This window comes from Hemitrygon akajei, chromosome 14, assembly GCF_048418815.1.
Source record: "Hemitrygon akajei chromosome 14, sHemAka1.3, whole genome shotgun sequence".
Classification (NCBI taxonomy): domain Eukaryota; kingdom Metazoa; phylum Chordata; class Chondrichthyes; order Myliobatiformes; family Dasyatidae; genus Hemitrygon; species Hemitrygon akajei.
In genome coordinates this window covers 42,819,502-42,891,590 of record NC_133137.1, presented here as the reverse complement: position 1 = coordinate 42,891,590, position 72,089 = coordinate 42,819,502, and the positions used below count along the sequence as shown (strand labels likewise).

General features: G+C 42.6%; 2 protein-coding genes across 4 annotated transcripts in view; both read left to right on the top strand.

Annotated features, from left to right (window-relative positions):
* snrpf (small nuclear ribonucleoprotein polypeptide F) overlaps positions 1-3,261 on the top strand; it is a 6,461-nt gene extending 3,200 nt beyond the window's left edge. The window contains exons 3-4 of the mRNA XM_073065923.1: positions 253-317; positions 2,962-3,261. Of these exons, the coding sequence (XP_072922024.1) occupies positions 253-317; positions 2,962-3,028 (132 nt within the window). The 3' untranslated portion in view covers positions 3,029-3,261. The remainder of the gene's footprint in view (positions 1-252; positions 318-2,961) is intronic.
* Positions 3,262-35,072: 31,811 nt separating this feature from the next.
* Positions 35,073-71,812, top strand: amdhd1 (amidohydrolase domain containing 1). Of its 3 annotated transcripts, none has more exons than XM_073065922.1 (9): positions 35,073-35,177; positions 37,461-37,567; positions 37,669-37,733; positions 39,448-39,725; positions 40,872-41,097; positions 42,605-42,729; positions 53,074-53,167; positions 60,150-60,310; positions 71,448-71,812. In XM_073065922.1, exons 2-9 carry the CDS (start codon positions 37,552-37,554, stop codon positions 71,533-71,535), a joined length of 1,053 nt encoding a protein of 350 aa, XP_072922023.1. In that variant the 5' UTR covers positions 35,073-35,177; positions 37,461-37,551; the 3' UTR covers positions 71,536-71,812. The 3 variants fall into 3 exon arrangements, with proteins under 3 accessions (XP_072922023.1, XP_072922021.1, XP_072922022.1); XM_073065920.1 differs by lacking the exon at positions 35,073-35,177 and adding an exon at positions 35,391-35,914; XM_073065921.1 differs by lacking the exon at positions 35,073-35,177 and adding an exon at positions 36,118-36,232.
* The last annotated feature ends 277 nt before the right edge of the window (positions 71,813-72,089 follow it).

The window sequence follows — 72,089 nt, the reverse complement described above, 5'->3', positions numbered from 1 at the left end:
GAAGAAGTCTGGTGGTGGTATCACATTGAAGGTGTTGAAAGTTTCAGAAGATGGTTCATTGATTTTAAGAACAAGGACAAAATAAACTATTAAAGCAGGAAGAGTGGGAGAGCAGAAATGTTGCCATTGGAAAGTGCACATTTTTTCCTGTGTTTTGATATAACGACACTATTCATCTGAGTGGCTCTACAGGTCACTGCATTACTGAGGGTCTGGTTACATTGGCTCATCATTTTTTTCCCTTTTCTTCAGTTGGCAAATACAGAAGAATATATTGATGGTGCTCTAGCAGGTCATCTAGGAGAAGTCCTTATAAGGTAAGAATTAAATATAATTTGGAATTGAAAATTCATGGGAATATTGTAACTAAACCTGCTCAAATTCATACATGAACGTTGTTAGTTCTGTTATATGAATTAAAGCATGCAGATTAAATTGAGACAGCAGGTGCTGGAATCTGGAGCAAAAAGAAACTGGAAGAATTGTGGGTGGAGTGGCCTCTTGGATATTGCCTGTTCTTCTGGCAGTTTTTGAGTTGAATGTTTGCAGTGATGGCAATTCCAAGTAGTAATTTGTAAACATTTTTCAGACATTAAATTTGACCTTTAAACCTTTGAAGTGTTAAATTTTCAATTCATACTTATCTAATTGGTGATACTGCTAATTGATGCCATTCTAGACAAGATTCATTGTAGGAATTTGCTCATCAGATGAAAGAAATCCAGAACAAGGGATTAAAATTAGGAATATACAAATGAAGATAAACCATTATTTTAAATAATTGGTCTGTACCTCAATCTTTTCTGTCTAGTGCTCAGTTCCCTTTGATTCCCTGATCTTAGTCTTTAAATTTGTTGCAGATCTGCACAATTGATTTTTTGAGAATTGCTGATAAGATTATGCTTCCTGTTCTTGACATTTTCCACCAGCAGGGGAGTTTCCTTCTGCTTCCATCACATCCCTAACATACCCCTCTCCACCGCTATAATTTATCAAACTGATTTTACGTGGCCTGTCATTGTAATTTTAACTTAAACTTGTTCAATTCCAATGAAAGCACTTTGTCCTGTCCTGTGACCAGTTTATCCCTCTAGAGTTGTTTACATTCACAGTACATGAAGCTTTGATTTGAATCTGATTAATTTTGGCAAGTTTTTCTATATACACTTGGATACCTAAATCTCATTATTCTACAATTTCTAGTGTTTTTTTTCCCCCTCAAAGTATTGTGAGTTGTTCTCCAATCCCAGATTAGCCAATCTTTATCTGCCATGGTTTGTTCCATTCATCAGTGAAGAATGGACCAAAGTTGTGCAAACACTTCCTACTGTTTCCACATCAGAAAATGTGAATGTAAAATTCTTTCAATTAAGTCACTGGTGTGTTGAAAAACTGAGGTCTCAGTACAGCTCTGAAACATTAAAGTCGTGCCTAAAGTAAAAGAACAAGCACTTGACTGGTATTTGCTCCCCTTCCTCTTATTAACTGATCTTCCTATTAGTCTTTTAGTTCTGGAAATTAATATAAGCAACAACTATAAACTTTATTGGACCCTATCCACTTCATTAAGACCTCCTGGACACTATTTGATTCATCATCCAATATCTGCCATTATTTCCCGGGGTAGGGAGTCTTTGACGGTAGATGATATGGGTTTAAGGTGGGAGGGGAAAGATTTAAGGGTGACCTTGGCATTATTGGAGTATTGTGAGCAGTTTTCAAAAGTTCAAAGTAAATTTATTATGAAAGTACATACATGTTATTCTTCATTTTATTGTGGGCATTCACAGTGATTACAAAGAAACACAACAGAATCAATGAAAAGCACAAATAACCAATATGCAAAAGACAACAAACTCTGCAAGTACAAAAAGGAATACATAAATATTGAGAACATGAGATGAAGAGTCCTTGAAAGTGAGTCCATAGATTGTGGGAACAGTTCAGTTTTGGGGGAGTGAAGTTATCCTCTGGTTCAAGAGCCTGATGGTTGAGCCTGGTGGCTCCTGAAGCTCCTGTACCACCTTCTTAATTGCAGCAGGGAGAAGAGAGTGTGGCCTGGATGGTGGGGCTCTTGCTAATGGATGCTGACTTCCTGTGACAGTGTGCTTTGTAGATGTGCTCAATGATCGGCATTGGAGAGGGTCCAGAGGAGGTTCATGTGAATGATCCCGGGAATGAAGGAGTTAATGTATGAGGAGCATTGTATCTCTGTGCCTGTATTCACTTAAGTTTAGAAGAATGAGGGGGGAATCTCATTGAAACTTACTGAATGTTGAAAGGCCTGGATAGAGTGGATATGGGGAGGATGTTTCCTATAGTGGGGGAGTCTCGAATCAGAGCACACAGCCTCAGAAGGGAAGGACGTCTCTTTATAACAGGTGAGGTGGAATTTCTTTAGCCAAAGGGTGATCAATCTGGAATTCATTGTCACAGGCAGTTGTGGAGACCAAGTCATTGGATATATTTAAAGCGGGGCTGATAGGTTCTTGATTAGTAAGGACATTAAAGATTATGGGGAGATGACAGGAGAATGGGGTTGAGAGGGATAATAAATCAGCCACTTTGTACTGATGGAGCAGCCTCTGGGTAGAATGGTCTAATGCTGCTTCTGGTGCCTTATGGTAGAAACCAATGGTAGGAAAAGATTAGGAGGATATGGGCCAAATGCAGGTAAATGTGTCTAGCTTCTAGATGGGCATCTTGGTCAGCAATGGGTTGAAGGGCATGTTTAGATTCCGTATGACTAAGAATGAGATCTCCTGAATACCGAACAATTTCTGCAAATTTTGTGGAATTGACAAGCTTGGCCTTCTGATTTAAAAATGGAGGACAATGGAACCACAGTAGTGACATTTCACATTTTACTATTGTTTACTTGTATTTAATGTGAATAATGGCATGGCTCTGCTGAGTGCACTGGCCTTTTAGAATACTAAACATCTGCTTCCTTTTTAATAGGTGTAACAATGTATTATACATCAGAGGAGTTGAAGAGGAAGAAGAAGATGGAGAAATGAGAGAATGATTTAGCTTATTTTTTTTAGATAATGGTGTGTACAAGTTTTGAATACTTTTATATTGGTATAAAAGATTCCACTTCCAGTACCCCCAAGTCACCTTATCAAGCAAAATGTATTTTCCTCAATTATACAAGACGACAAGCTAATTTAATTGTAGATGCATGTGTTTTGTTTGGCTGTATGTTAAAATGTGAATTCTGTTGGGTGCTTGACCAATAAACATTCTCAGTCTTTGTAATTGTGTTGCAATTGTAGATACTCTACAGGGGCAAGACCTTTCTTTGCACTTGGCTGATGCCTTTGCTTGAAGTTATATTGTACCTTCTAAAATGTCATTCTTTTCTGAATGGAGATGTACTAAAATCAGTGTTCTGTTGGTAATTAGAGGGAAATATTTCACTGAGTTTTCTGATCAAAGCAAGTGATTTTTGTTTGTTGGTTCAGTGCAACTGTTCTGGTGTGCAGCAAAGATGTGTACGTGCTGTGAGGAATATTGTGCCCTTGTCTAAGGAGAGGTTGACAATTATAAACTTTAGGCCAAAAGTTTATGTATTTAGAAGCTTGGCTGCAAAAGAATGTGAATTTAGCTTTGGGGCCAAAAAATTTTATTGAAATCTCTGTATTACCACCTGGGCTCTATATAGATTGAAATAATGTAAATAAGATCAGAGAACAGAATGCTTGGCTCAGATATTGGTAGGGAGAAATCGGTTTCAATTCACGCTGAGGGATGATGGAATTGTTCTTCGGGGACAGGATTCACTTAATTCAGACTCAAGAAAGTGCCCTAGCAAATCAGAAAAAAAGCAACTAGGGCTGCAGAGGAAGTGGTAATCTACAGGGCAGGTAGGGGTGGGTTCTGAGGAGAAATTTTGAAAGGAAAGGTTAGATTACCAGAACAGGGTAGCAAAATAGCTAACGGTACCCAAGCTGTAAAAGCAGATAATGCTGAAGGCTGATCAGGCTGCAGTTGTGAAGAGAATTAGAGCTGATGTTTTAGATCATTAACAACCCCCCGCCTTCAAAATAATGACCAGTTTTTCAGGAAGGGATAGTCCATTCAAAATTGAGAAACCCTTTAATGAGTCAGAATAGGGAAAAGTAGTAAAATAAGAATGTTCTTTAGGAGGTTAATCAAAGGCACAAGTGGGTTTGATAGCTATGCAACACACGTCAAAGTGACCAAGGCAAAAACACTACAAAAATGGTGTCGTGACCTTGATCTAAGTTGTGTCCTGTCTCATTCTTGCCTTTACCCTGTATTTTTAACATCAAGTAGTCAGCATAATGTCAAGAAATTGAAAGAGGCAGAAAACAGATAGAATCTGTATCTGGACCCTAAATATTAATGATAATTTGAGAGATGGTACAGATCAAAAGGTGGCATGGTAGTGTAGCAGTTAGTATTGTTTTGTTTGTTACTGAGGGTTAGTGCAGAGAGACTGACACCAGCTTTGCAGGCTATTCAACTGAACTTTATTGATAACGCTGCTTGTGAACGTTGGCATAGGAATAACCTATTAACTGCCACTACATATCCCTCTTGAGGGAAAAAAATAAAAACTATATGTACTACTTGTCCATAGAACTGCATTGAAATTAGTTACAAATTGAGCGATTCAGTTCACCTGTATAAGGAGCATGTAACTTATGCTCCTTACATAAACATTAAAAAAATTGCCAACATGATATTAAAAACAGTCTCATTTTATGAAATGTTTTCAACATTAGCTCTTTGTTTTTTAAAAAGGAACAATCTAGTGAAGGTCAGGGCAGACTACCTGAACACTGGCAAAGAGGATTATTCTGCCTCTTAAAGTCACTCCATTAGGCTATAGAGTATATTTCTGTGGTGCGACAGATAAACAACCATATCTGGTTTTGATTCCTGGAAGTGTTTTAGCAGATGGAGATTCTTGAATATGTGTGTCCATCTCAGGTAAGTGGTCCTCATCATAACGATCAGACCACTCTAATTTCTTTCTCTACCTTTCATGGACTTTAGAAATGCATGTGCACATGCCTGTTCTGCCTGATTTCACCTCGTGATGTTCTGATCACAAACAATTGTGGTACATGTTGCCAGACTATTGTTCCTTTGAATTGGTCTGAAACCCAAACAGCTTCACCACTGAGCAGTGACAAAAATATTGCTCTGTATCTGAGGTCATGCATACGCTTCGTTTTCTCACATTGTATCTCAAAATTTCTCACTTTGTCTAAGTCTGGTAAGAGGTTGGAGAAGAGAAGGAAGAGCAGGCTGGCTTGTTCTCAGTCTTCAGCCCATTGACAGCTCTGGACTGTAGCAAAGGGTGTGGAGTGATAAGCTAACAGTGCTTTGTAGGGGTCTTTTCCTTTCAGTAGGAGAGCACTGCTCTTTCCACTTCTCCTTTTGCCTGTGGGTACAGTAGACTGCTTGTCTGGTGTTTGAACTCGTAGTCCCTGGCAAGGCTTTGAATTCTGAGCAGGGCTGTTGTCTTGGTGCTCAATGGTGAGGAAATAGAGCTTTCAGGTGCTGTATCACAGCCACTGAAGATGTAGAGGGCAGATGTTAGGTTGAAAGGAAAGGTTAAAAGTTTGAGAGAGCCATGGTTTTCAAGGGATATTGGAAACTTGGTTTAAATGAGTAAATGAGTAGCATGGAGTAAATGAGGTGCTCAAGGAATATAAAGAATGCAAGGAGAATCTTAAGAAAGAAATTAGAAAAGCTAAAAGAAGATATGAGGTTGCTTTGGCAAGTAAGGTGAAAATAAATCCGATGGGTTTCTACAGTTATATTAATAGCAAAAGGATAGTGAGGGATAAAATTGGTCCCTTAGAGAATCAGAGTAAACAGCTATGTGTGGAGCTGAAAGAGATGGGGGAGATTATGAACAATTTCTTTTCTTCGGTATTCACTAAGGAGAAGGATATTGAATTGTGTAAGGTAAGGGAAACAAGTAGGGAAGTTATTGAAACTATGACAGAGGAGGAAGTACTAGCACGTTTAAGGAATATAAAAGTGGAAAAATCTCTGGGTCCTGACAGGATATTCCCTAGGACCTTGAGGGAGGTTAGTGTAGAAATAGCAGGGGCACTGACAGAAATATTTCAAATGTCATTAGAAACGGGGATGGTGCCAGAGGATTGGTGTATTCTCGTGGTTCCATTGTTTAAAAAGGGTTCTAAGAGTAAACCTAGCAATTATAGGCCTGTCAGTTTGATATCAGTGGTGGGTAAATTAATTGGAAGTATTCTTAGAGATGGTATATATAATTATCTGGATAGACAGGGTCTGATTAGGAACAGTCAATGTGGATTTGTGCGTGGAAGGTCATGTTTGACAAATCTTACTGAAATTTTTGAAGAGGTTACAAAGAAAGTTGACGAGGGTAAAGCAATTGATGTTGTCTATATGGACTTCAGTAAGGCCTTTGACAAAGTTCCGCATGGAAGGTTAGTTAGGAAGGTTCAATCGTTGGGTATTAATATTGAAGTAGTAAAATGGATTCAACAGTGGCTGGATGGGAGATGCCAGAGAGTAGTGGTGGATAACTGTTTGTCAGGTTGGAGACCGGTGACTAGTGTGCCTCAGGGATCTGTACTGGGTCCAATGTTGTTTGTCATATACTTAATGATCTGGATGATGGGGTGGTAAATTGGATTAGTAAGTAATTGGTAATTAGTAATTGGATTAGATGATACTAAGGTAGGTGGCATTGTGGATAATGAATTTGGATTTCAAAGTTTGCAGAGAGATTTAAGCAGTTAGAAGAGTGGGCTGAACGATGGCAGATGGAGTCTAATGCTGATAAGTGTGAGGTGCTACATTTTGGTAATGTTACATACCCCGTAACTGGGTTAAAAGACCAGCAGAAATGGAATGATATGTTGGAGTCTGGTGGTGCTATAACTACAGGTATTTATTAGTAAATTAAGGAATACAGTATCAAAAATGGAAATATACATATAAAACAGGTTAGCAATGATAAATACAGAAGTGTAGGAATAAGAATCAAAAACCAAGCTCTATCAAAGTCTAGGGGTAAATGAATTGTCATAAGAGAATATAGAGTTCAGTTCGTGTTGAGGTAGTTGTTGTGTTGCAATGTTGGGGGGGGGGGAGAGAGAGCGAACAAGAGATTGAGCAGCTGCAGCAGGCAAACCTTCCGTCGTCTTTGTACTATTGGGGTCACCGGTTATGACCCATTCCAGGCTAGACCGTTCTTCAGTGATGGACTCGTCACCCAGGCAAGGGCGGACACACACACAAGTCCCCACCAGTCTGCCTTCATCCACCGTGCTCTGGACCGATTCTCCTGAACCGATCCTCCAGGCCCCCACCTTTCTGTGGGTGCACAACACTCTTTCAGTGTCCACTGGTGTGTCTGAGGGTGTCTCCACCAGACCTGTCTTTCATCCCCAGTGACGGGGTATCAGCCATCCATCAACTCAACATGTCCATGTCCATCAAACTGGCCACTCCCTGCTGTCTCAGCAAGTATGTTAACGAGCAAAGAAGTGTCCTTGTAGCAAAAGATTGTTTACCTTTCCATCAGTGAAGAAGCCATAATACTAAATCATCTGTGTGTGTCTCTCTCTTATCTGTGGCAGATGCCTCTACCTCTGTTCTTCATCTCTCTCATTAGCAGCATAGTTCCCGGGGGGGGGGGTCACTCAGGACCCCATTTCCATCTGGTTTGTTCAGCACACATAACAGTAGGAATAATCCAAATAGGACATACATGGTAAAGGTAGGGCATTAAAGAATGCAGTAGAACAGAGTGATCTAGGAATAATGGTCCATAGTTCCCTGAAGGTGGAATCTCATGTGGATAGGGTGGTGAAGAAAGCTTTTGGTGTGTTGGCCTTTATAAATCAGAGGATTGAGTATAGGAGTTGGGATGTAATTTTTAAATTGTACAAGGCATTGGTAAGGCTAAATTTGGAGTATTGTGTACAGTTCTGGTCACCAAATTATAGGAAATGTCAACAAAATAGGGAGAGTACAGAGAGGATTTACCAGAATGTTACCTGGGTTTCAGCACCTAAGTTACAGGGAATGGTTGAGGAAGTTATGTCTTTATTCTTTGGAGCGTAGAAGGTTGAGGGGGGACTTGATAGAGGTATTTAAAATTATGAGGGGGATAGATAGATTTGACGTAGATAGGCTTTTTCCATTGAGGGTAGGGGAGATTCAAACAAGAGGACATGAGTTGAGAGTTAGGGGGCAAAAGTTTAAGGGTAACACGAAGGGGAATTTCTTTACTCAGAGAGTTGGAGTTGTGTGGAATGAGCTTCCAGTAGAAATGGTAGTGGCAGATTCGGTATTGTCATTTAAAGTAAAATTGGATAGGTATATGGACAGGAAAGGAATGGAGGGTTATGGGCTGAATGCGGGTCAGTGGGGCTAGGTGAGAATAAGTGTTCGGCAAGGACTAGAAGGGCTGAGATGGCCTGTTTCTGTGCTGTAATTATTATATGGTTATATGGATGAGGAAGTGGATGGATGTGTTAGTAAATATGATTATGACACAGAGTTGGGAGTGTTGTGGATGTCTGTCCACAGCAGGACATTGATTGGATACAAATCTGGGTGAGAAATGGCAGATGGAGTTCAACCCAGATAAATGTGAGCTGGTTCATTTTGGTAGGTCAAATATGATGACAGAATATAGTATTAATGATAAGATTCTTGGTAGTGTGGAGGATCAGAGGGATCTTGGGGTCTGTGTCCATAGGAGACTCAAAACTGCTGCGCAGGCTGACTCTGTGGTTAAGAAGATATACGGTGCATTGGCCTTCATCAACCGTGGGTTTGAGTAAAGAGCCGAGAGGTAATGTTACAGCTATATAGGACCCTGGTCAGGCCCCACCTGGCGTACTGTGCTCAGTTCTAGTCACCTCACTACAGGAAAGATGTGAACTATAGAATGGTTGCAGAGGAGATTTACAAGCATTGGGACGCATGCTTTATGAGAACAGGTTGAGTGAGCTCGGCCTTCTTGTAGTGGCGGAGGATGAAAGGTGAGCTGATAGAGGTGTATAAGATGAATGAAAGGCATTGATTGTGTGGATAGTCGAAGGCTTTTTCCCAGGGCTGAAAGGTCTAACACGAGAGGGCATACTTTTAAGATGCTTGGAAGTATCTACAGAGGAGATGTCAGGGGTGAGTTTTTTTCTGCAGAGTGGTGAGTGTGCAGGATGAGTTGCTGGCGACAGTGGTATTATATACAATAAATTTATTATATACAATAAATATAGGCAGCATGGAGTAAATGAGGTGCTCGAGGAATATAAAGAATGCAAGGAGAATCTTAAGAAAGAAATTAGAAAAGCTAAAAGAAGATACAAGGTTGCTTTGGCAAGTAGGGTGAAAATAAATCCGAAGGGTTTCTACAGTTATATTAATAGCAAAAGGATAGTGAGGGATAAAATTGGTCCCTTAGAGAATCAGAGTAGACAGCTATGTGTGCAGCTGAAAGAGATGGGGGAGATTTTGAACAATTTCTTTTCTTCGGTATTCACTGAGGAGAAGGATATTGAATTGTGTAAGGTAAGGGAAACAAGTAGGGAAGTTATTGAAACTATAACGATTAAAGAGGAGGTAGTACTAGCACGTTTAAGGAATATGAAAGTGGAAAAATCTCTGGGTCCTGACAGGATATTCCCTAGGACCTTGAGGGAGGTTAGTGTAGAAATAGCAGGGGCACTGACAGAAATATTTAAAATAGACAATAGGTGCAGAAGTAGACCATTCGGCCCTTCGAGCCTGCACCGCCATTTTGAGATCATGGCTGATCAATTACTATCAATACCCAGTTCCTGCCTTGTCCCCATATCCCTTGATTCCCCTATCCATAAGATCCCTATCTAGCTCCTTCTTGAAAGCATCCAGAGAATTGGCCTCCACTACCTTCCGAGGCAGTGCATTCCAGACCCCCACAATTCACTGGGAGAAGAAGTTTTTCCTTAACTCTGTCCTAAATGACCTACCCTTTATTCTCAAACCATGCCCTCTGGTACTGGACTCTCCCAGCATCTGGAACATATTTCCTGCCTCTATCTTGTCCAATCCCTTAATAATCTTATATGTTTCAATCAGATCCCCTCTCAATCTCCTTAATTCCAGCGTGTAGAAGCCCAGTCTCTCTAAACTCTCTGCGTAAGACAGTCCAGACATCCCAGGAATTAACCTCGTGAATCTACGCTGCACTTCCTCTACAGCCAGGATGTCCTTCCTTAACCCTGGAGACCAAAACTGTACACAATACTCCAGGTGTGGTCTCACCAGGGCTCTGTACAAATGCAAGAGGATTTCCTTGCTCTTGTACTCAATTCCCTTTGTAATAAAGGCCAACATTCCATTAGCCTTCTTCACTGCCTGCTGCACTTGCTCATTCACCTTCAGTGACTGATGAACAAGGACTCCGAGATCTCTTTGTATTTCTCCCTTACCCAACTCTACACCGTTCAGATAATAATCTGCCTTCCTGTTCTTACTCCCAAAGTGGATAACCTCACACTTATTCACATTAAACACCATCTGCCAAGTATCTGCCCACTCACCCAGCCTATCCAAGTCACCCTGAATTCTCCTAACATCCTCATCACATGTCACACTGCCACCCAGCTTAGTATCATCAGCAAATTTGCTGATGTTATTTTCTATGCCTTCATCCAAATCGTTAACGTAAATGGTAAACAGCTGTGGTCCCAATACCGAGCCCTGTGGCACCCCACTAGTCACCACCTGCCATTCCGAGAAACACCCATTCACAGCTACCCTTTGCTTTCTATCTGCCAACCAGTTTTCTATCCATGTCAATGCCTTCCCCCCGATGCCCTGAGCTTTGATTTTACCCACCAATCTCCTATGTGGGACCTTATCAAATGTCTTCTGAAAATCGAGGTACACTACATCCACTGGATCTCCCCCGTCTAACTTCCTGGTTACATCCTCGAAAAACTCCAACAGATTAGTCAAGCATGATTTACCCTTGATAAATCCATGCTGGCTCGGCCCAATTCTATCACTGCTATCTAGATATGCCACTATTTCATCCTTAATAATGGACTCTAGCATCTTCCCCACCACCGATGTCAGGCTGACAGGTCGATAGTTCTCTGTTTTCTCCCTCCCTCCTTTCTTAAAAAGTGGGATAACATTAGCCATTCTCCAATCCTCAGGGACTGATCCTGAATCTAAGGAACATTGGAAAATGATTACCAATGCATCCGCAATTTCCAGGGCCACCTCCTTTAGTACCCTAGGGTGCAGACCATCTGGACCTGGGGATTTGTCAGCCTTCAGTCCCATCAGTCTTCTCATCACCGTTTCCTTCCGAATGTCAATCTGTTTCATTTCCTCTGTTACCCTATGTCCTTGGCCCATCCATACATCTGGGAGATTGCTTGTGTCTTCCTTAGTGAAAACAGATCTAAAGTACTCATTAAATTCTTCTGCCATTTCTCTGTTTCCCATAACAATTTCACCCAATTCATTCTTCAAGGGCCCAACATTGTTCTTAACTATCTTCTTTCTCTTCACATACCTAAAAAAGCTTTTGCTATCTTCCTCTATATTCCTGGCTAGCTTGCATTCGTACCTCATTTTTTCTCCCCGTATTGTCTTTTTAGTTAAGTTCTGTTGTTCCTTAAACACTTCCCAATCATCTGTCCTCCCACTCACCTTAGCTCTGTCATATTTCCTTTTTTTTAATGCTATGCCATCTCTGACTTCCTTTGTCAACCACTGTGGCCCCTTTCCCCCCTTTGAATCCTTCCTTCTCTGGGGGATGAACTGATTTTGCACCTTGTGCATTATTCCCAAGAATACCTGCCATTGCTGTTCCACTGTCTTTTCTGCTAGGCTATCCGTCCAATCAACTTTGGCCAGCTCCTCCCTCATGGCTCCATAGTTACCCCTGTTCATCTGCAACACTGACACCTCCAAGCTGCCCTTATCCTTCTCAAATTGCAGATAAAAGCTTATCATATTGTGATCACTACCTCCTAATGGCTCCTTTACTGCGAGATCGCTTATCAAATCCTGTTCATTACATAACACTAAATCCAGAATAGTCTTGTCCCTGGTCGGCTCTCGTACAAGCTGTTCCAAGAATGCATCCCATAGGCACTCTACAAACTCCCTATCCTGTGGTCCAGCACCAACCTGATTCTCCCAGTTCACCTGCATGTTGAAATCCCCCATAACTACTGCGACATTACCTTTGCCACATGCCAATGTTAACTCCTTATTCAACTTGCACCCAATATCCATGCTACTGTTTGGTGGCCTGTAGACAACACCCATTTGGGTCCTTTTGCCCTTACTGTTCCTCAGTTCTATCCACACAGACTCTACTTCTCCTGACCCTATGTCCCCCCTTGCAAAGGACTGAATCTCATTCCTCACCAACAGGGCCACCCCACCCCCTCTGCCCACATTTCTGTCCCTACGATAGCACGTATACCCTTGTACATTCATTTCCCAGGTCTGACCTCCCTGCAGCCATGTCTCCGTTATCCCAACAACATCATAGTTATCCATTCGCACCTGGGCTTCAAGCTCATCCGCCTTATTTCTGACACTTCGTGCATTCAGATATAGAATTTTTAGCCCATTTCTCCTCTTTCTGTTTGAATGACATTTCAATGTCATTAGAAATGGGGATGGTGCCAGAGGATTGGTGTATTGCTCATGTGGTTCCATTGTTTAAAAAGGGTTCTAAGAGTAAACCTAGCAATTATAGGCCTGTCAGTTTGACATCAGTGGTGGATAATTAATGGAAAGTATTCTTAGAGATGGTATATATAATTATTTGGATAGACAGGGTCTGATTACGAACAGTCAACGTGGATTTGTGCGTGGAAAGTCATGTTTGACAAATTTTATTGAAATTTTTGAAAAGGTTACGAGGAAAGTTGACGAGGGTAAAGCAGTGGATGTTGTCTATATGGACTTCAGTAAGGCCTTTGACAAAGTTCCGCATGGAAGGTTAGTTAGGAAGGTTCAATCATTAGGTATTAATATTGAAGTAGTAAAATGGATTCAACAGTGGCTGGATGGGAGATGCCAGAGAGTAGTGGTGGATAACTTTGTCATGTTGGAGGCAGGTGACTAGTGGTGTGCCTCAGGGATCTGTACTGGGTCCAATGTTGTTTGTCATATACATTAATGATCTGGATGATGGGGTGGTAAATTGGATTAGTAAGTATGCAGATGATACTAAGGTAGGTGGCGTTGTGGATAATGAAGTAGGTTTTCAAAGTTTGCAGAGAGATTTAGGCCAGTTAGAAGAGTGGGCTGAGCGATGGCAGATGGAATTTAATGCTGATAAGTGTGAGGTGCTACATTTTGGTAGGAATAATCCAAATAGGACATACGTGGTAAATGGTAGGGCATTGAAGAATGCAGTAGAACAGAGTGATCTAGGAATAATGGTGCATAGTTCCTTGAAGGTGGAATCTCATGTGGATAGGGTGGTGAAGAAAGCTTTTGGTATGTTGTCCTTTATAAATCAGAGCTTTGAGTATAGGAGTTGGGATATAATGTTAAAATTGTACAAGGCATTGGTAAGGCCAAATTTGGAGTATTGTGTACAGTTCTGGTCACCGAATTATAGGAAAGATGTCAACAAAATAGAGAGAGTACAGAGAAGATTTACTAGAATGTTACCTGGGTTTCAGCACCTAAGTTACAGGGAAAGATTGAACAAGTTAGGTCTTTACTCTTTGGAGCGTAGAAGGTTGAGGGGGGACTTGATAGAGGTATTTAAAATTATGAGGGGGATAGAGTTGACATTGATAGGCTTTTTCCATTGAGAGTAGGGGAGATTCAAACAAGAGGACATGAGTTGAGAGTTAGGGGGCAAAAGTTTAAGGGTAACATGAGGGAGAATTTCTTTACTCAGAGAGTGGTAGCTGTGTGGAACGAGCTTCCAGTAGAAGTGGTAGAGGCAGGTTCAGTATTGTCATTTAAAGCAAAATTGGATATGTATATGGACAGGAAAGGAATGGAGGGTTATGGGCTGAGTGTGGGTCAGTGGGACTAGGTGAGAGTAAGCATTCGGCATGGACTAGAAGGGCCGAGATGGCCTGTTTCCGTGTTGTAATTGTTATATGGTTAACATTCCGTGGGTAGTAATCCACAGTGAGAAAATTTTTGTCTCTCAGTTCAAATGTCTGTGCCTGCAATTTGCCATGGAATGTCTGGGCATTCTGTGGGAGAAGATCAGCATGATTTTTGTGCAGTTTTCTGCATGCTTCACGTTGCTTTACATAATCTCACAGTTGTATACTCAGACCAGGCCACCACATGGTTTCCCTTGCTCTTACGCACGTTGGTAGAAGAAATGAAAGGGTTGACTATTTTCTGAACGGAGAAAAAATATAAAAATCTGAGGTGCAATGGGTCCTTTTGCAGCATTCAAAGAAGGTTCATGAAAATGATTCCAGGATTAAACAGCTTCTCACATGAAGAGTGTTTGATGGCTCTGGGTCTGTGTTCACGGGAATTTAAAAGAATGAGGGGTGACCTAATTGAAACCTATTAAATGATAAAAGGCCTTGATAGAGAGGATGCTTCCTAGGATGGGAGTCTAAGACCAGAGGACACAGCCCTAATAGAGGGGTGTCCTTTTAGAATGGAGATGAGAAGGAATTTCTGTAGCCAGAGAGTAGTGAATCTGTGGAATTAATTGCCTCAGGTAGCTGTGACCACCAAGTCTTTATATTTAAGACAGAGGTTGATAGATTCTTGATTGGTCAGGGCATGACGGGATGCAGGGGAAGGCAGGAAATTGGAGTTGAGAGGAAAAATTGATCAGCCATGATGAAATGGTGGAGCAGACTTGATGGGCTCAATGGCCTAATTGTGCTCCTGTAAGACCATAAGATACAGAATATTTTATGGTTTTATAGCCACTATGGAAACTGATAATAGAGCAGACTTGTTAAGAGCATCTCCAATATTCTATTAACCTAACCAATGGTATCCAATAATGAAACTGTAAAGGCAGGAAAGAAAATAAAATGATTCAGTTTGAATTAAAGATGAGAAGAAATTGTGTGTGTGTGTTTGTGAGAGAGCAAAATGCAGGATTGCAGCCACAGCAGGTCATCAGGAAAGCAACAGAATTGTTTATTGCAAGGAAATTAAATGCAAAATTGTATAAGTATCCTTAGACCTATAGGGTACAGGTGTGTTACATCAATCTCTTTAAAGCAGGCATTCCCAACCTTTATGCTATGGACCCCTACCATTAACTGAGAGGTCTCTGGACCCTAGGTTGGGAAATCCTGTTTTAGAGAAATATATTAATGAAGCAGTTCAGAAAATACTTACTTGACCAGTGCCTGGAATGGGCTGGTTCTCTAAAGAAGAAAAATTAGGCAGGTTAAGCTTGTATCCGCCAAAGTTTAGAAAAATGAAAAAGGGACTTGATGAAAACAAGTAACACCTGTGAATGTGGAGATGACATTTCCTCTTGCAGAAGATTCTAGAACAAAAGGTCACTTTAAAAATAAGGGATAACCTAATTATGGCAACTGTATTCTGTCAAAGGACTGAGAATTGCTGGAACTGTCCTCAGAGTGATAGACATGTTTAAGAAGAGGTAGATACATACTAGATAAGCAAGGGATAGAGTGAAATACAGAGCTGAGGATCATCCATGGGCATATTAAATGGATAGTATGAGGAGATTCAGTATGCACAAAAGATTCTTACAAATTGGGATCAGATGCACTCACTTTTATTCCAGAAAGTGCTGCTGCATTCAGTATTACCCTTTCATTTTGCTGGCACTATACAGTGCAAAACCCATTCATTTGCAGAACTTCAATAAAAAGTAAAATACAGCTGTATCTATACCTCTCACATGCTGCCTGCTGGAAACCTACCTGTCACCCTGTCTACTTTTCTCAGTTCCTTCGTCTCTGCTGCATCTGTTCCCAGGATGAGGCTTTCATTTGCAGAACATCAGAGATGTTCTTCAAAGAATGGTTTCCCTTCCTCTACTATTGCTGCTGCCCTCACCTGCATCTCCTCCATTGCTTGAACATCCCTATGTTTTTGCCGCCATAACAGTGATAGTTTCTTTTGTCCTTACTACCACAACATGAACCTCTGCCTCTGCATCATTCTCCACAACTTCTGCCTTCTTCAGTGGGATCCTACTGCCAAATACATCTTTACCTTCACTGCACCTGCCCATTCACCTCCTCCCTTGTCATCTTTCAGGACCCCAGGTGAGGCAACACTTCACTTGCAAATCTGTTGGTGTTATCTATTGTGTCCAGTGCTTCCAATGTGGCTTCCTCTACATTAGTGAGACCCATTGTAAATTGGAGACTGCTTCTTAGAGCACCTCTTCTCCACCGCCAGAAGTGGAACTGCCCGTTGGCTAAACAGTTTAATTCAGATACTCTTTCTGACATGTTGGTCCATGGCCCCCTCTTGTGCCACAATGACGCCAACCTCAGGGTGGAGGGCTTTCTGGGTAGCCTCCAACCTGATGTCATGAATATCGATTTCTCCTTCCAGTAAAAGAAAATACCCCACTCAGGCCCCTTTACCTCTTTTCACCAGCCTATCACCCCCCTTGGTACCCCTTCTTCACTTTCTCGTATGTCCACTCTCTTCTGTTGGATTCTTTTCTCTTCAGCCCTTTACCTTTCCTACCCATTTGCCTTCAATTTTCTGATGTCTTCCCTCTTCCTTTCTGAGTTCCCTGCTGAGTTTCTCCAGCATTTTGTGTGTGTTGCTTTGGATTTCCAGCATCTGCAGAATTTCTTGTGTTTACAAAATTCTATAGATGTATGGTGGAACGTAACCTGACTGGCTGCATCACAGCCTGGCATAGAGGCTCCAATGCAGAGGATTGCAGGAGGTTACAGAGGGTTGTAGACTCATCCAGTTCCAGCATCAGCACAGCCCTCCTACCACCAAGAATATCTTCAAGAAGGAGGCATCTTCCATTAAAGACTTCTCACTATCTGAGACAACCCTTCTCATTTCTACCATTGGAAAGGAGGAGACGCACACTCAGTTATTCAGGGGCAGCTGCTGCTTCTCCGTCATCAGATCATCATGAACCCATGAACTCTACTCTTTTTGTGCTATTTATTTATTTTGAAATTTATGGTAATTTCAGACCATTGCTGCTGCAAAACCACAAATTTCACGTTGTATAAGACAGTAATAATGAACCAGATTCTGATTGTGTTGAGGCACACGGGGCAGATTTTGAAAGAAGTTTAAAGCATTTTTAAGTGATAATTCATGCTGCAGACTGAAAATTATTGCCTTGAAATAATAAAAAGAGCATAAATAGTAAGAATCCTACCAACTGAGATTTTAACTATTGTTGAAATATCTGAGAAGTATTCCCTGCCTCTGGAGAGACACTTGACAGCTTTATTTGCTTGAGTTTCACTTCAGGTCCATAATCACATTATTAATAAGATTATCTGAATTAAATTACAAAGCTGAATTGCTCCAGCGAGGACTGATGAGTATTTTCTAATGCAAATACAAATGTTTCATAACATGCAATGAATTTAAAAAAGCCAGGGCGTTTCAAAGCAACATTCCGGACACTACCCACACAAGCAAGCTGCCTTTTCTAAAAGATCCCTCCTGGAAAGAGCTACAAGGCTATTAAAACAAACAAAATTCACACCATTTTAAAAGTTTCTCCTTTGAGGCAGTTAATATAATCACCTAATCCAGTTAGCCCCATCACCCCCTCTATTACCTCAGTCACTGTAAACACTTTAAAGCACTTTTTATAATGCTGTTTATATTGTAAACACATGCAGTTATTACTGATTACGTGAGGAAAAACAGTGACACTGTTCAATGCCAGCTAACAGCTCATCAATGCCTTTACTTTCTGAGGAAGCTGAAGAGAGCTGGTCTGTGCACACCAATGCTCACGACCTTTACAGATACGCTGTGGAGAGCATCCTAACAGGCTGCATAACTGTGTGGTACAGAAGCTGCACTAACAGTGGACTGGAGGGCTCTACCTGTCATATATACAGATGCCAGAGAAAGGCCAGCAAAATCATGAAGGATCTCACCCACCCTGGTCATGGACTGTTTGTTCCTCTCTCATCAGGGACGAGGCCGCAAAGCATCCATGCCAGGATCACTAGACTCCAAAACAGTAACTTCCCTGAAGCCATCAGGCTAATCAACACTCCCACCCATTAACCCAGCCCACTACCACTTCATACACATAATTTAGTTTCACTTTCTGTACAACCAGTCTATGTATGTAACATTTACTTGCACATTATGTTTTATAGGATTATTTTACATTATATTTACAGTATATTGTGTTTTTGTTTTTTTAATTGTGTTCTTTATTGTCATTGTGTTTTTTATGTTGCATTGGGTCCGGAGTAACCATCATTTCATTCTGCTTTACACTCGTGTACTGAAGAATGACAATAAACAATCTTGAATCTCATAGCTTTATTTTATAATTGTTTTATTTTTTAAATAATGTTAAATTAGCTTTATTTATAATTGTTGAATGTTATTTTTTGTTGCGTGTATTGTCAACACACCACAGCAAATTCCTAATACATGTAAATGTATATGTTGACTCTTGATCCTTGATTCTTTTGGTCAAATTTAATTGCTGAGCAAATTACAACTAATCAGAGTCATTGAACCACCTCATTGCCGTATGTTAATGAGCTAATTTATGATGGGCACCATTCAATTTGTGGAAATGTAATTCAAAGCCTTGGTTGTAAAGTTGTGCAACTGTGTATAGCTTCAGAGCTTGAATCTCACTTTGATGTCATTGAGTGGTCATCTGCTTTTCGGTTCAGTCAGTATGAAAGTCAATATTCACAGCACACATTGAATAGAATAGAACACAAAGCAGAACAGTACAGCACAGTAGCAGATTCTGTGGCCCACAATGTCTGTGCCAAACATAATACCAAGTTAAACTGACCCTGTTTCACCTATATATAATCGACTTCCAACCGTGTCCTGCATGTTCACTTGTCTATGTAACAATGATGATCATTATCTACTTCCACCACTACTTCTGGCTGCCCATTCCAGTATTTACCACTCATTGTATCAAATAAAAAGCGACCTCAAACATCTCCTTTCAACTATCCTCTTCTCACAGAAATCCTGTCCTCTAGTATTTGATATTTCTAGCCCTGGTAACAAAATATTCTGGTTGTGTTCTCTATCTATGCCTCTCATCATTTTATAAACTTCTATTAGAATAATATTTGACAAATGGCACTGAATTGCACATTGAGTGTGATACATCAGGTTGAAGGTAAATTACCTTTGTCAATAATGAATTACTTAAGTAATTAATGATAACAATGAGCATACATATTTATATAAATGTATACAAATCTATAAATTCCTTTTTTGACTTTTCTTCTAAATGTGGATACCAACAACCTACTGGTACATCACTTATGTTTTCAATCAATCTATGCCTACACTAGGCAGTAAAGCCATCTAAGTCTTAGAATACCACAGATGAACACAATTGCTAATATTATTAACTTATTGAGATACAGTACAGAGTAGGCCCTTCCAGCCCCTTGAACCATGCTACCTAGCAACCCCCAATTTAATCTTAGTCTAATCACAAGACAATTTACAATGCCCAATTAACCTACCAACCAATACACCTTTGGAATGTGGGAGGGAACCAGAGTATCTGGAGGAAACACAAGCATTCATAGAGAGAACATACAAACTTCTTCAGTATTTACTCACTTTTACATAAATCACTAGATACCAATTTAGAATTCTAATTATTCTACTCTTGCTGACGGCTCTTACCCAAGAATAATCGAAGACCTGCCTTCTCCTAAATATCTCCTAAAGCTCAAACTTTAACTGAACTCCAAGGATATAAGCAACAAACACAAAATGCTGGAGGAACTCAGCAGGCCAGGCAGCATTTGTGGAAAAGAGTACAGTCAACACTTCAGGCTGAACCCTTTGCTAGGGCTGAAAAAAATGATGAGGAGTAAGAGTAAGAAAGTGGGGAGAGGGGAGGAAGAAACACAAGGTGATGAGTAACCGGGAAGGGGAGGGAAAATATGGGTAAAACAGAGTCAAGTTATGCAGATATGAGTTTGGTGGGGCAGGAACAAGCAGAAATAATGGGTCTACCTGGACAAGCTTGTAGATCTTGGTTTGGAGGTGGAAAGAGGAGGTGCAGGATGAGAGAACGATGAGGTTGGTGGCAGTGGTTGGGAGATCCCCAAAGTTAATAAACTTTTTGATGGTTTGGGAGAATATCGCCTGGTGCTCCTTAGTGGGATCCTGTTCGAGGGATATGTAAGAGGAGGTATCACAGTTGTTGCCTGGCCTCAGCAAGGTCAGTCCACCAGCCTACTACAGCACCCCCCTTATCTACAGGTTTGATGCTGAGGCTAAGATTAGTGCGGAAGGAGTGAGAATTGGAGAGAGGAGTGTTAAAGTCAAGACTGCAGTTGGCAATGAAAAGACCCAGAGTAGGCAGAAGACAGAGCAGTGTGTCCAGGCAGGGAGGAGGGTGAAGATGAGAGAAGGGGTCATCGGTGTGGGCTGGATAGCCCTTGCCAAGGAAGTAGGCACAAAGACAGAGGTGGCAGAAGAAGAGCTCAGCGTTGTGGCATACACAGTACTCACTGAGTTGGGGGTGCAGGGGAAATAGTGAGACCCTTACTGAGGAAAGAACATTCTGCCTCAGAGAGTGGATAATGAAGACCCAGCATGGATGAGAACTGGGATCAGAGAGGGGAAGGGAGATTTGGGGTGTTCAGGAATGGTGGGGTGAGAGGAAGATGGAGTCTTCGATGACCAAGGAGCTGGCAGTGGGACCTGAGAGAGATGAGATTGCCAAATGGTGGTAGGGAAAGGGGAGATGGGGGTTCCAGTGGCAGCACAGGAAGACCCAGCCTGGAGTTGGAGTTGGAGGTTACACAGTCGACAGTTTGGAGGTGCCCGAGGTCATTGGAACCTGCATTGATAACAGTGGAGTCCGGGATTTGAATCTGCTCTGGATTGTTAGAGTCGTTGAGGTCAGCAGCAGGGATCATGGTCTGGAGACATCCAGGCCTGTTGGCGTTGGAGTCAGCAGGTTCTGTGGTCTGTAGACAGGCCATCGTCCGATTCTTGCAGGATGTGAGAAAGTCAAAGAACCAGCGATTGGAATCGTGGATCCGGTGGAGGATAAAGTAACGTACAGGTCCATTACAGGCAGCAGAGATAGAATATCGGAGTTGTGGAAGTGGCTGGGATAGGGGCACCAGGTACCTCCTCATTTTAGAAAGAATGGAGGGTAAAACGTGGTGGGAGAAGCAGTCAATTGAATGTGAGTACCTGGGGTCCTCAGAAAGTTTGAATCAAGAGTCTTGAAAATGGATCAGAAAGCCACATGGTACAAACTGGCAGTGAAGACATGTTCCCAGGAAGAATACATGGCTGTGGTATCGGGTCTGTATGAGCACATGGTCGAAGAGTCGGAGGGCAGTAGAGATCACAAAGGGGGAGCAGTGAGAGAAGGTTTCACTGAACTCTCATCAAAGGGAGGTTTTAAACTTTCTCAGGGTAGGCATCCCTACTGTATCCAGTGCTCCCGATGTGGCTTCCTGCATATTGGAGAGATCCAACGTAGATTGGGAGACCGCTTCACCAAGCACCACAACGCTCCATCCACCAGAACAAGCGGGATCTCCCAGTGGCCGCCCATTTTAATTCCACTTCCCATTCCCATTCCGACATGTCAGTCCATGGCCTCTTCTACTGTTACAATGAGGGCACAGTCAGGATGGAGGAGCAACACCTTATATTCTTTCTGCGTAGCCTCTAACCCGGTGGCATGAAGTTTGATTTCTCGAACTTGTGGTAATGCCACCCCCACCCCACCTCTTTCACCATTCTCCATTCCCATTTCCCTCTCTCACCTTATCTCCTTAATTGCCTAACACCTCCCTCTGGTGCTCCTCCCCCTTTTCTTTCTTCCATGGCATTCTGTCCTTTCTCATCAGATTCCCCCTTCTCCAGCCCTGTATCTCTTTCACCAATCAACTTCCCACTTCTTTACTTCACCCCTCTTTCCCCTCCCGGTTTCACCTATCACCTACTACCTTATATTATTTCTTCTTCCCCTTCACCCACCTTCTTACTCTGACTCCTCATCTATTTTCTCCAGTCCTGATGAAGGGTCTCGGCCTGAAACATTGACTGTACTCTTTTTCCATAGATGCTGCCTGGCCTGTTGAGTTCCTCCAGCATTTAGTGTGTGTTGCTTGGATCTCTAGCATCTACAGATTTTCTTTTGTTTGTCCAAGGATATATGGATTGACACAGGAACACTTGTATTCATTCATGTTCACAGTGTGAATGTGAAAGACACTCGGTTGGTATGTGGCTTCCCAGGTGCCAGGGTCAGGGACGTCTCAAATCAGGTTCATGGCATTCTAAGGGGGGAGGGTGAGCAGCCAGAAGTCTTGGTACATATTGGCACCAATGAAATAAGTAGGAAAAGGGAGGAGGTCCTGAAGAGAGATTATAGGGAGCTAAGTAGAAAGCTGAACAGCAGGATCTCGAGGGTAGTGACCTCAGGTTTGCTGCCTGTGCTATACACCAGTGAAGGTAAGAGTAGGATGATTTGGCTGATGAATGTGTGGCTGAGGAATTGGTGCAGGGAGCAGATTTTCAGATTTCTGGATCATTGGGATCTATTCTGGGGAAGGCATGACCTGTACAAAAGGGACGTGTTACACTTGAGGCTGAGGGGGACTAATATTCGTGCAAGCAGGTTTGCTAGAACTATGGGGAGGCTTTAAATTAATTTGGCAAGTGATGAACAACCCAGTGATAGAGCTGAGGATGGGACAGTTGATGTACAAGCAGAGGCTGTGTGTAGTGAGACTGTTAGGAAGAACAGGCAGATGCTAGGGAAAAATTGCAGTCAGTGTAGCAGGGGAACAAAATTGAAAAGGGTGACAAATAGGGGACTAAAGGTATTATATTTGAATGCACACAGTATAGGGAATAAGGTAGGTGATCTTGTAGCGCATTTAGAGATTGGCAGGTATGATGTTGTGGGCATCACTAAGTTGTGGCTGAAAGAAGATTATAGTTAGGAGCTTAACGTCCATTGATACACATTGTATTGAAAGGACAGGCAGGTAGACAGAGGGGGTGACGTAGCTCTGTTGGTAAAAAATGAAATCAAATTATTAGAAAGAGGTGACAGTGGATTGGAACGTACAGAACACTTGTGGGTAGAGTTAAAAAACTGCAAGGGGAAAAGACCCGAATGGGAGTTGTATACAGGCCTCTGAACAGTAGTGGGAGATAAAAAATGCAGGTCAAAAGGGCAATGTTATAATAGTCATATGGGATTTCAATATGCAGGTAGATTGGGAACATCAGATTCGTGATGATTTTGGATCCCAAGAGAGAGAATTTGTATGTAATGCCCTGGGTTAATATTTCTACTGCATGCTGTAGGTATTCCACTTTAGCAGTTTTCTACAAAGGCAGTGAGTCTTGCTGGAAGAATGTTTTGGTTTTGGCTAAGATAAAAAGCCTGCTGTGTCAGCCAATCAGGATGATGGGATCTGGAGAAAGTTTTATAGGGCGCAGGGTGGAGAGAGATTTGCGACGGACAGTAGTCTGCTTTGAGATACTTTTGGAGGGAGCTGCGGAGCAGGACAGTAGGGAAGATGCCACAGAATGCTGTGGGAAGGTGGTTGTTAAATGTTGGAGTCTGTTGTTAAGGATGAGGTTTTGGGGGTACTAGGAGGCATATGGTAAAATAGACTAAAGTCAGCATAGTTTCATTAAGGGAGAATCTTGCTTAAAAAATCTGTTGGAATTCTTTGAAGAAATAACAAGCACGGTAAACAAAGGAGAATCGGAGGATGTTGTGTACTTGGATTATTAGAAGGCCTTTGACAAGGTGCTGCACATGAGGCTGCTTAGTAAGATAAGAGCCCATGGTATTACAGGAAAGATACTAGCATGGGTAAGGCATTGGCAGGAGGCAAAGAGTGGGAATAAAGCAAGTCTTTCTGATTGGCTGCCAGCATTTGTATTGGGACTGCTTCTTTTTACATTGTTTGTCAATGATTTAGATGATGGAATTGAGATAGTGTTGAGGAATCAGGGAGGCTACAGAAGGACTTAGACAAATTAGGAGAATGGGCAGAGAAGTAGCAGATAGAATACAGCATCAGAAAGTGCATGGCCATGCACTTTGGTAGAAGGAATAAAAGTGTAGACTATTTTCTTAACAGAGAAAATTCAAAACTCCAAGGTGCAAAGGGACTTGGCCATCCTTGTGCAGGGTTCCCTAAATGTTATCTGGCAGGTTTAGTTGGTGTGTGGAAGGCAAATGCAATGTTAGCATTCATTTTGAGAATATAAAACAAGAAGGTAATGCTGTGACTTTATAACGCATTGGTGAGGCCTCACTTGGAGTATTGTGAGGAGTTTTGGGACCCTTATCTAAGAAAGGATGTGTTGATAGTGGAGAAGGTTGAAATGAGGTTCACAAAAATTATTCTGGGAATGAAAGACTTATCATATGAGGAGCATTTGAAGGCTCTGGGTCTGTACTTGCTGGAATTTAGAAGAACAATTGGGGATTTCATTGAAATCTATCAAACTTTGAAAGGCTGAGATAGAGTAGATGTGGAATATCTGATGAAGGGTCTCAGCCCAAAACGTCAACTGTACTTCTTCCTATAGATGCTGCCTGGCCTGCTGTGTTCCACCAGCATTTTGTGTGTATTGCTTGAATTTCCAGCATCTGCAGATTTCCTCGTGTTTGCAATGTGGAAGTTTGAATTTTTTTTAAATTATAAAGCCCAGATATCTTTATTGTTTGGAATGTAGGAGAATGAGGGGCAGGCAGCCTTCTATAAGTGTTTAAAATTATGAGAAGCATAGATAAAGTGAATGGTATTAATTATTTCTCTAGAATGAGGGAGCATGGATTTAGGGTGAGACGGAAAAGGGACCTGAGGGACAACTTTTTAATTGTGGGTGGTGATTATATGGAATGAGCTGCCAGAAGTGGTTGAGGCAGGTACAATAGGTCCAATCATTTAAGAAACATTTGGATAGGTACATGGAGGGGAAATGTAACTTTGGTCAATCTCTGAAAATTTCTATTTCCTTAAAGTCAACAGAAAGATTAAATTATATTTAGACCATAAGACACAGGAGCAGAATTAGGCCATTCAGCCCATCAAGTATTTTTCAAAATTTCCTAATGGACACTGGGATGTAAAAGAAGACACTAGCATGGTAATTAATGTGTTGGTTTTAAATTTCCAAAATTAATGTTTGAAGATTATTGAAAACTCTTTATTCCATTATGGAAAACAGTTTCCAATCAATTTCCCTCAATCAAAGGAAACAATTTCCCTCGGGATCAATAAAGTATGTCTGCCTGTCTGTCAAAAAACAGTAAATGTAATTCCTTTAGTCAAAGCCAGGGGAAGACAGAAAGCAGGAAACTACATGTTTAACACCTGCCATGAGGAAAATGCTGGACATTAGGAAAATTCAATGCAATCAAAGTCAACATGGTTTAGTGCAACAGAAGTCATGTTTGACCGAGTTTTGGAATTATTTTTGAAGAACTAACGTATGTTGTGGCTAAGGAGGAACCAGATCCATTTTGAATGAATTAGCATTGAAGATTATTCTGGAAAGTAAAAGCTCATTGTTTAGAGATAGTATTTTGTTCTGGACAGAGATTGGTTGGCTAATAGGAAGTAGTAAACACACATAAAGGTGTTTGTTTCTGGCTGTTAAAATTTAATGAATGATAAGTCACAGGGACTAGTGCTGAGCCTCAGCTTTTAACAATTTACCCCAGTGCTAAACTTGCTGATGACACAAAGATCATGAGGTAATAATCAGCCATGACCCTGCTGATTGGCAGAGCAGGTTTCATAGTTCAAGTGTTCTATTCTTGCTGCCAGTTTGTATGTTCACATATTAGTACTTCAATTCAGCTACCATCCCTATCTGGGTAACAGCAGGAAATGACCTGACCATAGTGTACCTGCTCCTGTCCATCACTGACAATGTCATCTGGGTAGATCCACATCCTGCAGGTACTGACTTTTCCAAAGTACACCCATTCCTAATAGATAAAGACCTTACCTGGATAAGTGGGAACAGCAACCTCAGTACACTTGCTCCCTACAGACACCAACCTTAGAAAGCACACTATAGAAAACATTCTATCCAGATGCATCTTGTTTGTTTTTTGTTACATGTTCCAACACACCACAGCAAATTCCTAATACACGTAAATGTATGTATATGACGAATAATATTGTTCCTTGATTTCTTGCATCATGGCTTGTATGGCAGCTGCTCTGTCTGAGACCATAAGAAACTGCAGAGTACTGTAGACACATCTCAACACATCACAGCAATCAGCTTCCTCTCTATGGACTCTGTCTATACTTCTCGTTGTCTTGGTAAAGAAGCCAACATTACCAGAAGTCTGTCTTCCACCCTCTCCCGTTGGACAGAAGTTACAAAAGCCTGAAATCATGTACCACCAGGTTAAGGACAGCTTTTATCCCACACTTATCAGACCATTGAACAGTCCCCTTATACAATAAGATAGATTCTTAAACTCACTATCTACCTCATGGCCTTGTACCTTATTGTCTGCCTGCACTGCACTTCCTCTGTAACTGGAACACTATATTCTGGATTCTGTTATTGCTTTTCCATTGTAATGTTGTGATGAAATGATCTGCCTGGATTGCATGCAAAACGAAGTTTTCACTGTACCTTGGTACATATGACAGTAATAAAGTACAAACGTTTGTAAGTTTTCAAATTAATTTAATTTACCAATTTGCCCTGCATACACCAGCTACAAAAAAGTAACAATCATTTCATTCCCCTTTACACTGGTGTTCTGAAGAACGACAATAAACAATCCTGATCTCCCTAGGTGTGTAGGAATACCTTCTCCTGTCATGTAATCATCTTAATCCAAGCACACCTACACTCAACAGAAAATAAACTAAGCTGAGTGCATTATCCTTTTTATTTCACAAAAAACATTATTCATACTAATTTTTAAAAATACAACTACAAAATGTTTAGGTCGACCTTTTTATAACAAGTAATGCCTAAAGGAAAGATAGCAATAAGATTGAAAGAGTACCAAGAAAATTTACAAAGATGTTACTGGGACTGGAGTTATATGGAAAGGTTGAACAGGTTAGGACTTTATTTCCTGGAGCATAGGAGAATGTGAGAGATTTGATCAAGGTACACAAGATTATAAGAGGCATAAATTGGGTAAATACAAGCAGGCCTTTTCCACTGGAACTAGAGGTCATAGGTTAAGGGTGAAAGGTGAAGTATTTAAACGGAACCTGAGGTGAAACTTCTTCACTCAGCACAACAGTGTGGGTGGAATGAGTTGGAACAGAAGTGATAGTTGAGGATTTGATTTCAACATTTAGAGAAATTTGGATAAGTACATAGATGGGAGTGGTAGGGAGGGTTATCGACCTGGTGCAGGTTGATGGACTAGGTAGAATAGCAATTCAGTACTGACTGGACAGGTCAAAGGACATGTTTCTGTGTTGTTGTGTTCTATGATTCTGACTCTACGGAGCTTACCCAGATACACCAGCTCTCTACAGAATACCGACCTTCCTCGAACACTTGGTCTACAGGTACTAACCTTACTCAGGTACACCTGTTACCCGCTCTCTATAGATACTCACCTTACCTGGGTATACCTGGTATACAGGTACCAACCTTACCTGGGTACAACTGCTTCACAGGTACTGACCTTATTGGAGTATATGTGGTCCACAGGAACCAACCTTACCAAGGGACACCTGGTCTGCAGGTACTCACCTACTCAGGTATACCTGCTCTCTGTAGATATTGACCATACCGTGGTGCATCTGCTCTCTATAGGTACTGACCTTCCCGGATATACCTGCTCTGTACGGGTACTGACATTCCCTGGATATACCTGCTCTGTACGGGTACTGACCCTCCCTGGATATACCTGCTCTGTACGGGTACTGACCCTCCCTGGATATACCTGCTCTGTACGGGTACTGACCCTCCCTGGATATACCTGCTCTGTACGGGTACTGACCTTCCCTGGATATACCTGCTCTGTACGGGTACTGACCTTCCCTGGATATACCTGCTCTGTACAGGTACTGACCTTCCCTGGATATACCTGCTCTGTACGGGTACTGACATTCCCTGGATATACCTGCTCTGTACAGGTACTGACCCTCCCTGGATATACCTGCTCTGTATGGGTACTGACATTCCCTGGATATACCTGCTCTGTACAGGTACTGACCTTCCCTGGATATACCTGCTCTGTACAGGTACTGACCTTCCCTGGATATACCTGCTCTGTACAGGTACTGACCTTCCCTGGATATACCTGCTCTGTACGGGTACTGACCTTCCCTGGATATACCTGCTCTGTACAGGTACTGACCCTCCCTGGATATACCTGCTCTGTACGGGTACTGACCTTCCCTGGATATACCTGCTCTGTACAGGTACTGACCTTCCCTGGATATACCTGCTCTGTACAGGTACTGACCTTCCCTGGATATACCTGCTCTGTACAGGTACTGACCTTCCCTGGATATACCTGCTCTGTACGGGTACTGACCTACCCTGGTCGAAGCTGTTTACTTAGGACTGGTTCACCAGCCCCTGGCAAGAATTTCGTGAATCCAAAGATGTCATTGATTGACCTCTACTCCGGAGATATATAGTCTACTATGATTGACCCATGACAGTTGGGGAGCTGGACCCATTCAGTAAGAGTGGATTGGAATCTTGGTAGTCGGTCTGTGTGTTGGGAGAGGGCATGTGGTTGATGTGTGGGTTCGGAGCCCGTGCCTGATACTGGAGTTCGTGCTGGGGGAGCGCATACATGCTGACTTGGGTCACGAACTGGATGTATCGGGAACATCTTTGGAGGGCGATACCTGGAAATGCAGCGTTTAAATCAAATAAGGCCAGCACATGGGAATGTTTACTCACCAAGTACAGGGCTTTCTGCAAAGTGAAGGGGCGACCCATGTTAGATCCAGAGGGACCTGTAGATGGCAGCAAAGCTTAGTGATTAGCGTAACATGTTTTTGCAGCACCAGCTTTGAGATTGGGGTTCAATTCTGCTGCGATTTGGAAGGAGAGTTGTCTGTCCCCATAACGCTGGGGGTTTCCTCTGGCAAGTGATGCATTTGATTCTATGTTTTTATGTAAGTGTGACAAAGCTAATATTTATCTTTATAAGGTGGACCCACTTCCCTGCAATGGCAATGGAAAAAGCAAAGCATAAACTAATATTGTCCTGAAAGTTCAAAGTCAATTTATTATCAAAGTACATATATGTCAACATATACAACCCTGAGATCATTTTCTTGTGGGCATACTCAATAAATCCACTACACATCAATAGAAGTCGATCAGAGTTTTAGATGTTGTGCTGAATCTTTGCAAACTCTACAGAAGTAGAAGCCCTGCTATACTTTCTTCATAATTGCACTTTCAAGGAAATTTTCGTGACGTACAGTTGGACTTTAGAACAGAGATGTGGAGGATTTTTTTTAGCCAGAGGGTGGTGAAAGTGTGGAATTCATTGCCACAGATGGCTGTAGAGGCCAAGTCATCGGGCGTATTTAAAGTGAAGGCTGATAGTTCTTAATTAGTAAGTATGTCAAAGGTTACAGGGAGAAGGTAGGAGAGAGGAGTTAAGAGGGATAATAAATCAGCCATGATATGGCAGAGAAGACTCAATGGGCTGAATCTGCTCCTTTGTCTTACGGTCAGTGATAATAAACCTGATACCGATTCTTCTTCTAGAGTAGGATATGCCCATCCTCATCTAGGATACAATTTGTTGCCTGTGGTTCCTAACAGTCCTGGAATATCTCCATGGTGATAGTTGATATGGGGTGTTCTTTCTCAGGGACAGCCATGAACATAACCCCAGATGATTACAGGGCAGTCAGCCTAGGCAGGACAAACCATGTCATTTTTGCGACAATTTCAGTCAAAATACAACACTCCTTCGGTTGATGTCTTCTACACTTCTTTTCTGTCTTTTACGTTTGTATTTCCTCTTGAGTGTGACTCGGGAACTGTTGGAGTCTGTGATTTGCAGTTTGGACATCGTTGTGTTGTCTCCGAGAGGGTTCCGGCAGGCAAAGGCAGCATGCACGAACCTCATGGCAAGAAAGCTGTGTGCCGATGTCCGACTCCATTTCACCAATTAAAGCTTCCATTGTTTGTCTATTAAAGCGACGAGGTAGATTGAAACTTGGAGGTGAATGCAGAAGATGAGTGCCTGCTGCCTGCGTTTTGATCACCGGCGGGTTCGCTCTGCTGCCGGAGAGAGGAGTCTGTCTTTTGATCACCGGTGGGATCGCTCTGCTGCCGGAGAAGGGAGACTGCCTTTTGATCACCGGCGGGTTCGCTCTGCTGCCGGAGAGAGGAGACTGTCTTTTGATCACCGGCGGGTTCGCTCTGCTGCCGGAGAGAGGAGACTGTCTTTTGATCACCGGCGGGTTCGCTCTGCTGCCGGAGAGAGGAGACTGTCTTTTGATCACCGGCGGGTTCGCTCTGCTGCCGGAGAAGGGAGACTGTCTTTTGATCACCGGTGGGTTCGCTCTGCTGCCGGAGAGAGGAGACTGTCTTTTGATCACCGGTGGGATCGCTCTGCTGCCGGAGAGAGGAGTCTGCATTTTTATTGCTGGTGATCGCTCTGCTGCCGGAGAGAGGAGTCTGCCATTGATTGCTGGTGATCGCTCTGCTATGGTGAGGGGAGACTGCTTTTTGATCATAGAAACATAGAAAACCTACAACACAATACAGGCCCTTCGGCTCACAAAGCTGAGCCAAACAGGTCCTACCTAGGGTTACCCATAGCCCTCTATTTTTCTAAGCTCCATGTACCTGTCCAGGAGTCTCTAAAACAAGACCCTATCATTTCTGCCTCCACTACCACCGCCGGCAGCACATTCCACGCACTCACCATCTCTATGTAAAAAACTTACCCCTGACATCTCCTCTGTACCTACTTCCAAGCACAAAACTGTGCTCTCTGGTGCTAGCCATTTCAGCTCTGGGAAAAAGCCTCTGACTATCCACATGATCAATGCCTCTCATTATCTTGAACACCTCTATCAGGTCACCTCTCATCCTCCATCGCTCCAAGGAAAAAAGGTTGAGTTCACTCAACTTATTCTCATTAGGCATGCTCCCCAATCCAGGCAACATCCTTGTAAATCTCCTCTGCACCCTTTCTATGGTTTTCATGTCCTTCCTGTAGTGAGGCGAACAGAACTGAGCACAGTACTCCAAGTGGGGTCTGACCAGGGTCCCATATAGCTGCAACATAGAAACAAAGAAAACCTACAGCACAGTACAGGCCCTTCAGCCCACAAAGTTGTGCCAAACATGTCCCTACCTTAAAATTACTAAGCTTACCTATAGCCCTCTATTTTACTAAGCTCCATGTACCTATCTAAAAGTCTCTTAAAAGACCCTATCGTATCCGCCTCCACCACCTTTGCCAGCAGCCCATTCCACGCACTCACCACTCTCTGAGTAAAAAACTTACCCCTGACATCTCCTCTGTACCTACTCCCCAGCACCTTATACCTGTCTCCTCTTGTGGCAACCATTCCAGTCCTGAGAAAAAGCCTCTGACTATCCACATGACTAATGACTCTCATCATCTTATACACCTCTATCAGGTCACCTCTCTGTCGCTCCAAAGAGAAAAGGCTGAGTTCAGTTCAGTTTCAGTTTATTGTTATTTAGAAACCACAAATGCAATGCAGTTTAAAAAATGAGACAATGTTCCTCCAGAATGATATCACAAAAGCACACGACAAAACAGACTACACCAGAAAATCCACATAACGTTTGGCAATCCCCAATCCAGAGTCTGGAGAGGCTGCTGTGTATTAATATCGCGCTACCGTCTTAGCGCGTTCCCCGGAAAGGAGCTCCAAATCCACCAGACAAAACAAGACCAAAAACTAAAGCTACAAGACCTGCACAAAACCACATAGTTACAACAGTGCAAACAATAGCATAATTGATTTAAAAAAAACAGACCATGGGCACAGTAAAAATAGTCTAAAAATGTTAAAAGACTATAAGTTCGAAAGAAACTACCACACAGTTTCCACAAGTCCTCAGGGTCCCGATAGACTCATCATCCCACGCAGACGGCAGAAGGGAATACTCCCACTATGGACTTCCACGGCGCCGCCAGACTCAGCCTCGCAGAGGTTCACTCAACCTATTCTCATTAGGCATGCTCCCCAATCCAGGCAACATCCTTTTAAATCTCCTCTGCACCCTTTCTATGGCTTCCACATCCTTCCTGTAGTGAGGCGACCAAAACTGAGCACAGTACTCCAAGTGGGGTCTGACCAGGGTCCTATATAGCTGTAACATTACCGCTCGACTCCTAAATTCAATTTCACGATTGATGTATGCCTTCTTAACCACAGAGTCAACCTTGCAGCAACTTATAGTGTCCTATGGACTCGACCCCAAGATCCCTCTGATCCTCCACACTGCCAAGAGTCTTACTATTAATACTATATTCTGCCATCACATTTGATCTACCAAAATGAACCATTTCACACTTATCTGGGTTGAACTCCATTTGCCACTTCTCAGCCCAGTTTTGCATCCTATCAATGTCCCACTGTAACCTCTGACACCCCTCCACACTATCCACAACACCCCCAATCTTTGCGTCATCAGCAAACTTGCTAACCCATCCCTCCACTTCCTCATCCAGGCCATTTATAAAAATCACAAAGAGTAAAGGTCCCAGAACAGATTCCTGAGGTACTCCACTGGTCAATGAACTCCATACAGAATATGACCCATCTACAACCACTCTTTGCCTTCTGTGGGCAAGCCAGTTCTGGATCCACAAAGCAATGTCCCCTTGGATCCCATGCCTCCTTACTTTCTCAATAAGCCTTGCATGGATAACTTATCAAAAGCCTTGCTGAAATCAATATACACTACACCTACGGCTCTACCTTCATCAATGTGTTTAGTCACATCCTCAAAAAATTCAGTCAGGCTCATAAGGCATGACCTGCCTTTGACAAAGCTATGCTGACATATTCTGCATATTCCAAACGTTCATAAATCCTGCTTCTCAGGATATTCTCCATCAACTTACCAACCACTGAAGTAAGACACTGGTGATCGCTCTGTTACCGGAGAGGGGAGACTGCCTTTTGATCGCTGGTGATCGCTCTGCTGCCGGAGAGGGGAGACTGCCTTTTGATCGCTGGTGGGATCGCTCTGTTACCGGAGAGGGGAGACTGCCTTTTGATCGCTGGTGAGATCACTCTGTTACCGGAGAGGGGAGACTGCCTTTTGATCACTGGGGATCGCTCTGTTACCGGAGAGGGAAGACTGCCTTTTGATCGCTGGGGATCGCTCTGTTACCGGAGAGGGGAGACTGCCTTTTGATCGCTGGTGGGATCACTCTGTTACCGGAGAGCGGAGACTGTGTTTTGATCACTGGTGGGATCGCTCTGTTACCGAAGAGGAGAGACTGCCTTTTGATCGCTGGTGGGATCACTCTGCTGCCAGAGAGGGGAGACTGCCTTTTGATCACTGGTGGGATCGCTCTGTTACCGGAGAGGGGAGACTGCCTTTTGATCGCTGGTGGGATCGCTCTGTTACCGGAGAGGGGAGACTGTCTTTTGATCGCTGGTGGGATCGCTCTGTTACCGGAGAGGGGAGACTGCCTTTTGATCGCTGGTGGGATCGCTCTGTTACCGGAGAGGGGAGACTGCCTTTTGATCGCTGGTGATCGCTCTGTTACCGGAGAGGGGAGACTGCCTTTTGATTGCTGGTGGGATCACTCTGTTACCGGAGAGGGGAGACTGTCTTTTGATCACTGGGGATCGCTCTGTTACTGGAGAGGGGAGACTGTCTTTTGATCTCTGGTGGGATCACTCTGTTACCGGAGAGCGGAGACTGTGTTTTGATCACTGGTGGGATCGCTCTGTTACCGGAGAGGGGAGACTGCCTTTTGATCGCTGGTGGGATCGCTCTGTTACTGGAGAGGGGAGACTGTCTTTTGATCGCTGGTGGGATCGCTCTGTTACCGGAGAGGGGAGACTGCCTTTTGATCGCTGGTGATCGCTCTGTTACCGGAGAGGGGAGACTGCCTTTTGATTGCTGGTGGGATCGTTCTGTTTCTAGAGAGGGGAGACTGCCTTTTGATCGCTGGTGGGATCACTCTGTTACTGGAGAGGGGAGACTCGTCTTTTGATCGCTGGTGAGATCGCTCTGTTACCGGAGAGGGGAGACTGTCTTTTGATCGCTGGTGGGATCGCTCTGTTACCGGAGAGGGGAGACTGTCTTTTGATCGCTGGTGGGATCGCTCTGTTACCGGAGAGGGGAGACTGCCTTTTGATCGCTGGTGGGATCGCTCTGTTACTGGAGAGGGGAGACTGTCTTTTGATCGCTGGTGGTATCACTCTGTTACCAGAGAGGGGAGACTGTCTTTTGATTGCTGGTGGGATCGCTCTGTTACCAGAGAGGGGAGACTGCCTTTTGATTGCTGGTGGGATCGCTCTGCTGCCAGAGAGGGAAATGCCTGCCGCTCCAGAGAATGTTACCCAGATTTTCTGCGTTTTGAATGTGGACTATAGACCTTTTTCAGACTTACAGTTTTTTATATCGTGTTTTTTGATGCTGAATCTTTCTACTTTCTTTTGTGTGTGGGAGAAGGGGATTTGGGGGTCGATGTGCCTGTTCTGTTTTTGTTTGTTGTTTTGTGAGGGGAGGGTGGATTTGGGGGTTGATGATCATGTTTCTGTTCTTTTCTTTCTTGGTTGCGTGGCTATCTGGAGAAGAACTTCAGAGTTGTAATCTTTGATAATTGAACCTTTGAGCCAGTGGAAGAGCCATGAACTGTCTGTGAACTCTGTCATGGCAAGAGGTAACCAACCTGATTCAGGAATGTGCATGAAGAACTACAACTCTTGGGACCACTCAGCTTACAACCACTCAGAGTGAAGGAGCATTCAGTGCAGTATTGCAGACCTCAGAACTGCATCAGGAGCACTAGGCCCAGTGTAAGTGACAAAAAGGACACACCATCTCTCAAACCAGCTTGACCCATCTTCCACCTCCAGACCCATTGGTGGAAGAGTCTGCACTTCCCACCTTGGCCTCAACAGCTCCCTGGAAACCCACAGAACTGATCTTTGTCTGTCCCCAGACACTGCCTAAAAAGTGTGGGAGTGACCCCGTGACAGTACCCAAGGGGCATGTGTGCCAGGGGTCAGGGGTTGGGACTGTACGTTTGGAACTGTGGTTAGGGATATGTTTGTGCAAGACAACAGGTGTGCAACTGGCTGCCAATGTAGTTGTGTGTGTGTGTTTGTCTGGGACTGCGTGGAGGGGCAGGGTGTGTGTGTGAGAGACTGTGTGGGAATGTATATGTGTTAAGGACTGTAGGAGGGGCTGTTTGTATGTGTATCAGGGACTGTGTGAGAGGGGCTGGAACTGTGTTTGGGTCTATGTAAGAGGGACTCTGTGTGTGGGGGTGAGAGATAGAGGGTGTGAGTGCGTCAGGTACTGTGTGTGTGCGTGTCAGGGTCTTTGCGTGTCCCGGGTCTGCCGAAGCGGCTGTAAGAGTTGCCGCGGGCGGAACTTGGTGTAAAGCCTTCACAATGGGGACGCCGGGCGGGCTGCTGGTTCGAAACGCCGCGCAGGTTGTGCTAGTCTGCGGGAATGGCGCTCAATACCTCAGCAAGGGGGACATGCAGGACATCGCGCTCATTCCTGGCGGCAGTCTTGTGATCGGAAGGTAAAAGCTTACTGCTAGTATGGAAATATCTGTCGGGCGCGGGCGGTACTAGTTAAAGGAGAATGTAATCTCGTCAGTCGGAGAAACTCACCACTCTCCCTCCCCACCCCGAGGTGCCTCAACCCAGGCTCTTTCTGGTCCCCACGGAAAGCGGAATGATGCTATGGGCTGTCTGAACAAGAAACTGTTTTCTCCTTGGCTGAACTAGCAGCCAATTACGGGCAGTGTCTGGGATCTTTCTGTGCACAAATTGAGTGCTGCTGTGCCACGTTCAACATGTGGAAATTCTGATGAAATAAAAGGGAGGATAGATAAAAGGCGAGTCAGTGGATGGTGTTTTCTTGGACTTTTAGAAGGTCTTTGACTTGTGCCTAAAAAATAAGATAAGAGCTTATGGTATTACAGCAAAAAATACCAGCGTGGATAGAAGATTGCCTGAACAGCAAGAAGCATAGAGTGAAAATAAAGGGGCCTTTTCTGGTTGGCTGCCGGTGATTGATGGCTGTGCTGGCGGGATTGGTATTGGGACCGCTTCTTTTCACATTATATGTAAATGATTTGGATGATAGATTTGATTGCTTTATGGCCAAGTTTATGGGTGATACAAAGATAGGTGGAGAGGTAGGTAGTGTTGAGGAAGCAGGGAGTCTGGAGAAGGACTTGGAACAGATAAGGAGATTGGACAAATGGGCAGATGGAATATAGTGTAGGGAAGTGTATGGTCATGCACTTTGGTAGAAGAAATTAAGGCATAGACTGTTTTCTAAATGGGGATGCTCATGCAGGTTGAATCTGTGGTGAGATAGGCACATACAGTGTTAGCATTCACTTTGAGGAAACTAGAATATAAAAGCAAGGATGTAATGTTGAGGCTTTATAAGGCATTGGTTGCACTGAACTTGGAGTATTGTGAGCAGTTTTGGGCCCTTTCCAGGAAAGGCTGTGCTAGCACTGGAGAGGATCCAGAAGAGGTTCATGAGAATGTTCCCAGAAATGAAAGGGTTAATGTATGAGGCTCTGGGCCTGTACTCGCTGGAGTTTAGAAGATTGAGAAATCTGTTGAATGTTGAAACCTATCGAATATTGACAAGCCTAGCCAGAGTGGACTTGGAGAGGATGTTTTCAATAGTGGGGGAGTCCAGGACCAGAGGGCACAACTTCAGGATAGAAAGACATCCCTTTAGAACAGAGATATAGCTGTATTTCTTTAGTCAGAGGGTGTTGAATCTGTGGAATTCATTGCCACAGACAGCTATGGAGGCCATGTCATTGGGTATATTTAAAGTGGAGGTTGATAGGCTCTTGATTAGTAAAGGTTATGAGAAGAAGGCAGGAGAATGGGGAAAATAAATCTGCAATGATGGGATGGCAGAGCAGATTGAATGGGCTGAATGGCCTAACTCTACTCCGATGTTTTATGGTCTTATGTGGATCACTGCCTGTAACGTGGTAAGATGCAGCCAGGAGTCAGATCTGCCCAAAAGGTACAAGCTTTTTTTACTATCTGCTTCCAAGGACTGAGGGAAATTGTTTGACTGTCTTACAGAGATGGGCTGATCGAGGCGGTGGGGCCTACACACCTTATCCAGTCCCAGTATCGAGGAGTGGTCTTTGACCGAGAAATAGATGCCAGTGGTATGTGTGTTCTGCCAGGTCAGTACTTCAATGTAATCAGTTTAATTGTCTCCATTCTACAGTGGAGAGAGCTCCAGACTCACTGAACTCTTCTGCTTCTGTCTGGAACTTTGTTATAGGTTTGGTGGATGCACACACACATCCCGTGTGGGCTGGAGACCGGGTTCACGAATTTGCAATGAAGGTAATTGAGCCAGCGAGGGAAAGCTGATAGGGACTTGGCTGATCTTACCTCCACATTCTCATCTGCTCATGGTTACCTTTCACCCCCACCTTTATCATCTGTCCGTCTTTACCTTAACAATTCATCATTCTGTTTCTACCTTCCTTTGATTCATACCCTATTGAAAGTAAAACAAGTCACCGTATCTCTGTTCTAATTAGGTAACCCTTTACGTGTAAATATCTGCTTTTATTTTGTCCCACAAAAGGAAACATCCTTGCCACAGTGAACCTAGGGTGCATCATGGTTTGGTATGGAAACTGCTCTGCACATGATCACAAGAAACTGCAGAGTTGTGGGCAAAACTGCACAGAAACCAGCCTCCACTCCATGAACTCCATCTGTACTTCTCACTAGCTCAGTAAGCAGGCAACATAACCCACACTCCCATCAAGCAAAAGATACAAAAACCTAAAACCACATGCCACCAGTCTCAAGGACAGCATCTACTCCATTGTAATAAGACTATTAAATAGTTTCCTATCAGAATACGATGGACTCTTGACCTCACAATCTACTTTGTTATGATCTTGGAGCTTACAGAATACATGCACTTTCCCTGTAGCTGTTACACTTTATTCTGCATTGTCATTGCTTTACCTTGTTCTACTTCATTGCACTCTGCGTGAACAGTACGCAAGACAAGTTTTTCCCTGTACCTCAGCGTACAGTATATGATAATGATAAACTAATACCTCTCAAGATCCTGCATGTTTGAATCAAGAGTCCTGGCAAATACTGGCTTCTTATTCTACATAACCAGCGTGGGTATTTGGATCCTAAGGCTATCATATTTGTGGCAGTTCGCTGGAGCAGATGCACATTGGCTCACACACTTCCTGCATCATCAGTTCACAAGTTCCTGTGAAGAGCTTTAGGAAAATCAGAATAGATTGTGATAGACACTATATAAATCCATGTTTGTGTTTTAATCAGGAGATCTGAGAAGGCCTCGAGAAAAGTGGGGGCCTGGGCTTGGTAATTGAAGGGGTGGGAGGGGAGCAGGGAGTTTGGGAGAATCTGGCTTTAGGGACTGCGCAGTCATGCAGAAGACAGTGTTTTCCAACTTTCCCTCCTTACTCTCACTATTGACTTTCTAAGTGAAAGATCATTGTCAATGAGAGAATAAGCAACTAGCCCATTTCATGTTAACCTGCTGCTATATTAGAACATAGAACATAAAACAATATTGTGCCATACTTTAAACTTGCTCTGAGATCCCTCTTACATAACCCTCCACTTTTCTACCACCCATGTGCCCTTAATGTATCTGCCTCTCCCACAATCCCTGGCAGGACATTCCACGCACCGAATATTCACTTTGTAAAGATACCTACCTCTGACATCTCCCCTATACTCTCCTCTAATCACCTTAAAAATATGCTCCCTCATATAGCCATTTCTGTCCTAGGAAAAGGTCTCTGGGTGTCCACTGTATCTATTACTCTTCATCTTGTACACCTCTATCAAGTCACCTCTTATCCTTCTTTGTTCAAAAGAGAAAAGTCCTATCTTGCTGAGTCCAATCTGTTAAAATGGAGACTGGCATCACAAGATAATGTTAAATATAATTCCTCAGACCAGGATGACCTGTGATCTAACCGGATCAGAGTGGGTGAAGATAGGCAGCTGAGCTGTAGAGTGTCTGAGTTTATTTTTACAATGTGTTCACCAGCTGGCAGGAGCATCCTACATGGAGATTCACAATGCTGGAGGAGGGATTCACTTTACCGTGGAACACACCAGGAAGGCTTCAGAGGATGAGCTGTTCAACAGCCTGAAGGAGCGACTACTGTGTATGCTGAGAGCAGGGACCACTCTGGTTGAGTGTAAAAGTGGATATGGTCTGAACCTGGACACCGAGGCAAAAATGCTACGGGTGATTGAGAAAGCTCGAAGTGAGCTCAGTGTCAGCATCTCCTCCACTTACTGTGGTGCTCACTCTGTCCCCAGGTAACGTCACCATTGATTGCTAAACAATTAGGTCACGTAAATTTTATTTTCCACCTGTGGATGGTTTAGATGCGCTCCAGACCTGTACCAAGATCCCAGTTAGCAAGACATGAGAGTGCAGATGCTGGAGTCTGGTGCAACAACAAACTTGCTGGAGGAACTCAGCAGGTCAGGCTGGAGGGAAATGATCCAAAATAATATTTTGGATTGAGATCTTTCATCTGGACTGAAAGATAGAGGGAAGATGACCAGTCTAAAGAGATGGGGAGAAGGGGTGACCTGGATGCACCCAGCTTTTGCTCCATCCCTTCTCTTTACAAAATTTCTCTTCTAAGGTTACACCTCACCTGTATCGTTTCTTTGGACTTGATATCTATTGTAATGTGCTGTCTTTCAATCTGGACTCAGTGTTCCAGAACATCTTTAGAGATAAGTATGACCCCTTTGCTTTTAAGCTCAGTAACTGTAATAACAGGCTGTTGTTATTGTTTTTTTTTTTGCAGCCTCAGCCTGACCTGCCACCTTTACTGATTGGAGTTCATACATTCCCCCCCCACCCCACCCCAGTCTATTTCTTCTTGGGCTACAATTACGATCAGATCCTTCAACGTAACGATGCAAAGTGTTATGCTAACCACTACACTACCCGGGGTAATGCTTTACTGTGCATGCAACTGGGGTTCCATTTCTCCTGTTGCCTGTAAAGAGTTTGGAACTTTGTGCATTTCCTCCAGGTACTCCAGTTTCTTCCCATATCCCAAAGATGTATGGGTTAGTAGGTTAATTAGTGTAATTGGGTAGTGCTGGCTCAGTGGACTGGAAGGGCCTGTTACCATGCTGTATCATCTCTCACTTCCCCATGTTCCACTGCATCTTTTATGTGGCTTCCCATTTTGCCAGCCTATGCCTTTCGTTGTTATCATCGTTATTACAGTGCATTCCTGAGTTACATCGTCCTTGTTATAAAATACAGCCAATGATGTCCTGTATACTCAAACTCAGATTATTAATATACATTGAAATATTTTATTTCTGTGACAGAATTTTGAGATGACTGAAAACAACACTCACTGAAATACTTCACAATGAATGAATATAAAATGCACTCAGAATAAAGTTGTTTTAAAAGTGATTTTCCTTTTCCAGAGGGAAGACCATGGGAGAAGCAGTGGATGCAATCATTAATGTTCAGCTCCCCAAACTGAAGGAGATGATGGCAAATGGTGAATTCCACATTGATAATATTGATGTTTTCTGTGAAAAAGGAGTCTTTGACCTGGATGCCACCAGAGCCATTTTACAGGCTGGGAAGCAGCTAAATCTCCAGATTAATTTTCATGGTGATGAACTTCATCCAATGCATGCAGCAGAGGTAAAGCAGAATACATTAGTGAAGCAAATGAACCCACAGCAGCACCATTATTTACAGGCTGCAAATCATTAACTTGCTTGATAACTAATAAACCAAGCTTTAGACACCAAAAGAAAGCTTTAGACACTGTCATCAGAGTCTAGTTAAATGTACCCAGCAAATTAAACTAAATTGGACACCAAGCCACAGAACGAGATATTTGGCCATCAAAAAGAATCAAAGCTTTAGTCAAAGAGAAAGGTTTTAATGATTAAATTAGCTTTACTTGTCACATGTGCATCAAAACATATGTCATTTACGTCAAATGAAATCAGCAAAGATTGTGCTGGGCAGCCCACAAGTATGGCCACGCTTCAGCGCCAACATAGCATGCCCACAACTCACTAACCCTAACCCACATGTCTTTGGAGGAAACCAGAGTAGCTGGAGGTAACCTACACAGTTGCGGAGTGAAATCCAAACTTCGTATAGTTACAGCGTGAATCAAATCCGACCTTACAGCCGGTGCTATAAAGCATTGTTCTGATCGCGATGCCACCAGTCAGCTTAGTTGAGAAGGTGAGAGATAAGTAGAGGGGGGAGGAGACAAGGTTCAAGGAACAGCTCAAAAGAAGAGAGAAGAGTTGAGAGAGAGATGTTCAGAGAAGGAGCTAAAGAATTGAAAGAGTGGCTGCATGTCACAGACCTGTGAAAACCAGGGATAGCAACAGGACCAGAATTGAATGAAACAAAGAAGTTGGCAGATTGGAGAAGGGAAAGAAAGACTGGCATTTGTGGGCAGTGTTCACAGTGTCGGGAGTGTGGCCATGGTAAGATTTGAGCACAAGGATGATATTAATGTTATTGTATAGGCGGTGTAGTCGCAGAGTAACTGTGGTGATGGGGAGATGGATCCATGTGAATAAGTTATGTGTGGCAGATTTGGATTGGCTGAAACTTCCAATGCTGGCTAGGAGAGCTTCAGAATCATTGTCCGGAGGGAGCTTTGGAATTTCCTGAAGGAGCTAAAGCATGTACAGTAGCATCAGATGAGCAGAATTAGGAGATTTTAGCAATGGAGCAGAAACATGGTCAGAGGCTGAGCTCACAGTCCAGTGGCACAAGACAGCAAATGGTTGTGCCTCATAGCAAGCGTGAGATAAATGTGAAGGCTAGACCATGGAAGTAGTGGTGGGGAGGAAATTCTGCTCAGCCTGCATAACCAGTTGGAGATAGCGAGAGGCATGGCTGGATGGATATGAGAGGTGATGGCGAGGCAGAGTTGGGCATCAGTGTTTCAGCAAGTATGGCTAATTCACAAAACTAAAAGGGCTAAGACAGCTGCAGGTGAGCGGGATGAACAGGGACATCATTCCTGTTAAAGGCTTTTTGTTTGTGTCCAGAATTTCATTACAACCTCTGATGCCTCAAATATTGTAAGTGATGGTAATGTGAAGATAGGGGTGTGGGCATTTTAATCCAGCTTAATCTGTCAGTGCTGTCACAATAAATCTTTTTTATTAAATAGCTTGGAGCTGAACTTGGTGCTGCTGCTATAAGCCACCTAGAGGAAGTGAGTGATGCCGGAATAGCTGCCATGGCGACTGCAAAATCATGTGCTGTGCTTCTCCCAACCACTGCCTACATTCTGAGGTATTATGCTTTAATACGGACTCTAAATGAGGTAGAAGTGTGAACGATCTGGCAACTCAGACATCAAACGAGTGACCAGGTTAACAAGGTCAGCTCTGGAGTTCATTTATGGAGGTTCAGAATTGAAGAACCTATGTAGAACTTGGTTTAAACTGGTCATGTAGTACTGGTCACATTTCTGGACCCACATTTCAAAAACACTACATAAATGCAAACACAAAAAGGCTTCACCAGCATGATACATGAATTCAGAGCAGGAAAGGCCACAGAATCCAGAGCTGTTTTCACTGGAAGAGGGACTGATCATCAATGTCATAGAGATGTCCTTCTGTAAGAGGATGATTACATTTGATGGATGGTAACATGAAGTTTCTATTTGTGAGAAAATCCAAAGTGGTCTTAAATATCAGATTAAAGAAATTAGTTAAGGAATCGGGATTTTTTTTCAATCCAAGAAGAGGATAATATATTGAATTAGCTGTTACAGTTCAGGGTTGAGACAAATGGTGTAGATAAGCATTAGATAAATATGTAAAGGGTGGGGGGTTATGTTTGTGGAGTCTCCTGTATAAATACCAACATACTTCGGTCTGGTCAAGTGGACAAATTTGTGGCATAAACTCCTTGTTTGTATATTGTGTGTATAAAGGATATAATTTTTTTAACCAACTTACCCTGCCTATCCATTTATACAACTTCCAAATTGTTTGCAATAATAGTAATAGTCTTTAACTGCCAAAGGGCTTTGTGAACGTCAAGAACCACTTACAAAGTGAATCTTTTTTATCAATGCCAGAACTGTTGTTCTCCATCGAGGTGCATTCCATTTAATCTGTTACTGTTTACATGAGATAATGATTTACGACAGGTTTATCAGTGTTGCTTTTATAAAGGCTGTGTGAATTATAGGTCAGCAAATTCAATCAATAATGGCTATAATAGCAAACATGTTTTGCAAAGTTGGCTTTTTTTAAGGCTGGAGCTATTTGAATTAGTCACAGCATTTACCATTAAATACGTTAGTAATCAAAGTGCAACCTTCCAGTCTGGGTGAAGTTCGTCGAGCTTACTTTACGTGTGGAAGCAAGTTGTACACAATTCTTTGAGATAAGGTTACAGTGAAACTACTGAGTTGAAGTCAGTATACATGTGGCTGATGGAAACCTGAGACCAGGTAAATGAAATTGTCTCACTATACGAGCGTCTGAATCCAGTGACTGCTTGCCACCTCTGCTCACCCTCCAACACCTCCCAACCCAATCACTGAGCTCGGCCTTTGGACCCACGTTGCTTCACTGGTGCACATCCTCACTCAGTCCAACTGCAATATGTTTTGCCATGCCTTTTCTTTTTTACGCATGCTGGTTCTACATAGCACACTAAGGAAGGACACTTCATTCCCACATCATCCACGTCTCTCCCCACCTTCCCCTATCCCAGTGTTCCCATCCCCATCTTTGCTCATCTTAGACTACATCACAGGTGAGAGGAGATTCGGTACAATTGGTCTGGTGAGACCTGGCAGGGTTACAGTATAGAACATAGAGGATCACAGCGTAGTACAGGCACATTGACCCATGATTTGCCACCCTTTTAATCTACTCAAAGATCAAACTAATCTTTCCCTCCACAAACTAGAGAAAATCTGCAAATACTGGAAATCTGAGCAACACACACAAAGCCCACCAGGAAGGTCTCAAAGCTCTCCGCTTTCTTCTGGACACCAGACCCAACCAGTTCCCCTCCACCACAACTCTCCTCTGCCTAGCGGAACTTGTTCTCACTCTAAATAATTTGTCTTTTGGCTTCTCCCACTTCTTTCAAATGAAAGGTATAGCCATGGGTACTCGCATGGGTCCCAGCTATGCCTGCCTGTTTGTCGGCTAAGTTGTAAGTCTATGTTCCAAGCCTACACTGGTGACTGTCTCGCACTTTTCCTATGCTACATCGATGACTACATTGGTGCTGCTTCTTGGACTGTGCTGAACTCGTTGATTTCATGCACTTTGCTTCCAACTTCCACCCTGCCCTCAAATTTACCTGGTCCATTTCTGACACCTCCTTTCCCTTTCTCGATCTCACTGTCTCTATCTCCAGAGACAGCTTATCCACCAATGCCCTTTACAAACCCATGGACTCTCACAGTTACCTCGTCCCACCTTGCTACTTGTAAAAACGCCATCCCCTTCTCTCAATTACCTCCACTGCATCTGCTCTCAGGATGAGGCTTTTTATTCTAAAACAAAGGAAATGTCCTCCTTTTTCAAAGAAAGGGGCTTCACTTCCTCTACCATCAACACCACCCTCAACCGCATCTCTTCCATTTCATGTACGTCTGCTCTTACCCCTTCCTCCTGCCACCCTACTAGAGATAGGATTCCTCTTGTCCTCACCTAACACCCCACCAGCCTTCGTGTCCAGCACATAATTCTCTGAAACTTCTGCCACCTCCAATGGGATCCCACCACCAAGCACCTTTCCCACCCCAACTCCCCCCCCCCCCCCCCCACTTTCTGCTTTCTACAGAGATCGCTACCTATGCAACTCCCTTGTCTATTCATCTCTCCCCACTGATCTCCCTCCTGGCATTTACCCTTGCAAGCAGAACAAGTGCTACACCTGCCTTTGCACCTCCTCTCTCGCTACTATTCAGGGCCATAAACGCCTTTCCAGGTGAGGTGACACTCACCTGTGAGCTTGTTGGGGTCATTTACTGTGTTTGATGCTCCCAGTGTGGCCTCTTGTATGTCGGTGAGACCCGACATAAATTGGGAGACTGCTTCGCTGAGCATCTATGCTCTGTCTGCCAGAACAAGTGGGATCTCCCAATGGCCACCCATTTTATTTCGACTTCCCATTCCCATTCCAATACTGTATGTCCATCCATGGCCACCTCCATTGACATGATGAGGCCACACTTAGTTTGGAGGAACAACACCTTATATTCTGTTTGGGTAGCCTCCAACTTGATGGCATGAACATCGATTTCTCAAACTTCTGGTAATGCTCCCCACACTTACCCTCCTTCACCATTCCCCATCTGCTTTTCCCTCTCTCGCCTTATCTCCTTGCCTGCCCATCACCTCCCTCTGGTGCTTCTCCCTCCTTTTTCTTTCTTCCATGGCCTTCTATCTCTTTCACCAATCAACTTCCCAGCTCTGTTTTTCATCCCTCCTCCTCCAGGTTTCACTATCACCTGGTGTTTCTCTCTCGCCTTCCCCCACCTTTAAATCTACTCTTCAGCTTTTTTCCTCCAGTCTTGCTGAAGGGTTTTGGCCCAAAATGTTGATTGTACATTTTTTTTTTCCCACAGATGCCACCTGGCCTGCTGAGTTCCTCCAGCATTTTGTGTGCAGTGCTCTGGTTTCCCTCCTCTGTTTTTCTGTCTTCCATGTGGCTAAGAGTCATTTAAATGCCCTAATGCATCTGCTTCTACCACACCTCTCAGGGTATTCTATGTACTCGCCACTCTCTGTAAAAAAAAAATAAAAAAATAATGATAATCTTACCTCTGACATCCCTCTTATACTTCCCTCCATAGCAATTTGAATTATCTTTGCTTTCCCATTGTGAACCTCATTTATTTTGTAGAGAGGAGTTTGTTACTGACTTGGTTGCTGGAGTCCATTCAATATTTTTGTACTTTGGATTAGCCAATGGGCAGAAGACTCTTCCTTTACCCCTTGTTCTGGACTCCATCTCTATCATCTATAAACACTCTCTTTCTCAATTATCTCTAGTTTTGTGATTTTTATTTTTTGCAGTTTCAATGCACACTACAGTTATCCTTAATCCTGACCATCAGTCTTATAAAATCAATGCTTTTGGTCCCTTTTTGCACTTTGATGTTTTGTGGTTTCTTTCTACCTAGCAGACTTAATTGTACTGACTAACACCTTCTTATAGTTTATCTTCATTTTCCATTAATTCTAGACTTTGCTAAGACCCCATTCCACCAGATGAGAATATTATTATCTATATCGTGCTCATTCTATGTTCTAAAACACAGGAGATTCTGCGGATGCTGGAAGTACAGAGTAACACACACAAAATGCTGGAGGAACTCAGCAGGTCAGGCAGCATAATGAAGAGGAGGAAAACTTAATTATATTGTGTTATTTGGATCCAAAGTTTTAACACATACCCTATTGCATTACCAAAAGTTAGATACAGGGTTATACTTTATGCTGAATTTTAGGATTAACAGATGAAGTGAGGCTGTGACAAGACAACCCAACACCCTTTTGTAGAAGAGTAAAAATAATACCATACAGAAGGAAGAAGGTTCCTACTTAGCCACAGCCAATAATAATGTCTTCCCATTGTCTAGAAGTGTGTCCTCAGAGTTGTTAAGGGTCATTAATCTTCGAACAATTAATGAATTTTTCAGGGCTATATCTGAGCAGCTTTGGGGGTCACTAGTTCCATCTCCACTAAAACAGCTGAGAGATGTTAGATGACCATTTGTTCACATATGTCAATTAGTATAATTTCTTGACAACTGGTTGTATGGTCCAAGCACCCACCACTCTACGTAAAAACAAAATGTACTTTTGACATCCTGTCTATACTTTCTGATAATCATCTTAAAATCATGGCCCCTCATAATCCCACTTTATTCTCCCCACAATCCCATCAATTCCCCCAGATTCTACCACACACCTGCACACTGGGAGAACTTAACCTATCAACTCACACACTTTTGGAACGTGGTAGAGAACTGCAACTTGGGGGTCTCCAGGAGAATGTACAAATTCCGCGTGGACCAGCCTTACAATAATAAACCAATTACTATTGTTTTGTAAGGTTAGTAACATAGCACTCCATGTCTTGTATTCTATGCCCATGTGGACTGAAAAGCCAAAGAAAACAGATTGGTTTCCCATAAAATTGTACTTGTGTGTACATAGAACATTACAGCACAACACAAGCACTTCAGCCTATAGAGTTGTGCCAACCATATAACCTATCTATTCCCTCCCTCCAACGTAGCCTTCCATTTTTTTCATCAATGTGCTTATCTAAGAGTTCTTTAAATATTCTTGATGTATCTGCTTCTACAGGGAATTACATGTACCCACCACTCTCAAAATCCCATTGACCATAAGATATAGGAGCAGAATTAGGCTACTTGGCCTATCAAGTCTGCTCCACTATTCCATCATGGCTGATTTATTATCCTCTCAACCCCATCCTCCTGCCTTCTCCCCATAACCTTTCATTACCTGACTAATCATGAACCTATCAACCTCTGCTTTAAATATCATCATCTTCTTCTTGGAGTCGTCGGGGCACTGTCATGACAAGCTTTTTGGTGTTCTCATCATGCAGCGTGTCTTAGGCATCTGAAACCTGGCGGAGCCCATCCCTCTCCAGGTTTGACCACATCTGATTTCCTCCAACTAGTTGGCTCACCTTGGTCGTGAACACATGGCCGTTATAGTTCATCTGAGAGCCTTTCCGCCCCAGCCAGTGACTTCATCATGGAAGTCATTCATCAGTGGTGCCGTGTCAACACCACTCCCTCACATGGTTTAGCCCGCCAACTGAAGCGGTTTACTGGGGTATGGCACTTGGAGCCAACACATAAGAGATTTAGGAGATGGATGAGGACCAGTGAATTAGGGAGAAAATTAAAAACTCAGAGGCACAAAGGGACTTGGAAGTCCTCATGCAGGACTTCCTATAGGTTAACTTGCAGGTTGAGTTAGTGGTAAGGAAGGAAAATGCAATGTTAGCATTCATTTTGTGAGGACTAGAATATAAAAACAAGGATGTAATGTTTGAGACTCTACCTCAAACTGCACGTGGAGTATTGTGAGCAGTTTTGGGCCCCTTATCTAAGAAAAGATGTGCTGATATTGGAATAGGTCCAGAGGAGTTCAGGGGATTAATTCTGGGAATGAAAGGGTTAATGTATGAGGACATTTGATGGCTATGGCCCTATACTTGCTGGAGTTTAGAATAAATGGTGGGGGGGGGGGAATTCACATTGAAACCTATAAAATATTGAAAGGCTTAGAATGAGTGGATGTGGAAAGAATGTTTCATATAATGGCTGAACCCAAGACCAGAGGGCACAGCCTTAGAATAGAGAGACATGCATTTAGAACCAAAACAAGGTGACCTTTGACAAGGTGTCACACATGAGGCTGCTTAACAAGCTATCAGCTCATGGTATTACAGGAAAGATTCTAGCATGGATAAAGCAGTGGCTGATTGGCAGGAGACAAAAAGTGGGAATAATGGGAGCTCTTTCTGCTTGACTAGTGATGTTACACTGGGGTCTGGATTGGGACCAATTCTTTTTATGTTATATGTCAATGATTTGGATGATGGAATTGTTGGCTTTTGTGGTTAAATTTGTAGACAATACAAAGATAGGTGGAGGAGTAAGCAGTGTTAAAGAAACCCACAGAAGGATTAGATTGATTAGGAGAATGGTCAAAGAAGGGGCAGTTGGAATACGGTGTCAGGAAATGTATGGTCATGCACTTTGGTAGAAGAAATGAAAGGGTTGACTATTTTCTAAATAGAGAGAAAATTCAAAACTTTGAGGTGCAAAAGGACTTGGGAGTCCTTGAGCAGGATTCCCTAGAGGTTAATTTGCAGGTTGAGTCTGTGGTGAGGAAGGCAAATGCGATGTTAGTGTTCATTTCAAGAGGACTAGAATATGAAAGCAAGGATGCAATGTTGATTAGGCACCGCTGAGGCCTCACAGTGTTTTGAGAGCAGTTTTGTGCCCCTTATTTAAAAAGAAAGTGCTGACATTGGAGAGGGTTCAAAGGAAGTTTACGAAATTGATTCCAGGATTGAACGGCTTGTCACATGAGGAACATTTGATGGCTCTGAGCCTGTGCTCACTGGAATTCAGAAGAATGAGGGGGGGATTTCATTGAAACATATTGAATGTTGAAAAGCCTTAATAAAGGGATGTGGATAGGATGTTTCCTATGGGTAAGACCCTAGGACACATCCTCAAAACAGAGGGATATCATTTAGAACAGAGATGAGGAGGAATTTCTTTTGGCAAAAAGTGATGAGTTTGTGGAATTTGTTGCCATAGGCGGCTGTGGAGGTCAAGTCATTGGGTACATTTAAGGTAGAGGTTAATAGATTCTTGATTAGTCAGGGCATGAAGGCATACGGGGAGACAGCAGGAGATTGGGGCTGAGAGGGAAATGGATCAGCCATGATGAAATGGTGGAGCAGACTCAATGGGCCAAATGGCCTAACTCTGCTCCTATATCTTGTGACTTTTTCCAGGTGGAAAAATAGGCTGAAAAATTGCAGATGGAATTTAATACAGACAATTGTGAGGTTTTGCACTTCGGGAGGACCAACCAGGGTAGGTCTTAAATGGTGAGTGGTAGGATCTGGGAACACAGGTCCATAATTCATTGAAAGTAGTGTCACAGGTAGATAGGGTCGCAAAGAAAGCTATTGAGTACAAGAGTTGAGACGTTACGTTGAAGTTGTATAAGTCATTGGTGAGGCCTCATTTGCAGTACTGTGCACAGTTTTGGGCACCAACCTACAGGAAAGATGTAAATTAGATTGAAAGAGTACAGAGAAAATTAACAAGGATGTTGCCAGGACTGGAGGACCTGAGTTATAAGGAAAGATTGAATAGGTTAGAACTTTATTCCCTGGAATGTAGAAGATTGAGTGGAGGTATACTGAATTACGAGGGGTTGGACAACGAGAGGTCATGAGTTAATGGTGAAAAGTGAAATGTTTAAGGGGAACATGAGGGGTAACTTCTTTCCTCAGAGAGTGGTGAGGGTGTTGGAAGAGCTGCCAGTGCAAGTAATGAATGCAATTTCGATTTCAACATTTAAGAGAAACTTGGATAGATACATGGATGGTAGAGGTATGGAGGGCTAGGGTCCAGACGTAGGTTGATAGGAGTAGGCAGTTTAAATAGTTTAGCAAGGACTAGATGGACCAAATGGCTTGTTTCAGCGCTGTAGCTTTCTATGAATCTGGATTCCTGTATCTTAGGGATGACTGTAGCTCCTATCTATCATCTCCTCATTCTCCTGAACGAGCCAAAGATCATTGAGCTACAGCTCCAGTTCCTTAACATGGTTCCTAAAGAGCTACAGCTTGCTGCACTTCATGCAGATATAATTATCAGGGAGATTAGAGGTCTTGCAGAGTTCCCACATCTAGCACTAACCCTGATCCCATTTTCAATACACTAGGGAGGCACTAATAGACAAAGAAAGAGAAAGAAAAATCTTACAAGAAAGTTACGTAGAGGCTCCGCCTGTTCTCACCCATGGTTACTGAGCCAAAACCTAACCACTCTAGCACTCACGCCAATGGCTACTTCTTTTTGTTGATCTTTGATGAGTGCCAAAGAGATCAATATGATTGCTGCCTGCCAAAAAGTCCCAAAATGCCCCGAGCTCTTTTTAAACCTTGCACCGTCTCAGCCAATCAAGTGACTCCTCACAATGATTGTAGCCCACTGAAATAACCCTTTGTATTAACCATTTCCAAGCTGGGGAAAAAGTCTCTGGCCATACATTTGATCTATACCTGTTGTCCTGTATACCCATCAAGTCACCCACCTCTTGTCCTCTTTCACTCCAGAGAGAGAAGATCTAGCTTGCTCAACCTAACCTTGCTAGACATCAAATACAGGAGTTTAGACTGTCGTAGACAGTAGAGAAGGGGCGGTACTGGATGTAATCCTAGGGAGTGTAGCAGGGTAAGTGGTTGTGAGCGCATGAGAATTTTGGAGATTGTGACCCTAACCCTGTTAAATTAAGTTTGGGATTGCTCCTGGGATGCTTACTGGCTGTTATATGTATTTAGTAATTTGAGTATGAATGTGATTAGTAAGTTTATAGATCTCATGAAAATTGGTGGTGGTGTTGATAGCAAAGAAGATAGTTCCAAGCTACAGAATGGTATTGATCAGTTAGTAAGATGGCAAGAGTGATGTACCTGGAACTTAATCCCGATAAGTGGGAGAACTAATAAAGGTAGGACACACCATTCAGAAGGTCTTACAGAGTATTGAAGAACAGGGGACTGTGCTGTATGACTCTTTGAAAATGGCTGACTAAAATCCCTAGCATAACGCTGGTACTCTATAATAGTCAGGAAGCAATTTTCCCTTTAATGGCAAAATATGCAGCTTTGTCCAGGACGTATATAATTGGTGATACCTTTCCTTTCAAATAATGTAGAAAAAGTCTGTACAGATATTTCCAACACAGATATATATGTTTTATCATATAAAGGCATTAATGTTTCCAATCAGCGATAAAGGGGCTAGAGGAACAAGATCTTGTTTCACCTCCTTGTGCTGCCCACCTTGTTGCCAAGGTTCTGCAAGTTGGCAGCCCAGAGTGGGTCCAATGTACAAGACTAACTTGTTAGCCATGACAGATAAGTAACTAAAACTCATGAGTCTAATTAAAATAGCAATCTGTGAGTTGATGTTAATGAAAAATTTCTAGAAAATGTTCATTGACTGATGAACATTCTTCAAATCTGGGAACTAACTGATGTGGTTGGTTCCTGTCCAGTAAAGTGTAAAAGGTCCTGGGCTGTAAAGTGTAAAAGGTCCTGGGCTGTAAAGTGTAAAAGGTACTGATTCATGTGCTCAGCTGTAAGATGTGTTGATTCGTGTCCAGTGACGAGACCTCAACTGTAAAGCACAAAGAAAGCCAACCACTGACACAGTCATAACAGCCAGTAATGGTCCAATCCTAACAACTTAAAGTGAAAATAGCACAGAGACGAATGAAAATTGTCTATTCACTGCCATTAAGCACAAATCCAGCAAGCAAGGTATGGGGTAAGAGGGTAAGGATTGTTTAAAAAGCCACAGGTGTAGACAGTAGATAAATGATCAGGAATTCTTAGAGAAGTTATGAAGGTTGGGGTGCAGAAAAATTGGCTGGTAGAAATAGTTACTGTTTGTGAACAATGAACTGGACTGCTTCACTAGTTGTATAAAGTTTGCTATGGTCCACTATAATAAGAAGAAAACTAACCTGAGCAGCTTCACGTTCCTTCACATCAACAGGTTGTATTCATATTGCACCATGGACAGAGGAGGGTAGTCAGACCCAAATGGACACAAAGCTGAAGAACTGGAAGTAGTTTTAGAAGTGAAGATACAGAATCTTAAAGGAGATACAGCGAGAGCAGAGGTTTAGGGAGGTAATCCTACAAGCCAGCTTCCGGCTGTTCAATGTAGGGATGTCAATGTGAGGCAAAAGCATGGAGTAAATCTAAACTAAAGTCACAGGAACCATTGTTGATAAATGATTTCAGGCTATAAACAATGCTATTCTGACGAAGTTTTCAAAACATTTTCAGGCTTAAAACCCCACGTGCTCGGGACATGCTGGATGCTGGAGTGATTGTTGCTCTGGGCAGTGACTTTAACCCCAATGCATACTGCTTTTCTATGGTAAGTGATACTATACTTTGATCGTTTTATACTTAGAACCAATTAAAGTTTAATCAAACTAAACTTTGATTAGTTACACTTTACATGATTGGTGAACAGATAGGTCATGTTTTTTATGAGGACCTTTTGGGGCAGAAAATCAAAGAGCTTGTATTTCAATAGCACCCTTAAGGAATACAAACAGAAAATGCTGGAAAAATTCAATCGGTCAGTCAGAATTTATGGAAAGAGAAACAGAAAAAGTTGTAACAGAATGTGATGGAACCCTTCATCTCAACAATGTGAAGATACTTTAAAGTCTCTTACCATAAATTGATAGATTGTCATATCTGACGATGACAGATGTGCACTTCTTTAAATACATGAGAAATTGTGCGGGAGATTTTTTAAAGTGGAAAAACCGTTGTACTGCGGCAGTTCCACTCTCCTGACCTCGGAAGTCCAGTGATACAAGTACTTGTCACAGCTGGGGTCTTCCTTACTTGCAGTGAATGTCCATGACTTCTTTAGTGCATGTCTTGTCCTTCACTCGCCGCATAATGTTGCAGAGAAGCCTTCCTGGCCTTTGGGTCTCACTGCGGATATCATCCATGCAGTCCTCTGGAGCTGACCTCGCATGCTAGAACAGGCATGTCCCTATCTCACCAGGGTATGAGGTCTATTGGAAGTCCTCACCTGGTTTAAGCCACCTGTCGACGTGGTATACCAGGGTTGCATGCAAGCAGCTACTTGGAGCCAAAGGTGTGAACTGAGTGTCCAATGGGGACTAAAGGTGAATGATGCCCCAGAGCGGAAATGAAAAGCCCCTTCACCAGAACTACTACCACTCCCTGGACACCCCATACATCCCAATAATACAGTGCCTTGAAATAGTACTCAGCCCATATTTTCACATTTTACTGTCTCATTTTCTATATTTAAAATGTATTGAAGTAGGATTTTTGAGCTAACCTACAAAACATTGTGCATCATGTCAAATCAAAAGAAAAATTCCAAAGCCTGTCAACAATTTCCCAAAAATTAAAAACCAAAATTGTGAGGCCGAAGAAGTATTTATCCCCTTTGTAATTACTGCGCTAAATTCCCTCAGGTACAATATACTGTATTATCTTACCAACTCACTCAATTTACTAATGTAGAAAATTGGAGGATCACCTGTTTTCAATGAATTCATAAGATTAATAGCCTATAAAGTCTTTCTGTAAGGTCCAACAGTATGGTAGATTTTCAACAAATTAAACCAAAATGAAGACAAAAGAGCATTCAAGGTAAGTCAAGCTAATGATATTAGAGAAGCACAAGTCTGGGGAAGAGTACAAGACCATCTCAAAGTCACTGAACATACCTCGAAGCTCAGTGCAGTTCACCATGAAAATGTGGAAAAAATATGAAACCACAGCCACGCTGCCTAGATCAGGCTGCCCCTTTAAACTCAATCGCCAGGGAAGAATGCCACTTGTAAGAGAGGCTACCATGGTGGCAACAGTCACTCTGAAGTCAGTGACAGCAATTGGAGATGAAGTTCATGGCTCCACGATATCGAAGGCCTTGCACAAAAAGGGTATTTATTTCAGAATAGCAAGGCAGAAGCCCTGGTCCAAAAAAAAGGTATATCCTTGCCTGTAAAGTCTTTGCAAAGCTTCACTTAGAAGATACTGTAAAGATGTGGAAGAAGATCTTGTGGTCAGATGAGAATAAAGTGGAACTCTTTGGCCTCAACACTAAGCAGTATGTGTGGTGTAAATGTAATACTGTACATCAGCCAGGTAATATCATCTCTACTGTAAAGTATGGTCGAGGTGCCATCGTGCTGAGGTGATGATTTTCAGCTGCAGGGACTGAAAATGGGAAGATGTTTGCTGCTAATTACCTGCCAGCTTTTGCCAGAAACCTTAAACCGGGGAGGAAGTTTGTCTTTCAGCAGGACAATGGCCCAAAGCACACTGCCAGAGCAACCATGGAGTGGCTTCAAATGAAGAAAGTTGATGTCCTTGAGTGCCCAAGTCAGAGTCCTGACCTTAACCAGATGGAACATCTCTAGCAAGACCTCAAGACTGCTGTCCACCATTGCTCCCCAACTAACTTGGCACAGCTTGAGGAATTTTGCAAGGAGGGATGGGAAAATCCTGCTCCATCATTGGTGCAAAGCTAATAGAGACATCCAAAAAAATTACTGGCTGTAATGCTGCAAGAGGTGGTTCAACTAAATACTGAGCAAAAAGGCATGAATACTTCTGAACTGCTGACATTCCAGTTTTTCATGCTTTGCAATTTTCCCTGTTTTTGGGGGTCTGTTGTGGAAAAAGGAGCATGTGGTTCACAAATAAAAATTCTCAGTTAAATTGATCCAAATCTGAAAAAATTAGTGTTAGGCAGGTTGAATTTAACAGAGAGCTGCTGAAAAGAAGCGAAGCGATTATCAATGAAGAGATCTTCAAAATGTCTAATGCCCTTCCTATACCAAACATGGAATGCTGAATCGAACGTGGTAGGTAAAAAAAGGTGATTATGTGCGACAGGGCTAGAAACGGAAAACCCCTGGAAACCATAGCATTTCCTGAACTGAGCCCATATACGCAAAGTGTGTCTAACAAGAGGATTAACTATTGATCTGGGCAGACTACTAGGGAGTGCAGAGCCAAGAAGTGCAGAGATGGATAATTATTTAGTGGAGCTCAACTCCATTGCCACCCAGTTAGGGCACTCGGGTTGGCCGTGGAAGAAAGACCAGGAGGTAGCACAACGTATATTAGCTGCCCAATAATATAAGCGAAAGTTAGGTAAAGCCATGCCACCCTCTTTTTTAGATTTTTGGAGGTGGATTTTATTAATTCTAGAGTGCTTATTCTGCCACAGATATGACAAAATAATAGAGTCCAAGGAATCAAAAAAAGATTTAGGAATAAAAATTGGGATAGATTGAAATAAGTATAAAAATTTGGGGAGAACATACATTTTAACAACATTAATACGACCTACCAAAGACATAGATAGAGGTGACCATTGTACCAGACTCTGTTTTGTAGCATATGAAAGATTGACAAAGTTTTCACGAAAGAGATCTTTAAACTTCCTTGTGACTGTAATTCCAAGATAAGTAAATTGATTATGGACTACTTTAAAAGGGAGATCACGAAATATTAGTTCTTGTGCTTCTTTATTAATTGGGAAAAGTTCACTCTTATGTAAGTTGAGTTTATAGCCAGAGATCTGGCTAAACTGGTCAAGAAGTGAAAACATTAGAGGTAAGGATGTAGACGGATATGAGAGAAAGAGTAGTAAGTCATCAGCATAGAGAGAGACTTTATGCTCAACATCCCCTCTCCAAATCCCGGTCAATTCAGGACATTTTCGAAATGCTATCGCCAGAGGTTCTATAGCCAAATCAAAGAGAAAGGGACTTAAGGGGCATCCCTGACGGGTGCCACGTTTGAGATTGAATACTTGGGATTTCTGAAAGTTAGTTAGAACAGAAGCAGTAGGACACAGGTACAGCAATTGGATCCAAGAGATGAAACTTTGGCCGAGGTCAAATTTTTCTAAGACTGCAAAAAGGTAGTTCCACTCTATACGATCAAGTGCTTTCTCCGCATCGGGGGAAATAACACATTCAGGAGTCCCAGTTGGAGCTGAGTATAAGATATTAAATAGACGCCGAATGTTAAAAAAAGGGAGACGGTTTTTAATAAAGCCTGTTTGGTCATCAGAGATAATGGAGGGAATAACGGTTTCTAATCTATGAGCCAACACTTTAGCTAAGATCTTTACATCAACATTGAGCAGAGAGATCGGCCTGTACGAGGAACACTCTGTTGGGTCTTTGCCCTTTTTTAAAAGAAGAATAATAGATGCCTCATTGAAAGAGGGTGGCAATTTACTGTAATTAAACGAGTCAGGTAATACTGAAAGTAACTGAGGAGAAAGAAGTGAAGAGAATGATTTATAAAATTCTACAGGGAACCCATCAGGTCCAGGAGATTTCCCTGAGGACAGTGCAGAAATTGCAAAAGATATTTCTTCTGATGATATAGGCGCATTGAGTTTGGCTTTGAAATCAGATGAGAGTGAGGGGATATTCAGATTCTGTAAAAATTGATCAACAGAGATATTGTCATTCAGAGATTCAGAGGAATAAAGCCGAGAATAAAAATTTTTAAATGCGTCATTAATTTCTAAATGATCCAATGTAAAGTCTCCGTTCTCCTTCCGGATCTTTGTAATATGTTGTTTGGCTTTGGAACGCCTCAGCTGATTGGCTAGGAATTTACCAGACTTATCCCCATGAATGTAAAAGCAACTCTTGCTTTCGAGAAGTTGGCGTTCGACAGGTTGAGTGGACAGAAGGTTAAATTTAGTTTGGAGTTCAACGCGCTTCTTGTATAATTCAGGGTTCTTAGTTTGGGCATATATTTGATCCAAATCTTTAATCTGGTTAATGAGGTCTGATAGATCTGCACGGGATCTTCTGTTGAGATTTGCTGTGTAAGAGATTATTTGACCCCTCAGATATGCTTTCATGGCATCCCAGACAATCTGGGATGGCACTTCAGGTGATGTATTAGTGTTAAAATAAAAGGTTACCTGATCCTTAATAAATTTTACAAAATCATCATCTGATAATAAAGTTGAATCAAACCGCCAGTGTTTATTCCTCTGAGGGAGACCAGGAAAGTTCAGAGAGAGGGTAATTGGGGCATGGTCAGAAATCAGTATACTCTGATAGTCACAAGAGTGGGCAAATGGGATAAGTTGGTTATCGAGTAAGAAATAGTCAATTCTAGTGAAGGTATGGTGAACATATGAGAAAAAAGAATAATCTCTCTCCGTAGGATGGAGGAAACACCATATAGCAGAGATACCAAAATTAGAGAGAAACGATTGGATAGCTAAGGCAGATTTAGTAGGTGATCTGGTAACAGAGGACGATCGATCCAGTTTAGGATCCAACCAACAGTTGAAGTCACCACCCAGTATAAGAGAGTATGAGTTTAAGTCTGGTAGTGAGGAAAAAAACCGTTCAAAAAAGTTAACATCATCAAGGTTGGGGGCATACAGGTTTGCTAGTGCAACTTTAGTGTTATATAGTTTACCAGAAACAATAATAAAACGGCCATTTGTATCAGATATTTTATTATGGAGTTCAAAAGGAATATTTGAGTTAATAAGAATGGAGACTCCCCTAGCTTTAGCGGCAAAGGATGAATGAAAATGCTGACCCGCCCACTTTGACAGAAGCCGGGAGTTATCAAAACAACGAATATGAGTTTCTTGAAGGAAAGCAATGTCAGCTTTGAGTTGTTTGATATGTGAGAATACCTTCCTCCTTTTAACAGGGTGATTCAATCCCTTTACATTCCAGCTCACGAATTTAAGTGCACTAGCCATTATCAATTACTAATGCATAAAAGGCAGCAGGCATATAAAAAGTCAAGCAGTACAATAGCAGTCTGGGAGCAGAGATGTAAACATAGATTCGTAAAATCAAAACATAGACATGTCCTGAGCAATAAAGAGAAACAATAAATACAGTGAGTGATGTTGGAACTGGAAAACCACCCCACCCACACAACCCAAAACTAGACAGCTACCAAAACAAGTAGCTAGCTCTACCAAAAAAATTAACCCAAATACAACTTCCAGATCTGTGTGTGATATACTGTTTTAGTGTCATGGATAGAGGGGAATATAAAGGCCAAGATGCAATGGAATCTTACACATCAATTTTAAAGGACATTGGGTTTAAAGTGTTATCTGAAGATGCCATCTACAACAGGATCCTACCACTAAACATTTCTTTCCCTCCACACATTCTCTGCTTTCTGTAGGGGTCACTCTCTCTGTGACACCCTTGTCCATTCATCCCTCCCCACTGATCTCCCTCCTGGCAAGTGGGATAAGTGCTACACCTGCCCCTACACCTCTCCTTCACCCCATTCAGGACCATAAGCAGTCATTGCAGGTAAGGCAACACTTCACCTGCAAGTCTGGTGCTGTTGTCTACTGTACTTTTCCAGTTGCAGCCTCTTCTACACTGGTGAGACCTGACATAGATTTGGGAACTGCTTCATTGAGCACCTTCACTCCGTGTTAGAAAAGACAGGTTTCCCGGTGTTAACACGTTTCAATTTGACTTCCCATTCTCATTCGGATATGTTGGTCCATGGCCTCCTCTACTGTGAAGATGAGACTTCTCTCGGGTTGAATGAGCAACACCTCATATTGCATCAGTGTAGCCTTCAACCTGATGACATAAACAAGATCAATTTCTCTAACTACCAGTAATTTCTACCCCCATCCCTTCTCTTTCTCTGTTCCCCACTCTGGCTCCCCTTTTACCCTTTTCTCCTCATTTCCACATCACTTCCTTTTGATGCCTCTCTTCCTTTTCTCCCGTGCCTACTGTCCTCTCCAATCAGGTACCCTCTTCTTCAGCCCTTTAGCTCTTCCATCTATCACTTCCGAGCTTCTTACTTCATTCCCCTTCCCTACCCACTTCCTTCCCCCTCGTCTGGTTTCATCTATCACCTGCCAGCTTGTGCTCCTTCTCCCCCCCCCCAGCTTCTTATTCTTACTTCACTCCCCTTCCCTACCCAGTCATCTTATTCTGTCTTCTTGTACCTATTTATTCTGTCTTCTTTCCCCTTCCTTTCTAGCTTTCCAGTCCTGATGAAAGGTCTCAGCCCAGAACTTTATCTGTTTATTCTTCTGCCTAGATACTCCCTGACCTCCAAACTACACAGTGTCCTGACTTGGAAATAACCATTTCTGTTGCTTCCTCAGCAAGTTTCTCCAGCATTTTGTGTGTGTTACTCTGAGTTTCTAGCATCAGCAGAAACTCCTGTGTTAGTCTACTGTATTTTGTTTTCCACAGAACTGTTTTATGCAAATATCATCTTCTATGAGTGAGGCTGCATCTCACTTGGTTCTTTATTGATAACCAGTCTCCACAAACTCTACTTGTTTGACTGTTTTTTCCCTGCAGCCAATGGTTATGCACATGGCCTGTGTAACCATGAAGATGACGATGGCCGAGAGCCTGGTGGCTGCCACTATCAATGCTGCGTACGCTCTTGGAAAATCCAAATCCCATGGCTCTCTGGAAGTGGGCAAAGAGGGGAACATCCTCATCATTAATGCACCCAGGTAGGTCATGCAACACTAGAGTCAAACCACCTACCCTTGACATCTTTGGCACTCCAGTAACACCATCTTCAACATTCTGGGGTCTCCACTGACCAAAACTGAACTGGATGAGCCAAAAGAGCAGATTCAATGCTGCTATCCTTGGGCATGACTCACCTCCTGGTTTTCCAAAGTAGTTCTGCCATGTACACAGCTTGTTGGAATACTTCCCATTTGTCTGGTTGGCAGCTGCTCCAAAACCACTCAGCAATCACAGCTTAGAGCAGCAGAAATGATGGGCACAAGTCAAATTTCAACATTAAAAAGAAGTTTAGATAATTACGTGGATGGGAGGGAATGGAGGGATGTAACCATATAACAATTACAGCACAGAAACAGGCCATCTCGGCCCTTCTAGTCCGTGCGGAATGCTTACTCTCACCTAGTCCCACCTACCTACACTCAGCTCATAACCCTCCATTCCTTTCCTGTCCATATACCTATCCAATTTTTTTTTTTAATGACAAAATCAAACCTGTCTCTACCACTTCTACTGGAAGCTTGTTCCACACAGCTACCACTCTCTGAGTAAAGAAGTTCCCCCTCGTGTTACCCCTAAACTTTTGCCCCCTAACTCTCAACTCATGTCCTCTTGTTTGAATCTCCCCTACTCTCAATCGAAAAAGCCTATCCACATCAATTCTATCTATCCCCCTCATAATTTTAAATACCTCTATCAAGTCCCCCCTCAACCTTCTACGCTCCAAAGAATAAAGTCCTAACTTGTTCAACCTTTCTCTGTAACTTAAGTGCTGAAACCCAGGTAACATTCTAGTAAATCTCCTCTGTACTCTCTCTATTTTGTTGACATCTTTCCTATAATTCGGTGACCAGAACTGTACACCCTGAGCAGGTGGAAGAGACTCGGCAGAATAACAGTTCAGCGGACTGGATGGGCCAGAGGGCCTGTTTCTGTGCTGTAGTGCTCTATGATTCTATGACTCATCCAGGATAAATCAGCCAACCTGATAGTCACCTATCCACTATCCTTAATGTTTATTCCCTCAGTCTATGTGAACCATCTACAAAATATACTAAACTTCTCCAAATGCAGCTTGCAATCTTGCCACCTCTAACACCAAGAAGGACAAAGGTAGCAAATACATGGGATCACCTCTCCTCAAACTGTACAGTGTCCTGACTTGGATATAAACATTTCTGATCCTTCCTCAATGTTAGGTCTAAATCCTAGAGCTCCTCACCCAAGAGCAGACCAGAGCACCTTCACCGTAAGGACTGTGGCATCTCAAGAAGGTTGTTCAGTTCCTCCCCCCGCCCCACCAACCCTTTCAAAGGCAATTGGGGATTGACAGTAAATAACCATGGGGTATCTTTTGGGACAATTTTCCACAGTCATGCATTAAAATAGAAATAGATTTACAGTCTGAAACATATCTATTTATTAAATGTTTTGGATTACCTGAGAATTTTTAAAATACCTACACTGAAGCAGTTACAAGTGAAAAGGAAATCGAATCTAGTTATAGCCAATTAAACCTCAAAATATTCTGTTCTGTGCTGTATTGTTTGAAGTTCTATTACCAACCTCCTCCAATAGTTTCCCTACCACACCATTCTATAGCTTTAAGGATTTTACTTGAAGTATAGTGAGTTTTCAGTATTTATACGGTGCACTTTGTTCAGTTCCGCACAGCTTGTTATAGGAAGGATGTAGAACCTTTAGAGAGCAGGCAGAGGAGATTTACTATGATGTTGCCTGGATTGGAGAGCAAGTCTTATGAGGAAGGGTTGAGCAAAGGAGGGTGAGAGGTGAATTGATAAAGGTGTACAAGATGATAAGAGACAGCAGACCATAAGACATAGGAGCTGAATTAGGCCATTCAGCCCATTGTTTGCTCTGCCATTTCACCATGGCTGATCCTGGATCCCACTCAACCCCATACACCTGCCCTCCCACCATATCCCTTGATGCCCCGAGCAATCAGGAATCTATCAATTTCCGCTTTGAATATACGCACAGACTTGGCTTCCAACACTGTCTGTGGCAGAGCATTCCACAGATTCACTGGTCTTTTGCCTAAAGAATTCCTCTTTACTTCTGCTCTAAAAGATTGCCCCTCAGTTCTGGATACACCCACCGGAGGAAACATCCTCTCTACATCCACCTTATCTAGTCCTTTTAACATTTGGTAGGTTTCAGTGAGATCCCCTCGCATTCTTATATATTCTTATAATGCTCCTCATATGTTAATCCCTTCATTCCCAGAATCAGCCTTGTGAACCTCCTCTGGACTCTCTCCAATGACAATGCATCCTTTCTGAGATAAGTGCCCCAAAACTGTTGACAGTACTCCAAGTGTAACCCGACTAGTGTCTTATAATGCTCCTCATATGTTAATCCCTTCATTCCCAGAATCAGCCTTGTGAACCTCCTCTGGACTCTCTCCAATGACAATGCATCCTTTCTGAGATAAGTGCCCCAAAACTGTTGACAGTACTCCAAGTGTAACCCGACTAGTGTCTTATAATGCTCCTCATATGTTAATCCCTTCATTCCCAGAATCAGCCTTGTGAACCTCCTCTGGACTCTCTCCAATGACAATGCATCCTTTCTGAGATAAGTGCCCCAAAACTGTTGACAGTACTCCAAGTGTAACCCGACTAGTGTCTTACAAAGCTTCAGCATGATCTCCTTGGTTTTATGTTCTATTCCCCTTGAAATAAATGCCAACTTTACCACAGACTTAACCTGTAAATTAACCTTCTGGGTGTCTTGCATGAGGACTACTAAGTCCCACTACACATCTGATGTTTGAACCTTCTCTTCATTTAGGTAAAAGTTTGCACTATTGTTCCCTTTACCAAAATTCATTATCATACATTTCCCAACACTGTATTCCATCTGACACTTTTTTGACCATTCTTAAATTTGTCTAAATCTTGCTGCAATCGCATTGCTTCCTCAGTACTACCTACCCCTCCGCCTAACTTTGTATCATCCGCTAACTTTGCCACAAAGCCATCAATTCCATTATCTGAATCATTAACAAAGAATGTGAAAAGTAGCAGTCGCAATACTGACCCCTGAGGAATACCACTAGTCACTGGCAGCCAACCAGTAAAGGCTCCTTTTATTCCCATTCACTGTCTCCTGGTTGTCAGGCAGTCCTCTGTCCATGCCAGTATATCTCCTGTAACACCATAGGATTTTATCTTGTTAAGGAGCCTCACGTGAGGTACCTTATCAAATGCCTTCTGAAAATCCAAGTAAGTAACATCCACTGCCTCTCCTTTGTCCACCCTGCTTGTTACTTCCTCAAAGAATTCTAACAGATTTGTCAGGCAAAATACAGAAACGTAGACTGAGAGATAGCAAGAGACTTTTCTCCCAGGGCAGCACTGGCTAATACCAGGGAGCATAATTTTAAAGTGATTGGAAGGAAGTGTAGGGGGAACATCAGAGGTAAATTTTTTACACACAGTAGTGGGTGTTGTTGTGTATTTAATATTTCAGTAATATTAGAGTAGTATTATAAATATATTTTTGATTAAGCATTTTCTGTTATTTGAATAGTTCATTGTGGTTATATATAAAAAGTACATGAATTCCATGTCATCACACCACTGTGTCATGTGTGCAAGACTCACATTGCAGACTCCCACCTTTTCTTTCAATTAGTCTAATGTTTTGGTGTCACAGACTATAACAGGTGCATGGGACGCTCTGCCAGGGGTGGTGGTAGTGACAAATGCATTAGGAACATTTAAGAAACTCTTAGAAAGGCAGAAAGATGATAGAAAAATGGAGGTGGTAAGTGTTAGATTGATCTTAAAGTTGGTTAAAGGTCAGCAGAACATTGTGAGATGAAGGTCCTGTACTGTAATATTCTAATTACCTGTCATTGTCTCATATCAAAATGAGTAACAGCATTGAAACTGATAATATAAAGAGCATACTTTTATTAAATTTGAAAATTGTGAAATATTGATTGCAGTCTCTTTGAATGTAATTGTTTATTAGTGCTTATTGGCATTTAATTGACATTACTATCCAAGACCCATTTTAAATACAAAATGAATGTGTATAAAATTAAAGCTTAACACTTATTAAACAGGAGCTAGAGGAATTGAAACCAATTGGTTATGGATAGAGCAGAGTTTACAACATGCAATTATGTTGTCATTATCTGTAAGTCCTACAGTTACTTTTATTTTTATCTTTATTATCTTAAGGTGATACAATTACAATAAAGTAGCTTTACTAAGCTAAATATATATTCTACTAGTTAAAGCTCTAGCAGGCTTATTCTTCATTGTGAAAGAAAATAGGTTTGAAATGTCTACAGATGATACAAATCTGGGTTGCATAGTGTAATAGATATGTCTTTAAAGATGCCCCAGGTCTCCCCCCATCAACTCTGACAAATTAACCAGCTGCTGTATCAATAGGGCAAATGCAAGCAGGCTTTTCCACTGAGATTGGGTGAGAATTAGAGGTCATGGGTTAAGGGTAAAAAGTGAAATATTTAAGAAGAACACGAGGACGAACTTCAGTGAGAGTGTGGAATGAGCTGCAAGTGGAAGTGGTGGAAATGGGTTCAATTCCAACATTTAAAAGATGTTTGGATAAGTACATGGATGGGAAGGTTATAGTCCAATGCAGGTCGATGGGACTAGGCAGAACAGTAGTTTGGCATGAACTAGTTGGGTTGAAGGGCCTGTTTCTTGCTTTGGATTTTAAAAGAAGTGGCCAAAGAAGGGGATATATTGGTTATGATCTTTCAATATTCTATGGCTTTGGAAAATCACAAATTTAACATCCCTGGACCAGGAAGGAGAGGACAGAAAGCAAGAAAGTGAAGACCTGTGGACTAGTATCTGCTTCCTGGAAAATGCTGGAAAAACATTATAAAGATGGTGGCATCTGGAAAATGGCCGGACTATCTAGCAAAGTCAGAATGGTTTTATGAAAGAGAAATTACATTGGGCAAATTTGTTAGACTTGCATGGAAAGTTAATGAGTAGGGTAGATACGAAGGACCAGTAGATGTGGTGTATGTAGATTTTCAGCAGGTATTTGATAAGGTGCCAGGTAAACACTTAGTATAAAAGATAAAACCTCACGGTGTGGTGAGATCTGATGGTTTGGTAGGTTGAGAATGTTTTGGCTAAATGGAAGATGGGCAAACTAACAAAATCAAACAGTCTAGATAAGTGGGTCATTTTCAGTCATATTTTATGCGGTGCCAAGGGACTCAACCATTTATAATTTGCATTAAGGACTCATGTCAAGTAACACAAAGATGGGTGGGAAAGCAGATTCCTAAGTAGCTGCCACAGCCAGCTCTTGAGTCCTTGGAGACTCTTGTACTTGTAAAAATGCAATCCCCTTCTATCAATTCCTCCGTCTCCACTGCATCTGCTGTCAGGATGAGGTTTTTCATTCTAGAATGAAGGAGATGTCCTCCTTTTTCAAAGTAAGGGTCTTCCCTTCCTCTACCATGAACACTGCCCTCAACAGCATCTCTTCCATTTCACGCATGTCTACTCTCACCCTATCCTCCCACCATCCTACAAGGGATAGGGTTCCTCTTGTCCTCACCTACCACCCTACCAGCCACCGCATCCAGCACATAATTCTTCAAAACGTCTGCCACCTCCAATTGGATCCCACCACCAAACACATCTTTACCTCCCTCCTCCCCACTTTCTGCTTTCCACAGAGATCACTCCCTACATGATCCCCTTGTCCATTCATCCCTCCCCACTGATCTCCCTCCTGGCACTTAACCTTGCTACACCTTTCCCTACACCTGCTCCCTCGCTATCATTCAGGGCCCCAAACAGTCCATCCAGGTGAGGCAACACTTCACCTGTGAATCAGTTGGGCTCATATACTGTGTTCAGTGCTCCTAGTGTGGCCTCCTGCATATCGGTGAGACCCGACATAGATTGGGAGACTGCTTCATCAAGCACCTATGCTCCATCCACAAGCGGGATCTCCCTGTACCCACCTATTTTAATTCCACTTCCCATTCTGATATGTCCATCCATGGCCTCCTCCATAGTTGTGATAAGGCCTTGCTTAGTCTGGAGGAACAACACCTTATATTCCATTTGTGTAGCCTCCGACCTGATGGCATGTACATTGATTTCTCAAACTTCTAATAATGCCTCTCCCACACCCTCACCATTTCCCATCCCCTTTTCCCTCTCTCATGGTATCTCCTTGCCCGCTCATCACCTCCCTCTGGTGCTCCCCTCTCTCCCACCCCCTTTTTCTTTCTTTCATGGCCTTCTGTCTCTTTCACTAATCAACTTCCTAGCTCTTTGCTTCATCCCTCCCTCTCCATTTCACCTATTGCCTGGTGTTTCTCTCTCCCCTCCCCCCATCTTTCAAATCCTCTCCTCAGCTTTTTTTTGCTCCAGTCTCACCAAAGGGATTCAGCCCAAGACGTCAACTGTACTTTTTTCCATAGATGCTGCCTGGTCTGCTGAGTTCCTCCAGCATTTTGTGTGTGTTGCTCGGATTTCCAGCATCTGCAGATTTTCCCTTGTTTGTGAGCTGCTTATTTATTATGCTTCTGACAGCTCCATTATTACAGCCCTGTGCTTTACACACATTCAGTGTGGGTCAGCTCCTCTAAAAGAATGGCTGAGCCAAAATGAAGGTCTTTCTCTGTTGCATTAAACACTGCATTAACTCTCAAGAGGTTTCAAGATGGCACCAATAAGTGGCGACTCTTTGCATGCAGCTCCGATGGGAATCATCAAATATTCCTGTTTAGGACTACTATGGGTGGAATCCACATCACAGGCATGGGTACTGCAATCAGCAGCATTGTTTTAGGATGTTTAAAAAAATCTATCGAAACTTAAAATCGGTGGATCCCGGATTGCAGACTCAGGTCACGAATGCAGTCCCCTTTAAGTAAACAGTAGTGGAGAGATCTTGCTGGGCTACAGGTACGATTGAAACCCAGACTTTGGAGACCCACTCCTGACTATCCTGACAATCTCTAGAAAATAAAACTGAAGACCTCAGAACAAGATCACTGTACCAGAGGGATGTCAAGGACTGTTGTGTACTTTGCTTTTTCAGACGCAGCATTGCAGCTGGGTGGCTTCACCATTCTCTGCAAAGACAGGACAACTCAGTTTCTTTTTAAAGGGCAGAAGAGATGGAGTATACTTTATGATTAATTCATCGTGACTCACAGACGTGGCGGTGCTCTCTCAGTCCTGCTCACCCAAACTGGAACATCAAGTGGTCAAACATCTATTTTATCTGCCAAGGGAGCTTTCCACCATCATCCTGATAGCGGTGTACATTCCACCTCAGACTAACGTCAGGCAGGCACTGAAGGAGCTGATCTGTCACAAAACAGCACACCCTTGATGTTCCCCCTATCATTGCAAGGGATTTCAACCAGGCCAGCCTGAACAAATCTCTAAACAACTACCATCAACATACCACCTGTAGAACCAGAGACAACGCACTTGACCACTGCTAAAACACCATCAGTAATGTTTGCTGTGCCATCCCATGCCCACACTATGGAAAGTCCATTCACCTGGCTGGACTTCTACTCCCAGTGTACAGGCAGAGACTAAAGACCACAGCACCACTGATGAGGACCAAGAAGGTTTGGTCAAGGGAGGTAGAGGAGTGCTTACAGAACTGCTCTGAGTCAGTGGACTGGACAATATTCAGGGATTCATCTTCAAATGAATATTCCATAGTTCTCAGTGACTTCATTGAGATCTGTGTGAATGAGTGTGTGCCTTCGAGAACATACTGGACATACCCAAACCAAAAGCCATGGATGAACCAGGAGATTCACAGTCTGCTGAAGGTATTCAAGGCTGGTAATCAAGAACTGTACAAGAAGTCGAGGTACAACCTAATGAAGGCTATTTTAAGAGTGAAAAAATAATTCCAATTGAGGTTATAAATGGAATTGGATGCACATCAGCTTAGCCAACGTTTACAGGCCATTACTTCCTACAAAGCGAAACCCAACATCATGAATGGTTGTGATACTTCTTACAGATGAGCTCAACACCTTTTATGCATGCTTTGAAAAGGAGAATAAAACTACTCCTGTGCAAATCCCTGCAGCATCTGGTGACCTCTGCCTAGGAGGCCAACTTTGGAACATCTTTCAAGAGGGTGAGCCATTGTAAAGTGCCAGGGCCTGATGGCTCTGAAAACCTGTGCCAACCAATGGGTGGAAGTGTTCAAGGTCATCTTCAGTCTCTCACTTTTGCACTTGGAGGTTCCCACCTTCTTCAAAAGGACAACCATCATGCCAGTGCCAAGAATAGTAGGGTGGACATCTCAACGACTATTGCCCAGTGACATTCACATCTACGGAGATGAAGTGCTTTGAGAATTTGGTCATGGCCAGAATCAACTCCTGCCCCAGCAAGCACCTGGATGCACTACAATTTGCCCCTCGCCACATTAGGTCTACAGTGGATGAAATCTCACTGGCTCTTCATTTGGCCTTGGATCTCCTGGATGATAGTAATAGCTACATGAGGCTGCTGCTTATTGACTACAGCTCAGCGTTCAACACCATCATACCCTCACTACTAATCAACTAGTTCCAAAACCTGGGCCTCTGTACCTCCTTCTGCAACTGGATCCTTGACTTCCTCACCAGGAGACCACAGTCTGTGTGGATCAGAAATGACATCTTCTCCTCGCTGGCAGTCAACACTGGTGCACCTTGATGTGTGCTTAGCCCACTGCTGTACTGTCTCTACACCTACCACTGTGTGGCTAGACACAGGTCAAACACCATCTGTTAATTTGCTGACAACACAACTATTGCAGGCAAAATTTCAGATGGCGATAAGGAGGCATACAAGAGTGATATAGATCAGCTGGTTGAGTGGTGTTACAACAACAACCTTGCTCTCATTGTCATATGACCAGGAAGTTCATTGTGATGTTCAGGAACAGGAAGTCGAGGGAACATACACCAGTCCTCATCAAGTGCTCAGCAGCAGGAAGGGTGAGCAGTTTCTAGTTCCTGGGTGTCAACGTCTCCGAATACCTATCGTGGACCCAACATATTGATGCAGTTACACAGAAGGCACGATAGTGGCTATATTTCATTAGGAGTTGGAGGAGATTTAGTATGTCACCGAAGACCCTGACAAATATCTACAGATGTACTGTGGAGAGCAGTCTAACTGGTTGCATCAGCACCTTGAGGAGCCACTGAACAGGATTGGAAAAAGCTGCAGAAAGTTGTAAACTCAGCCAGTTCCATCATGGGTACTAGCCTAATTGAGGACACCTTCAAAAGGCAAAGCCTGGCATCCATTATTAAGGACCCCCATCACCCAGGACATGCTCAATGTTTCAGTAACAGTTTATTCCCCTTCATCAGATTTCTGAATGGACAACGAACCCATGTACACTACCTCACTATTTTTCTTCTCTAATTTAATTTTTAAATATATATATACTTAACATAATTTCTAGTTTTTAAATTATGTATTGCAATGTACTGCTGCCTCAAAACAAAAACATTCATGACATATGCCAGATACTAAACCTGAATCTGATACTGATTCTGAGAAGTGTTAAGTCTTTTCTAAAACTTATCTCAAAAACCATGATAAGTATTTGAAAAAGTTGCTATTTCAAAACCTCACGTGTAGCTGGTTCATACCTTACATTGAACATTGTTCTTGCCCAAGGATTTAACCTTATTAGCTTCTTTAACTGTTACCAATGATACAATAGATTAATGAACTTACATTATTTTTTCTTGTCTAAATGATAGCTCCTTTAATTCTATACCATTTTATATACTATTGTATCAAGTTTTAGTTTAACAATTTCTCTCTGTTATAAGATCTTAAAAATCACAACATCTGAAACTGAAGATCTAAGTACAATTTCCTTATGAAGTCATATTGTGCTTCATAGAAATGCAGTAGACCATAGAACATAGTAGGCACATTCTATAGGCATCCGTTAGTCTTGTGAGACCAGGATTTGCACCTTGGAAGGTTTTCCAGGGTGCAGGCCTGGGCAGGGTTGAATGGGAGACCAGCAGTTGCCCAAGCTGCAAGCCTGCCCCTCTCCACACCACCGATGTTGTCCAGGGGAAGGGCACTAGGACCCAAGCAGCTTGGCACTGGTGTCGTCGCAGAGCAATGTGTTGTCAAGTGCCTTTGAGGCTCGAATCAGTGACCTTCAGATCACTAGACCGATGCCTTATCCACTAGGCCACGCGCCAACACGAGGTAGCATTAGGCTAGCACAGTGCTAATGCAGCTTAGGGCGTTCTGGAGATTTTGCACTGTCTGTAAGGAGTTTGCACTTTCTCCACATGAACCACGTGGGTTTCCTCCCACAGTCCTAAAATGTATGGGTTAATAGGTTAATTGGTCATTGTAAATTGTCCTGTGATTAGGCTAGGGTTAGATGGGTGGGCTTCAGGGCAGTGTGGCTTATTGAGCTGGAAGGGCCTCTTCCACACTGTATCTTTAAATATAGGACAAGTACAGCACAATACAGGCCCTTCAGCCCACAATGTTGTGCTGACCTTTTAACCTACTTTTAGCCCTCCACTACTATAATACCCTCAACTTTTCTATCATCCATGTGCCTATCTAAGAGTTTTTTTAAATACCCCTAATGTATCTGCCTCTACCACCAACCCTGGCTCAGCGTTCCACGCACACAATGCTCTCTGTGTGTGTAAAAAAAATAAAAAAAAAATAACTAAAAAAAAAGTTGCCTCTGACATCCCTCCTATACTTTCCTCCAATCACCTTAAAATTATGTCATCTTGAATTGGCCATTTCCACCTGAAGAAGTCTCTGGCTATCCACTCAATCTATGCTTCTTATCATATTGTACATCTTTATCAAGATATCTCTCATCCTCCTTCGCTCCAAAGAGAAAAGCCCTAACTGGTTCAATCTATCTTCACAAGATATGCTCTCTAATCCAGACAGCATCCTAGTGAATCTCTACTGCACCCACTTTAAAACTTCCACATCCTTCCTGGTGACCAGAAGTGAATAGAATATTCCAAGTATGTCTAACAACTATCTTATAGAGCTGCAACATTACCTTGCAATAACAAATGCTTTTCTTTTTTTAAAGGTGGGAGCATTTGATTTATCAGTTTGGAGGTCATCGGGAGCTAATCAAGTATGTAATTACGAAAGGAAAAATTGCTTATGAAAATTAAAGATGTTTTGGTTATTAACAGTGTGGAAGCTCCTTACCTGAGGTCATTTAACAAGGATATTGATCATGAATTTGAACACCCACATTATGAACAAGTTTAAAAAGTCTGTATAAACTTGGACACCAACAGAAGGTCAAGACTGAAAGATGTCTTCCAGGGTCATCCGTTAATATCTTGAGAAATGTCTTAATGTTTGCTTGTTGATTCATGTTTTGCCGTACCTTTGAGTGTAGTCACTATTTCAATATATGCAAGAAATAAATAGTCTATAAATAAATTATCTGGTCGTATGCTGTTTGATTCCACTTGAAGGTGACATTTATCTGAAGAATTCACCAATGTTTCCTTCTGTCTGTCATTGGTTTGTGTCTTCGTGATTATCTGCCTATGTGAATGGCTCTGGTATACAAATAATACAGCTGGTTTCATCAAGCCCTTGCTTGTATGGGTTCCTCATTCATCCAGACACTAAAGAGGGGACCAACCTCACCAGCCAGGAAGCCCAGCAGAATTGTTTACACCATTATCCAAAATGTTGCTTTTTGTACAAACTA

Coding starts and splice junctions, on each gene's coding strand:
- amdhd1 (XM_073065920.1), top strand. CDS start 35,778: ATGGGGACGCCGGGCGGGCTGCTGGTTCGAAACGCCGCGCAGGTTGTG. Junction 39,726..40,871: donor GGTGCTCACTCTGTCCCCAG/GTAACGTCACCA, acceptor TTCCTTTTCCAG/AGGGAAGACCATGGGAGAAG. Junction 42,730..53,073: donor ACCACTGCCTACATTCTGAG/GTATTATGCTTT, acceptor AAACATTTTCAG/GCTTAAAACCCCACGTGCTC.